The 72,089-nt window shown below is 42.5% G+C and overlaps 3 protein-coding genes across 4 annotated transcripts; 1 reads left to right on the plus strand and 2 right to left on the minus strand.

Annotated features, from left to right (window-relative positions):
* Positions 1 to 3,464: 3,464 nt before the first annotated feature.
* Positions 3,465 to 32,731, plus strand: LOC109895755 (nuclear receptor subfamily 5 group A member 2-like). Of its 2 annotated transcripts, XM_020489714.2 has the most exons (7): positions 3,465 to 3,662; positions 5,705 to 5,823; positions 5,924 to 6,065; positions 10,321 to 10,979; positions 15,219 to 15,338; positions 16,308 to 16,455; positions 28,738 to 32,731. In XM_020489714.2, exons 1-7 carry the CDS (start codon positions 3,641 to 3,643, stop codon positions 28,989 to 28,991), a joined length of 1,464 nt encoding a protein of 487 aa, XP_020345303.1. In that variant the 5' UTR covers positions 3,465 to 3,640; the 3' UTR covers positions 28,992 to 32,731. The 2 variants fall into 2 exon arrangements, with proteins under 2 accessions (XP_020345303.1, XP_020345304.1); XM_020489715.2 differs by lacking the exons at positions 5,705 to 5,823; positions 5,924 to 6,065 and having other exon boundaries at positions 3,471 to 3,662; positions 28,738 to 31,247.
* Positions 32,732 to 35,749: 3,018 nt separating this feature from the next.
* LOC109894883 (adhesion G-protein coupled receptor D2-like) lies at positions 35,750 to 45,313 on the minus strand. Its single transcript, XM_031829433.1, has 9 exons — positions 45,299 to 45,313; positions 44,664 to 44,767; positions 44,313 to 44,415; positions 43,863 to 44,016; positions 43,253 to 43,386; positions 42,956 to 43,071; positions 37,127 to 37,247; positions 36,091 to 36,144; positions 35,750 to 35,941 (listed from the first exon to the last, which is right to left on the minus strand). Exons 1-9 carry the CDS (start codon positions 45,311 to 45,313, stop codon positions 35,750 to 35,752), a joined length of 993 nt encoding a protein of 330 aa, XP_031685293.1.
* Positions 45,314 to 46,819: 1,506 nt separating this feature from the next.
* Positions 46,820 to 53,149, minus strand: LOC116374747 (adhesion G-protein coupled receptor D2-like). Its single transcript, XM_031829434.1, has 8 exons — positions 53,033 to 53,149; positions 52,687 to 52,781; positions 52,176 to 52,475; positions 51,007 to 51,118; positions 50,462 to 50,596; positions 47,262 to 47,370; positions 46,900 to 47,005; positions 46,820 to 46,825 (listed from the first exon to the last, which is right to left on the minus strand). Exons 1-8 carry the CDS (start codon positions 53,136 to 53,138, stop codon positions 46,820 to 46,822), a joined length of 969 nt encoding a protein of 322 aa, XP_031685294.1. The 5' UTR covers positions 53,139 to 53,149.
* Between the last annotated feature and the right edge of the window lie 18,940 nt (positions 53,150 to 72,089).

Consider the following 72,089-nt stretch of genomic DNA (forward strand, 5'->3'; position numbering starts at 1 on the left):
GACACTGACATGTGTATTGAGCCGGGGGTTATCGTATTGTTCATGCTTGCTTTGTGATTTGTTATTGACAAGTAGAAATGTAGTCTCTCCATATGCGTATACTCTTCTTCGAATGCAGTCTCCACTTTCTTCTGAGAAAGCAGTGTCCTTACACTTTCTTCTGAGAAAGCAGTGTCCTTACACTTTCTTCTGAGAAAGCAGTGTCCTTACACTTTCTTCTGTATCATTCAGATAGCTCCTCTTTGGGGCACGATTGATCCAATCAATAACTGGTAAACGGTTGTTACACCTGGGTGAGATGGCTACACATAAACTGACGTTCTACATGTTGCATCCAGTCAGTCTGTTCTACTGTAATTCCATCCTTGTCTGAACCATCAGCATGTATTTTCTATTGCATAATTATATAATGAATGCATTCAATTAAATGTTTATAAAATCAATTATTCACAAAATAATAGGTACTTTTTGAATGTTTTTTTTTTGCGTGACATATTTACTCTTCTTTTTTGTTTTGTTGATGTGTCACATGTAAAAGAGATTAGCATAAATGCACTTTCACCTATAAAGCAATTGTTTTCCGATAATTTTTTTATCCCAGAGATTTTGCTGTTTTAGCAGAAAATAGCTGCAGAGGGCACAATGAGCAAAATATAAATGATGAAGTCAAAACAACATCGAAGCCCCAATCCTGCTCTTTATTTATTGTCCTAATATATCTCAGAGACAGAGACAGAGTGCTTCTGATGCTGGGGTACCATTGACCTGTAGCCACAGCACACTCGCAAAACAAAAGAGTGCTGGAGACAAACATTAGATAGGCCATATTTCTGGGATTCATTGACAAGAGGCCTAGCCTGGTGTCTGCCTCTGCAGGCCCTCTTCCTCCTCCTCACCCTGTCCTGACAGTAGGCTCAATGTTTGTTTTCTGCCTCTTAGATATAATAATAGGATGTGTTGATAGCCTAATCAGGGACCTTGTTTTTGCCTAAACTGAGACCTTGGAGGGTCACTGCCCCATACAAAGATCCTTCACTGCAGTGGGCTCAGGGCACTATAGGATACATACAACAGGGAATGTAGGATAGACAACTCATTAGTCTTAGTCTCATAGAGCTAATGCCTCTGTTACAGTAACAGTTAATGCTGCTGGTGCAATAACAACCAATTAGAGGTTTATTTTTAATTCCGTCTTTGCAACGGTGAACCGTATGTGAATAGTGTAATAGTTTAAAACTCCTGCTTTGCACCACCTCATAGGATAATAATCATGTCCACAACCTGCAAACAATGGGCAGAATGGAGAATGGAGCAAATGTTTATCATGATTCTTCAACAGGAATTCCAAAAGACATACCTTGTGGGTTTTGTATTTCTCCAGCTATGCAGACCAATTGATACAACTAGAATGACTAGATAACCAAATGCCTGGTGTAGACTTGCAATGTTTCACCACAAACGTTATGAGCTTTTACACATTCAAATATGAGGTTGAATCGATCTTGGCCTTCATGTAATTATAATAGACAGGCACTTGAGCACAATATCTTAAAGGTTCAATACAGCCGTTTTATCTCAATATCAAGTCATTTCTGGGTAACAATGAAGTACTTTAATGTCATTTTCTTCAATTACAATGGTAATATATAACCCAAAATTTCTCAAGCAAGAATTTTGCTAGGACTGTCTGGGAGTGGTCTGAGTGAGGGGCCTAATTGGACGAGCCTAATGGGAGGGATATGTAACCTCATAGTGTGGAAATATATATAAAACAAAGGAAAATTGCATTTTGGACTGCACTGGGCCTTTAAGAATATAGCATCTCTATACAATATCTCCCCGAACCTATGTTCTAAATCCACATCATAAACTGGGTGGTTCGAGCCCTGAATGCTGATTGGCTGAAAGCCGTGGTATATGTGTGTAACCACTTTATAATAGCAATAAGGCACCCCCGGGTATCCAGTCACTCTGTGTTGCGCCGTGCGTAAGAACAGCCCTTAACCATGATATATTAGCCATATACCCCCCCCCCATGCCTTATTGCTTAATTATACAACGGGTGGGTCTAATCCAGAATGCTGATTGTTTAAAACTGCATTCCAGTCAGTGTGTATTCCACAAGTAACCACCAGGCTAAATCTATTACATTAAAATGCCTATTTACTCTGTTCCATCTGACTGCGCAATCCACTGGCTCATCAGTGCAGCCAAGCAATTTATAAACTTGATCTCCACTATAAAAAGCATCTAGACATTATCTCACATTTCTTTTAGACTAACATTTAGTTTTTAACAGCGGAAGATGTGTATAAACTTTGCTGTATGTCTCTCCGACATTTGGAACATTGTTTCAATACTCAAATTTGTTCATGGCTCTCACACAGGAATGGAAGAACCAGAATGACCTCTGCTGCAGAGGATACGTTAATTCGAGTTACCAGCCTCAGAAATTGCATCCAAAATAAATGCTTCACATGGTTCAAGTAACAGACACATCTCAACATCAACTGTTCAGAGGAGACTTGTGTGAAAAATATCCAGCTGTCCCATAGCAATGAACATGTTGGGAGTCAAGACTAGACAGACAGGCACACAGCCAATCGAAATCATGAATCAACTGGCATCATTTTTATGGATATATATATAAAGAAATGTAAATTGAAAAAATGTCGAACCCAACGAAGTGCAGCTAGTTTGCATTCTTTCCAGCTTCAGTTTGAAGTGATTGTGTTAGCTGTGTTGTAGGCTTGCTCCTCTGAACAATAGTGTCAGAGAGAGCCGAACAGATAGAATGAACCGAACAGATAGAATGAATGTAGCCGGCTTGGGTAGCAACCCTCAATTTGTGTTGGCACTATATCTTGTGGAAGGATTAAATAATAATTATCATTCCTGATTTTATAAATGTACAATGTTTGGTTAAACCACTAAGTTCAAGTTCTCCCTTGGAGTTTATCCTCGGGAATTGTAGATAGATGGTAGTGGTTCAGATGATTATGTGTGCCTCTATGGTCACCGAGGGGCTTGCATTACACAATGCATTGACCTACTGTCATTAGATTTCTGAACTATATTAATTACATATTTTCTACAATTGTAATGCGATTCCGTATTGTCTTTGTCATAGCCATAGTATGGCAGTTTCACAGTAAGAAAACATTCATAATTACATTACCTGATGGAACTGCCATACACAGTGCTCAATGATAGACAATACAATATGGATTGTTTGAAATATGTCCATTTTGTGGCATATATGATACTGATGAGGTTGAGGACACTGATAGCCCCGTACGATACACTGTGTCTGTATGTGTGCATCTCAGTTATTATATTGCTTGGATTGTGAGAAAGGGGCGCATCATCGTATCCGTGGTCGTCACATGACATGTCGATGACCAATAAGAACTTTAGTAACTTTTTTTGCTATTTAATAAAGAAGGAAGAGCAAAGACAAAGCTGGAAATGACTGCAGTTATTCGTGGAGATCCCCATTTTCCTAAATCATCTGTTTTTAGGCTAAGTATTTGTTTTGTATATTCGGATTTTATAGGCTATCTAAAGTGGCCAAAGCTTTGCAGCATCTTATTTAAGGTTTTATTATCGTCGACGTCTGGCCTACCTCATAGGCAATTAAATGTTGGGAGAAAAGGCACAAGGTAAGTCTAATAATCCGCTAGTTGAATCTGTACAATTGTCTTAAACTTTGGATATGCCAACATTAACTTTGTAAACCCACAGATAGGCTTATGCAATATTTTATACATATAGCAATATGCCTCTAATGTTTTGTTGTAGCAAGCCCATTTCGAATAGCCTATTTAAAGTCATTAAGAATGAGATAGACCACAATTTTAATAAAGAAATTCTGTCTGCACTTCCCATATTTGTGGCTAGGCCGTAAAGCATAATGCATCCTGACATATATGATATAAACCTTGCATAAGCCTTCAGTAGGCAATCTGGGAAAGAAGCTATTCAAAAGAATTTATCCTTGAACACTTTTATTTTTTGTTTGTTTGGCTTCTTCATGTCTCAGTAAGAAAAATAAGAAAAATATTACGCTAGCTACCTAGTTTGGCGCATTTGAAATAAAAGTGGTACAAAATGAAATGCTTCCTCTCCACATCTGAACTTGAGGTATAGAGTAGGCTAATCGATTTGCATAATTGCCAGAACGTCAAATAGAGTCAGTGTGAATCAGTGAATCTAATTTAATTCTACAAAATAACTTATACCCGAACAAAATAATTAAGCCTACTTATCGAATATAACCTAATCTTCCTATTTTGTAATGAATAATTATTTAAAAAATAGTTAATAGACTAACGCTCCTTGTTGAAATGTATTGTTGAAACAGCCTTGAAATATAATTAAGTCATATGCAAAGGGCCTGCGTTTCCTTTTATAAATCTACCTAGCATATATCTAAGGCCTGTTGATGTGAAAGTATACGTCTATCCTTTGATGCGTAGGCTATAGACCTACTAATTTCTTGTAAAAACAATATTGCTGTTCACATCAATATGGCCTAATTTAGTCACATAATTAAGATAACGAAAACTAAAACGACTGATGATTATGAGAGAGTGATATCAATAACAACAAAGGCATGATAAATAATATCAGTAATTGTAATAACGATCGATATAGCCTAACAATGCTACATAATGTTAATATAAATATGATTATTATTAATCATCATGCTAATACGATTAATAAGAAAATAATACTAATAATAGGCCTACTAACAATATTAATAGTAATGGCTAATATCACCTTCGGTCATCCTCTGTTCCTTTTTGATGGTTCACGGCATTCTCCTTCAGATTTGACATCTCTAACCGTTTATTATGTTGCAAGAAAGAGTACACCGTACCGCTTAGGTTGTTTCCGAAAAATAGGTGGTCGCATCCACTGATCAATGACCAATCTCCCAATAGAAGAGCCTTGAGTACAGGACCTGTGTCGAAGGCTATGCGTGCGAGGTTTATACAGACAGAAGACTACTGAAGCTGAAGCGCGCGTGGCGGTGTTGTGTGTTTGGATTATACAACGCGTTATTCTATCCTGGTTTGGGTCATTTCATGATTTATAGGATTAAGCACTTGGAAGAAGGGGACAATTAAGGTATCCATCTATGCGTCTTATATTTGGTGTCTTTTGGGCTCAATGAATCTGTCTAATCATGTGCCTGTTTAATTTTAGGATGTTTGTTACCCCTAATAGACGTAACATAAAAATAAAATAAAATAGGATTTGTATAAACTATTAATATAAAAATGGTATGTATGCTCGCATACAGTATGGAATCATCGGTCTTATTTTTGTGAAATAGATCAGCTGTCATTATTAAAATGCGAATATCACTAGATCAACTATTTATCACGTTCAATGTGGAAATCAATAAACTTCTGCATTCTTCGCCTATGTACATTATGATTTGTCAACCCATATTAAGATCATAATTATTAGCCAAACTTGTTTTTGTTAGGTTTTAGGACTATTGGAATTACGTTTGATTTAAAACAGACATTTTTGTCACAACTGCTATGAATCCTGCAATTTCGTCCTGCATTTTACAATATGTCATGGGCAGTAAATGCATTCGATTAAGAAACGGTACATTATTTGAATTAATTGATTAATGACATCCCTGCGTCACCGTTTTTCTTGACCCTTGATTTTATTCGCTAACTAGGCGTCCCTTTGAAAGTAATGGACTACACCTATGATGCCGATCTGGAAGAATTGTGTCCTGTTTGTGGAGATAAGGTCTCAGGATACCACTATGGACTCCTTACATGTGAAAGTTGTAAGGTATTTTCATTTGGAATTACTCATTATTTAAAATGTCCTTTCCCTCCCTTGTGTTTGTGGGTATTGTGGCCCGTCAACCTAATGTAGATATTTTCTCCAGGGCTTCTTCAAGAGGACAGTCCAGAATAATAAGAGGTACACTTGTGCAGAAAACCAGGAGTGTAAAATAGACAAAACACAGCGGAAGAGATGTCCCTTCTGCCGATTCCAGAAATGCCTCAATGTTGGCATGAGATTAGAAGGTATGGTTCTCCTCATCATTTTACCCCTTAATTTGACGTTATCAGTGAGAGCATTTCAACATTATTGTCCAGAAGAAAAATGCCCTTAATGTTGTGGCATATTTTTCCATATGCAAATCAAATTTTATGACTGTAGATCTATTTGCATTTTTTAAAATAATTTGCTATTCATCTAAAATATGTACATTTCTTCTTTATGGTCAGTAGGCCTACACTAAAAATAAAAGGTATCTGGAGCATCCTAGGGGTTCTTCAAATTGAAACTGTGGGGAACCCCTATAAGTTCTTCCAAGAACCCCATTTAATGGATCCTCAAATAACCTTTTGGGGTACATTTCTGAACTATCCCCCCTTCCCTATTATTATTATTATTAATAATATGCATAACAATAACACACTTTTTTGTTGTCAGTGTTTATTTTGATTTTAGTGGCAAAGCAGAATAAAATATCAAAATATGACGTAAACTCAGAGCAGAGCCCCAAGTTCAATGGGCATACCCTCTGGAGTGTTGATGTTAATGTGTTGATGTTCTCTGTATCTATTGCCAGACTGATTTTGCAGTGAATGGTGATCGAACAGGTTTCCTGTTATATTCATCACAGGTGTAGGGAGAGTGAAGTCTGTGAATCCCAAAAATAGTTATTACAGAGATGATTAACAGAATATGCACACGACAGTATTCACCTTGCCCTATTTGATAAAAGACCAAGTCCACATTATGGCAATAACAGCTCAAATAAGCAAAGAGAAATGACAGTCCATCATTACCTAAAGACATGAAGGTCAGTCAATACAGAAAATTTCAAGAACTTTGAAAGTTTCTAGAAGTGCAGTCGCAAAAACCATCAATGGCTATGATGAAACTGGTTCTCATGAGGACTGACACAGGACTGGAAGACCCAGTGTTACCTCTGCTGCAGAGGATAAGTTCATTAGTGTTACAAGCCTCAGAAATTTGCATCCAAAATAAAGGCTTCACAGAGTTCAAGTAACAGACACATCTCAACATGTTCAGAGGAGACTTGTGTGAATCAAGCCTTCATGGTCGAATTGCTCCAAAGAAACCACTACTAAAGGGCACCAAGGAGAAGAAGATTTTTATGAATTGTTCAGCAGTCTAAAGGCTTGGGGTAGAAGCTGTTGAGGAACCTTTTGGTCCTAGACTTGACGCTCCGGTACCAATGATTTATTTAGAATTCAAGGCACACTTAACCAGCATGGCTACCACAGCATTCTGCAGCGATACGCCATCCCATCTGGTTTGGGCTTAGTGGGACAATCATTTATTTTTCAACAGGACAATGACCCAACACACTCTAAGGGCTATTTTACCAAGAAGGAGAGTGATGGATTGCTGCATCAGATGACATGGCCTCCACAATCCCCCAACCTCAAACAATTTTAGATTGTTTGGGATGAGTCAGATCGCAGAGTGATGGAAAAGCAGCCAACAAGTGCTCAGCATATGTGGGAACTCCTTCAAGACTGTTGGAAAAGCATTCCAGGTGAAGCTGGTTGAGAGAATGCCAGGTGTTAAAAAAAATTTGACCGGTAGTGTATGCCTCCTCCTCTGTATACCTGCAGACACAGACACAAAATTGAGCAGTTCAGTCATCCGCACCCAATACAGCCAGCCTTCAAATTATTCTTATAGCATACAGTTGAAGTCAGAAGTTAACATACACTTAGGTTGAAGTCATTAGAACTCGTTTTTCAAACACTCCCCAAATGTCTTGCTAACAAACTATAGTTTTGGCAAATCGGTTAGGATATCTACTTTGTGCATGACACAAGTAATCTTTCCAACAATTGTTTACAGACAGATTATTTCACTTATAATTCACTGTATCATAATTCCAGTGGGTCAGAAATGTACATACACTAAATTGACTGTGCCTTTAAACAGCTTGGAAAATCCCAGAAAATGATGTCAATGCGTTTGAAGCTTCTGATAGGCTAATTGACATCATTTGAGTGAATTGGAGGTGTACCTGTGGATGTATTTCAAGGCCTACCTTCAAACTCAGTGCCTCTTTGCTTGAGATCATGGGAAAATCAGAAGAAATCAGCCAAGATCTCAGAAAAAAAGCCATACTACGGTTTGCAACTGCACATGAGGACAAAGATCATACTTTTTGGAGAAAAGTCCTCTGGAAACAAAAATATAACTGTTTGGCCATAATGACCATCGTTATGTTTGGAGGAAAAAGGGGGAAGCTTGCAAGCCGAAGAACACCATCCCAACTGTGAAGCACGGGGGTGGCAGCATCATATTGTGGGGGTGCTTTGCTGCAGGAGTGACTGGTGCACTTCACAAAATAGATGGCATTTTGAGGAGGAAGATTATGTGGATATATTGAAGCAACATCTCAAGACATCAGTCAGGAAGTTAAAGCTTGGTGGCAAATGGATCTTCCAAATGGACAATGACCCCAAGCATACTTCCAAAGTTGTGGCAAATGGCTTAAGGACAACAAAGTCAAGGTATTGGAGTGGCTATTACAAAGCCCTGACCTCAATCCTATAGAAAATCTGTGGGCAGAACTGAAAAAGCATGTGTAAGCAAGGAGGCCTACAAACCTGACTCAGTTACACCAGCTCTGTCAGGAGGAATGGGCCTAAATTCACCCAACTTATTGTGGGAAGCTTGTGGAAGGCTACCTGAAACATTTGACCCAAGTTAAACAATTTAAAGGCAATGCTACCAAATACTAATTGAGTGTATGTAAACTTCTGTCCCACTGGGAATGTGATGAAAGAAATAAAAGCTGGAATAAATCATTCTCTCGACTATTATTGTGACATTTCACATTCTTAAAATAAAGTGGTGATCCTAACTGACCTACGACAGGGAATTTTTACTAGGATTAAATGTCAGGAATTGTGAAAAACTGGGTTTAAATGTATTTGGCTAAGGTGTATGTAAACCTCTGACTTCAACTTTACATATTCTTACCCCTGTTGATTGATTTCCTTTGAATTATGTCCATTTTCTGTTTTACAAAGATTTGCACAAATATGAAAGATAGATGGTATCATCGTGAAATAATATCAATATAGATCATATAAGGGACATATAAGGGACAAACCTTAAATTAAGGAGATCTTTACATTTTTCAGTTAAGTGCCTGCATCTGCTGTCCTTTCACATTCAAACGTTTCAGTTTGGCAGTTAGGTTCATGCAAGAAACCCCACCAACTAAGGAGGTTCCTCCATGAACCCCACCTCCAATGGGGTTCTTGGAAGAACCTTTTGGGGGCAATTTTCAGTGTCAAGAATCCAACATTTCTTCAAAGAACTTTGAGGATATTAGAAGAACCCTTGTTGAACACCTACATTTTAGAGTATAGAATGGATTTTATAGCCTGTCTTAGCAATCAGTTGCATCTGTATTGTCAAATGTTTGTGCAAAAGTTGTTGTGGTAGCTTTGCATTAGGGACAGACAACATACAGACTAGAGTGTCCATGTGGTTTTGTGAGGGGATAGAGCATGCAAAACATGACGGTGGCCAGAGCGCCGATTTCACCAGTGATTCCCAGGCATGTGATGCGAGAAAGCACCTGTTTCCGTGGAGAAATGACACATTCTTGACTTGCTGATAAAACTCTGGGCTTCTCGCTGATGGTTTTAAGCGTTCTATTTACATCAACAAGCTTAGTGTTACGTAACGTCAAAGGCATTAGCTTATGTTGTGTATAATAAATTGTCAAAAAGATCATTCAAATGTGTAATAGAATAAAGGAGAATGGGTCACACTTTCAACAAACTATCTGTTGATGAGCAACTGCTTGCTACAGTTAGGGTTAAGGTTAGGGTAAGGCTTCGAATAAGGGTAGGGTTAAGTTTAGGGTTAGGAAAAGGGTTAAGGTTAGGGTTACAGCTAGGGTTAGTAGATAGTTAGCTGAAATGCTACTGATACTGTAGTCTATCCAAATAAAGTGTTCCCGGAGTATGATACCCTGGCGGTTGTTTTACATTGCTTTTTCAAAAAATTTGTTCAGGAAACTGCCAAACATTCCTGACTAAATTAGGATATTTTCCTGTGCACTTGTTATGGCTGCATTTTCAATGATAGACGTTTGACTGAGTTTCTCTTTATAAGGACTTACATAAAGGAGTTATTTTACATGAGTGACATTTTTCCTTGATATCTTTCTGGCTAAAGGAGCCTAGTAACAAATGGCATATAACAGATCCACTGTTGTCGATAGCGGTTCTGTTTCTCAACGTGATGTCTCTTCTTTGACAGCGGTGCGTGCAGACCGCATGCGTGGGGGCAGGAATAAGTTTGGCCCCATGTACAAGCGGGACAGAGCCATGAAGCAGCAGAAGAAGGCTTTGATCCGTTCGACAGGCTTCAAGCTGGATTCTGCTCCTCCACAGCTCTCGCCTGTACAGACTAACTATGGCTTCACCGGCACCCTGCACAGCCTCCCATCCCTCCCCAAAGGCCTTATGCCCTCCATCCCAACCTCCATCAACCCCACAGACTACGAGGCCAGCCTCTACGGACCCCCCTCCCTGGGGGTGGCCATGCAACCCCATGGGCCCCTGCCCACCCAGTACCAGTACACAGCATTCCCCAGCAGGGCCATCAAGTCTGAGTACCCTGACCCCTACACAAGCTCCCCAGAGTCTCTGGTGGGGTACCCCTTACCTGACGGATACCCCTCCGGTGGCTCCCCGCAGCTTCCCAGCCAGCCCCCCCTCGTGCTGGAGCTGCTGCGCTGCGACCCAGATGAGATGCAGGTGCAGAGTAAGATCATGGCCTTCTTGCAGCAGGAGCAGAGTGGCCGGGGCCGACAGGAAAAGCTCAGCACCTTCAGCCTCATGTGTCGCATGGCCGACCAGACTCTGTTCTCCATAGTGGAGTGGGCCAGGAGCTGCATCTTCTTCAAGGAGCTCAAGGTAAGCTCCCAGGCTCCAGTCCACAGGGAAACAATAGGCGAGAGATGCACATTGAGAAATTATCCTTATAATCATGATCGCATTATCATATCTTATCATTGTAATGATCGTACTTAATAGATAAGCAATATCAAGAATATTCAAGAAAAAATTATAGAGGTAGAGCTTTATCTTTTGGTTACCTGATGTTCTTTCTAAAACGTTGCACCCGTACACAGATATTGGCAGTAAAGACTGAAGGCCTGTGTAAAATGATCTATTTATTATGACAGATTGCTGTCATTGTTTCTGTATCTCCTTGTTCCTGGTGGAGGCACTCAAACAGCAGCAGTTAAAGAGGTGACGCCATAACCCATTCTGTTTCCCTCTGGGTAATGATTTGAGATGCATCACTGTCCAAGCCAGATAGGCCTTGTACTTTAATTCCCTTTGTCAACTGAATGGTGCATTTGTGTTGTGCCATACGGTACAGCACAAGTTATGGCCCCAGTCAAATGTTACTCCCGGCCCCAAAGGAGAAAGACATCAATACTGTTGTCGGACACTGTGGTGGCTGACCTGGATATGTTACAAAATACTTTTCTATTTACATGTTGTTGTTTTTTCACCTGCATTGGTATCAGAAGTCTGATGGCACTACGTTGTGATAAGAGCATCTGCTAAATTAAGTAAATATAATTGCAAATTAAAAAATTACATTTGCAAAGCATGCTGAATTATTCTAATGAGCTCCACCTGACAAAAGGCCATTAATAATACCCAGTGTGCTTTGCAGTTAATTTTGGTATGTGTATTTTCATGTATACATTTACATTTTGATAATTTGGTAGACACTCTTATCCAGAGTGACTTACAGTGCGTTCAACTAAGGTAGATAAACAACAACATATCTTGCTATCAGTTATAGCAAGTAAAACGTTTCGGGTATCAGTTATGAGAATATTGTTGTTGTTTTGGGCCAGTTACTTGCAAATTAAATTCTGTACTTTAAAATAGAAAATACATGTATTTTAATTAAATGCATTTGAAAATTTAAGTATTTTGTAGTCTATTTTGATACATTGATTTTAATGGTATTTTGTAATTGAATTTTGTACTTTTTGCCCATCCATAATGAATGCTGACCAGTGCTATTGCTCAATGGTCACTGTGCAAATTGTTCATGATGTCCTCAGCCAGATAATGGTTTGCGACGGGAACTTACTAATGGATTGTTTGTTCTTGTAGCACCAGATCTGAATTGAAGTGTACATTTAGAAGCAACTTTTTGTCACGTTATTGTTATTTCTCTCTCAGCCTTGTCTTCGTGACAGTGAGTCCATTGTGTGGATTATCTGATGGGCCACACTCCCTGAGTGAGAAAGGAACATGGTACAGTGCTTTCAGAAAGCATTCATATCCCTTAACTTATTTCACACATTGTTGTGTTACAGCCTGAAATCAAAATGGATTAAATATTTTTTTAAATCCTCACCCATTTACACACAAAACCCCATAATGACAAAAACATTTTTTAAGACATTTTTGCAAATTTATTGAAAATGTAATACAGAAATGTCTATTTTACATAATATTCACACCCCTGAGCCAATACTTTTGACAAGCACCTTTGCAAATGTAATACAGTTATTACCAGTTATTGAAAATGTAATACAGAAATGTCTATTTTACATAATATTCAGTCAGTCAGTCAGTTATCAGTCAGTTATTACCAGTTATTGAAAATGTAATACAGAAATGTCTATTTTACATAATATTCACACCCCTGAGCCAATACTTTTTACAAGCACCTTTGCATGGGTTTGTCTGTATCAGCTTTGGATTTTCTCCCATTTCTCCCATTCTTCCGTTCTCAAGCTCTGTTAAGTTAGATGGGGAGCGTCAGTGAACAGCAATCTTCAAGTCTTTCCACAGATTTTCATTGGGATTCAAGCCTGGGCTTTGGTTTGGCCACTCAAGGGCTTTCACATTCTTGTTCTGAAGCCAGTCCAGCGTTACTTTGGCTGTATGCTTGGGGTCATTGTCCTTTTGGAACATAAATCTTCTCCCCAGTCTAAGGTCGTTTTCACTCTGAAGCAGGTTCTCATCAAGGATTGGCCTGTATTTGGCTCCATTCATTTTCCCCTCGATCCTTACCAGTTTCCCAGTCCCTGCCGCTGAAAAGCATCTCCACAGCATGATGCTACCATCATGTTTCACGGAAGGGATGATGTTAAATGGGTGATGAGCTGTGCCTGGTTTTCTCCAGACATAGCGCTTTGCATTCATCAAACACAGAATCTATTGCCTCATGCTCTGAGTCTTTCACGTGCTTTTTTAAATTAAACTACACGCGTGCTGTCACGCGACTTTTTCTCGGGAGTTGCTTCAAGGAACTATGTAGTTCTTTCAGAGTGGTCATTGGGATCTTGGTCACCTCCCTGACCAAGGTCCATCTTGCCCGGTTGCTCAGTTTGGTCGGACGGCCAGCTCTAGGCAGTCTGGGCAGTCCCATATTTTTTCAATTTCCCAATGATGGAGATGACTGTGCTCTTGGAAACTTTTGACACTCTAGAAATGGTTTTATACCCTTCATCAGATATATGCCGCATCACAATTCTATAGTATAGTTTCTGCTCTGACACACTGTCAACTGTGGGACCTTATATATACAGGTGTGTTTCTTTTTAAATAATGTCCAAACAATTGAAATGGCCATAGGTGAACTCCAGTCAAGTTGTAGTGGCATCTCAAGGATGATCAAAGGAAATTGGATGCTCCTGAGGTCAATTTAGAGTGTCATAGCAAAGGGGTTTGAATACTTACGTAAATGATACCCCAGTAGACTCAAAAATACCCAAGACAACTCAAAGCTATAATCACCGCCAAAGGTGCTTCTACAAATGAGCAAAAATGTCTAAAAACATGTTTTCACTTTGTCATTATGGGGTATTGTGTGTAGATGGGTGAGAACAAAATCTATTTAATCCATTTTGAATTCAGGCTGTAGCACTACAATATGTGAAATGAGTCAAGGGGTATGAATACTTTCTGAAGGCACTGTATCTTTGTATAGGCTGTGTCAGAGGGATACACACATGGGCCCGTGACCCCTCACTTTAGTCTTTCAACTGGGTTATTTTAAGGCTGGTAGGCCTATATGCCTCTGAGGACCCATGTTCTGATGTAGTGATCAGTGGTCAGGAGTTACTGTAGTATCATCAGTACTATGGTGTAAGACCTGACTGGGGAGGAGAATTCTGCCCCCGGACTCACAATGGTCTGAGACATAACATCAATGATAGTAATGGGGCTTTTGTTTTGAAATAATATCAGATTAAATGGTCATCATATCTGATTTTATAAAATGTTATGTAATCTCACCTAGCTATGGGATTATGCTTATGGAAAATGTGAGAGGCTGTGTGTATGTGAGTATGTGTGTGTGAAATGTTGTATCTGTTTCCTCCTTGAGAGAAAGTACAGTAGGTTGCTGTGCCCTTCAGCTTCCTCCCCATGACCCCCCCTGATGAATCAAGACGTTTTGTGTTGGTCCTGTAGCTCCAACCGGGAGCAAGATTGGACTTCTCCTCTGGACAGATATATAGTTTCATTCAAGTGGTAGTAATTCTGTCATCCCCGTGCCAGATGAATGTGTGTCCGGGTGCGGGACAACGCTATTAGGGGGCTACAGCAACACTCTGTGTGTCATCAGCTGCAGAGCTGCAGAATTACTGACTGAGGCGTCCTTCGGCTCCCAGAGTCATATCTACTAGCAGTGAGGAGTGTCCAATCACCTCCCCCTGGCCAGCCCCTCACACACCACACGCTACCGTCAGCTTTAATGGGCTAGCTAGGGGGGTGACGGAGGACACGGAGAGGTGAGGAGGTTGGAGAGGTCATCTCTGTGGCTCGTAAATGCAGCATGATGAGTTGCGAGACACTGACACCAGACCCAGACGCTGGAAATATGGCACAAAGACCCTCATCTTCCTCCCTGGGTTTTATAGTCACCCCATTTATCTGTCCATGTAGCTATGTGTGTTTCAGGTGGAACCACACAATCCCATGTGGATTCTAGCTTTTAAGGGGGTTGATGTTAGATTGATGCCCGCTTGAGTTTGTAATATCAGTGTAGGCTGTTTTATTTGACATTGGGTTTGACATTAGATTGGTTCTCCACTACCACCAAGTTTTGCCGTCTGTGTGGAATGAGTTTAAGCTTTGAGGTGACCTGCTGTTTTCTGTCTCTTCTTTGAGGTGGGGGATCAGATGAAGCTTCTTCACAACTGCTGGTCTGAGCTGCTGGTTCTGGACCATGTCTTCAGACAAGTGCAACACGGGAAGGAGAGCAGCCTGTTGCTGGTTACTGGCCAGGAGGTAAGCAGCCTCACAGTTCCAATATAAAACTAATACAATGCTCATGTATTCATGAAAAGCAGCAATACATATACAGTCATACACACATGCACATTCATCATGTAGTCATGACAAATATACAACCTCTATGGATAGCAATAAATATTTGTGTAGCTAGATGTATTTTGCAATAACTTGAATCTATACCGTAATTACTGTCATTACACTGTTCCAATGTAATTACCACACATTATTTCAGTGACACAATATAAAGTGGGACTATATCCACAAATAGATAGATAGCCTACTACTGTATGTGGAGACCCTGTGAGTGTAAGGAGTGCCTATCCCTGACCAAATGATGACCCACATAGATGCCTGCTGTTGTTTTTCCACATTTGGTCATGTTTTGGAGATGCAGAAGAGAACAGGAAAAAACAACCATCAGCTGACAGGCTTCAGCTTGTCTCTGCAGCTTGTAACTGACGCCTGGGTTTGGGGAAGAGAGGGGAAATATTTGTTTTTATTTTTCTCTTGTTAAAATGTCATTATTTATTTCTCATGAGACAGCAATGGAAAAGGTTTATTATTTCTAGAAGCTACTATGGGAATTGGAGGATTTAACGTCCAATATGTTACATAACACATAAATCTCATTAATTTAGAAAGTGGTGAGAAACTACAGCTACGGCCATGATTGGGAGTCCCATAGGGCTGCGCACAATTGGCCCAGCGTCATCCGGGTTAGGGTTTGGCCGGGGTAGGCCGTCATTGCAAATAAGAATTTGTTCTTAACTGACTTGCTTAGTTAAATAAAGGCTAAATATTTGTAATTTTTAAATACAGCTGACTCACTGTATGGCATCTATGTATCTGTACTGAAGCTGTACTGTAATTCAGTACATTTGTACTGTATGTGGTGTGTTTCCGGCACAATTTAAAGCCTGTATACAGCAAAACATCATGTTGTCCTCCGGTGTTGTGTTGCAGATGGATCTGTCATCCATGGGGTCCCAGGCAGGGGTGACTCTTTCAGGACTGGTCCAGAGAGGACAGGTGCTGGCTGGGAGGCTACTTACCCTGCAGGTGGACAGGAGAGAGGTTGCCTGCCTTAAGTTCCTCCTTCTCTTCAATCCCAGTGAGTAGACCACATGGATACATATATATATATATATATATATATATATATATATATATATATATATATATATATATATATATATGCACAGTTCCAGTCAAAAGTTTGGACACCCCTAATCATTCCAAGGTTTATTTATTTTGACTAGTTTCTACATTGTAGAATAATAGTGAAGACATCAACAGTATGAAATAACACATATGGAATCATGTAGTAACCTAAAAAGTGTTAAACAAATAAAAATGTATTTTCTATTTGAGATTCTTAAAAGTAGCCACCCTTTGACTTGATGACAGCTTTGCACACGCATTCTCTCAACCATCTTCATGAGGTAGTCACCTGGAATGCATTTCAATTAACAAGTGTTTCTTGTTCAAAGCTCATTTGTGGAATTTATTTCCTGGTATACAGAACATAGCACTATTTGGTAAAAGACCAAGTCCATATTATGTCAAGAACAGCTCAAATAAGCAAAGAGAAATGACAGTCCATCATTACTTTAAGCCATTATGGTCAGTCAATCAAAATTTCAAGAGTTTTGAAAGTTTCTTCAAGTGCAGTCGCAAAAACCATCAAGCTCTTTGAATAAACTGGCTTTCATGAGGGCCGTCACAGGAAAGGAAGACCCAGAGTCACCTCTGCTGCAGAAGATAAGTTCATTAGAGTTACCAGACTCAGAAATTGCAGCCAAAATAAATGCTTCACAGAATTCAAGTAACAGACACATCCAAACAGGAACTGTTCAGAGGAGACTGCGTGAGTCAGGCCTTCATGATCTAATTGCTGCAAAGAAACCACTACTAAAGGACACCAATAAGAATAAGAAACTTGCTTGGGTCAAGAAACACGAGCAATAGACAATAGACCAGTGGAAATCTGTCCTTTGGTCTGATGACTCCAAATGTAAGATTTTTGGTTCCAACCGCTGTGTCTTTGTGAGACGCATAGTAGGTGAACAGATGATCTGATGTGAAACATGGAGGAGGAGGTGTGATTGTGTGGGGGTGCTTTGCTGGTGACACTGTCAGTGATTTATTTAGAATTCAAGGCACACTTAACCAGCATGGCTACTACAGCATTCTGCAGCAATACAACATCCCATCTGGTTTGAGCTTAGTGGGATGATCATTTGTTTTTCAACAGGACAATGACCCAACATACCTGGCTGTGTAAGGGCTATTTGAGATGGTTTGGGATGAGTTGGACCACAGAGTGAAGGAAAAGCAGCCAAGAAGTACTCAGCATGTGTGGGAACTCCTTCAAGACTGTTGGAAAAGCATTCCAGGTGAAGCTGGTTGAGAGAATGCCAAGATTGTGCAAAGCTGTCCTCAAAGCAAAGGATGGCTACTTGAAGAATCTGTAATATGAAATATATTTTGATTTGTTTTGATGTCTCCACTATTATTCTACAATGTAGAAAATAGTAAAAAAGAATGAAAACCCTTGAATGATTTGGTGTATCCAAACTTCTGACTGCTACTGTATATTCACGGTGTACTCTACCATATTAGATTATGATTATTAGTCTTATAATATATATATTATTAATATACCATTTAGAAGATGTTTTTATCTAATGTGACTTACAGTCATGCATGCATACCAGTGCTGTGCAGTGAGGTTGGTGGCTTGGTAAGCATGGGCTATTATCAAAGCCAGATTTACTCACAAATAAACCTTGAAGCCCAAGTTCACCGTGCAACAGATAGCTCCGACAACCAGAGTGACATAGGCTATTAACTGAGATTGACAAACAATTCTCACCAAATGTAAATACCAATGTAGACAAAATACAGAAGCGATAGCCTACGATGGCGACATGTTTGATATGATCTGACAAAATGACACTGAGCTCTGCCATAGACCGATGTAGCATCCACAGTTACAACGAATAGGTGGCACTGAAAGACCAATATATGGACACATTTCATCCGCAAACTCCATAGCCTTTCACAATGGATTTACAAATATTTTTTACACCTACATATATACACTCAGGGCCAGTTTATTAGGCACACAAAAATAGTTAGCTCCTACAGACAGTGAGTCATGTGGCGGTGGCTTGCTATATAGAACAGGCAGACAGGTATTGAGACATTCATTTACTGTCCGACTGAACGTTAAATTGGGCAACACAAGTGACCTAATTGACTTTGAATGTGGTATAATCGACCGTACCAGACACGGCAGTTCCAGTATCGGCCAGGCTTTTTCACACACGACAGTGTGGAGGGTTTCTCGAAGATGGTGCGGCAAAAAACAACAACATCCAGTCAGCGGCTGTCCTGTGGGCGAAAACAGCTCGTTGACGAGAGCAGTCGAAGGAGAATGGCAAGAACCGTGCAAGCTAATAGGTGTGCCACAAACAGGCAAATAATGGCGCAGTACAACAGTGGTGTGCAGAACGGCATCTTGGAATGCACAACCTGTCGGTCCTTGTCAAGGATGGGCTATTGCAGCAGACAATCACACCGGTTTCCACTACTATCAGCTAAAAACAAGAAGAAGTGGCTCCAGTGGATACGCGATCACCAACCCTGGACAATTGAGGAGTGGAAAAACATTGCCTGGTCCGACAAATCCCGGTTCCTGTTGCGTCATGCTGATGGCAGAGTCAGGATTTGGCGTAAGCAGCATGAGTCCATGACGAAATCCGGACTGGTGTCAACGGTACAGGCTGGGGGCGGTGGAGTGATGATGTGGCTGCAGTTGTACTTCCCCAACACTCCCAATACATCATCAGCAAAGGCCGTAGCTCGTTTGTCATGCTTACATCATCAAATCCCCAAAGTCACATAACGCAACATCACAGAGATCTGGGCTTTGTTTGTAACATCTTTGTTCTCATCTTCTTCTAACACATCAAATGGGCCTGTATAAGAAGGATGTCCTTTCGAATCACATCACTGACTGCTTCAATCAAATCATTCTGTATTCTGTTTGATGTACCCAAAAACACTGTGGAAGTCTCCAGGTGTCTAGCTAATCTTTCATCTTTTTCAGCAAAGGTATACAATCACACCACGTAGTTGCTACGCTTACATGAGCTTGTACTCTAATCATTACCGTGAAATTCGAACTCTTGTTTCCCTCGGTAGCATGTTGCTCTAATAAGGTCCTTCAAAAAGTTTTCCCGCTAATTGATTGCATTTTTGAACATTTGTGCTTATTGCCTTCTGCCATGTGCTAATTGCTGCGCTGATGTGAAAAAATTGCCTAATAGGTTATGAACAGTTTAAGCTAAGCGATCAGCCTCGTTGCTTTAAAAAAAATTATGCTAGTGGTTGTATTAATTTAGGATCTATCGCATCCCACAACTGGCCCAGAGTATGTTTGGAATATTTATTTATTGCACAGAAGGACAAGTTGGCCAACAGAATAGGTCAACTTTTGTACTATGGGGGATAGTAGATTGACATAGGCTAGTGCTCTTGCTGTTCATCAGGTCTACTCTTGTTGGCTGACTAACAGTAGGCTAAATGTGAACAGTTCTAACATCTTCAATATGCGCCTCGGAATTCGATAAGAGGGACCTGCGCAGTTACATCCCGAATGTGTCTGTCTTCATCCACTTGTAGCCTACTTCTTTGCTAAAATGCCTGTGAGAAAGGACCCGATTACGTGACGGCATTGGCTACATCTGAGAGAGCAATGTGCGTGAGAGGTGCTTCGGAGCACCGCAGCCGGGAGAAGGGGAGAAAAAAAAGTATCCTGAAACTCGCCAGTCTATTCTTGTTCTGAGAAATGAAGGCTATTCCATGCGAGAAATTGCCAAATAACTGAAGATCTCGTACAATGCTGTGTACTACTCCCTTCACAGAACAGCGCAAACTGGCTCTAACCAGAATAGAAAGAGGAGTGGGAGGCTCCAGTGCACAATTGAGCAAGGGGAAAAGTACATTAGAGTGTCTAGTATGAGAAACAGACACCTCACAAGTCCTCAACTGGCAGCTTTATTAAATAGTACCCGCAAAAGAGTTGCAAAGAAAAAGCCATATCTCAGAATGGCCAATAAAAAAAAAAGATTAAGATGGGCAAGAACACAGACACCAGACAGAGGAAGATTGGAAAAAAGTGTTATGGACAGACGAATCTAAGTTTGAGGTGTTCGGATCACAAAGAAGAACATTCGTGAGACGCAGAAAAAACAAAAGATGCTGGAGGAGTGGTTGATGCCATCTGTCAAGCATGGTGGAGGCAATGTGATGGTCTGGGGGTGCAGATTTAAACAGGGTAAAAGGAATATTGAAGAGGAAGGCTATACCCTGTGGATGGAGACTAATTGGAGCCCGTTTCCTCCTACAACGGGACAATGACCCAAAGCACAGCTCCACACTATGCAATAACTATTTAGGGAAGAAGCAGTCAGCTGGTATACTGTCAATAATGGAGTGGCCATCAACCCATTGAGCTGTTGTGGGAGCAGCTTGACCGTTTTGTACGTGAGAAGTGCCCATCAAGCCAATCCTATTTGTGGGAGGTGCTTCAGGAAGCATGGGGTGAAATATCTTCAGATTATCTCAACAAATTGACAACTAGAATGCGCAAGGTGTGCGAGGCTGTAATTGCTGTAAATGGAGGATTCTTTGACGATTGCAAAGTTTGAAGGACACAATTATTATTTCAATTAAAAATAATTATTTATAACCTTGTCAATATCTTGACTATATTTCCTATTCCTTTTCCTAAACATAATTTAATGTATGTTTTCATGGAAAACAAAGTCATTTCTAATTGATCCCAAACTTTTGAATGCCAGTGTATATCATTTATTTCACTGAGACGCGCACCGACAAAAAGGCGCATGAATCTCAGATAAAGCGTCCGTGCGAGCAAAACAGCCACCCCTTGTTTTGGCAGGTGTATAGTCTATAGACAAAAATAGTATTGCAAGCCATATTATTTCTGGCCAGACAGCGTCAGATACATGTGCTACAGATAGCAAGACAGAGGGGCATGTAAAATATGTGTGAAGATAATGTGTCTTGAGTATAATTTAAAATGTTGATACAAGAAGAAGGGGAGGGGTGTGTGGCGAAGATATGCCACGTCTCTCTCCAAAATACATGCACTCAGCTCTCCGGAATGTGCTTAGCTGTCCCCCGCCAATTCTTACGCATTGTTTCATTGTGTGAATTGTTGCATATACTGTATTACATATGTCATTACATAAGTCACCGGTAGGCCTAGTAAATGTACCGTTAAACCCTGTAATTTGGGTACATTCATTTATGATAATGAATGTATCCGTTACAGTAATTGACTGTTCTTTAGAGTCCATTAAAAGGGGTTCTTTAGAGTGCTACACTATAAAGAGAAAAGGTTCCTTGAGTATCCTTTAGGGGTTCTTCAAATTGAAACTGTGAGGGAACCCCTCTAAATTCTTCAAAGAACCCCTTTTAATGGATCCTCGAAGATCCTTTTGAGCTACTCCCCCTATTATTATTAATAATAATAATATGCATAACAATTACACAATATTTTAGTTCTCAGTGTTTATTATGACTTTAGTGGCAAAGCAGAATAAAAAAAATAAAAATATGACGTAAACTCCGAGCAGAGCCCCAAGTTCAATGGGCATACCCTCTGGAGTGTTGATGTTAATGTGTTGATGTTCTCTGTATCTATTGCCAGACTGATTTTGCAGTGAATGGTGATCGAACAGGTTTCCTGTTATATTCATCAGAGGTGTAGGGAGAGTGAAGTCTGTGAATCCAAAAAATAGTACTTATACAGATGATTAACAAAACGTGTACAGGACAGAATTCATACCTTGGTTTTTGTGGTTAATATGAATGAAAACAAAAACAGTTTTGATAATGGTTTTAAAACACATACCTTGTCCATAATGTAGAGGCCTATGGGATTTTCATTGAAGAGGTAAGGGAGGGGATGGTAAATGTGATCTGCATAACATACCAATACCAATTGAAATATGGCTCCTCCTCTGTACACCTGCAGACACAGACACAAAAGTGAGCAGTTCAGTCATCTGTACCCAATGCAGCTAGCCCAACATTCATATCGCCAAGCATCACACGGAACACATCCACAGCCAAACTCATTCCATAAACCAGTCTCAATAACAGGTTGCACTGACAACGAAACAAAACACAAGTGAGCAACCTAACAGCTAGACTTGTTTACAATGTACCACATCTCTGGTGAGCACAAGAGACTAATGTAATGTTGTTTAGAAAGTAAATGCGTGTCAGATAAGCTAACAGCAACTAAATTCTTTATGATGGCAGACATGTTTGTTTATATTTGACTTGGCGAAAACTCCCTAATCCCAGAATGCCATTCACTATAAGATGCAAAGTCACAGATGGCTGCACTCATTGCCTGAAAAAAATGAATTTAGTTGAGCCACTTTTCAGCATATTACAAATCGTCAATGTACTTGTTACGGTGTACAGTATACAAGAACCGGAGCACATTACTTGACAAGTCGTTTACTGTTTTTGACAAATCAAAAAACAAATCAAGTGTTTTCACCTCACAGATCATCACACCAAATACAAGCCTACTGCCTGGCCTAACCGTAACGAGAATGCTAAACAGGGATAAAAACATTTTAGGGGGCTTTGTGGGGGGGGGGGTTCATTTAATTTGTGGGTTTTTTTCAGGTCCGTGGGGTGTAGAAATAGGAGAAGGTATCATGGGGGGATATGATGCAGGAAATATTACTTTGATGGGGGATTTATCAATAAATGGGGGACAACCACAAGAGAAGTTTATACGCTAAATAAAAAATAAAACCCCTGGAAAGGAGGGTCTGAGCTGGCAACCCTGAGGTACCAAAGTTACAATCTGATGCAGTTCAAAACAACTGGGAACTGGGAAATCTCATACTTCTGACTTTAGTGCGTTCAAGACAACTAGGAACTCAGGCTCTGACTGGGAAAAATCCCTTTGACTGGTCATCCAACTCGGAATTCCAACCTGGGAACTCTTTCTAGAACTCCGACTTTCTGACCTGAAGGTCAATGACGTCATGATTTTACCTAGTATTCACAGTTGTCTTGAAAGCACCATAAGTCAGTTGAGTGGTCGATCCCTTGTTATAACATCTTTGGTCTGACAGACGCTTACATGACAACCAGAATGCATTGTATGATGTCAACAAACATGGCACCACACATAGCTGGCAAATAGTTTAGCAGTAGCTCATCATCATCAGTACAACATTCAAAGAAGTATTTTACACACATCATGTGTGTCCATTACAATCGATGCAAGAATCGTAATGCATGATTTGTCACCAGTACTTGAAAACATGTGAATAAAACAGTAAATACATTATGATCCATACATACATATGGTGTGCTACAGCAGAAACGACAACATGATATACAGAAAATAAGCAACTTACTTTGATAGGATCGCACACATGTCCATAGCCCCATTTGTAAGGAAAACAACTACGAAGGCAATGCGGGCGCCAGCCAGAAAATGTGCTGGGGGAAAATGTTTGTGCAAGGCCTGTTCTGATTAGAGATGCGCAATGTACTTGATCTTGGAAAACACTAGGGAAGTGATTGGGCTCTTGTTGAAGAGAGAAGTTTGTCCGCTCAGTAAAGCCTCAAACATAAATGGTGCGCAACAGTGAAATTAGTTACTTTTTATGCGAATTAACGAGGAGGCGGGTCACACCTCAATTCAAACTATTGTTAGAAAAATAAACTTGTTTGAAAATAATTTTAAATTGACAAGTTGAAACATAGCCTATATATAATTAGCAGGCAGCGTGCCTTGGTTTGAGGGCAGCATGGGTAACTGTCCTGTTGTGTAACAATCACATTTTGGAACAGTGACAGCATTCTGACATCACCTGCATGAAAAAACTCAGGCAGGGGTGACGGTTAGAGATATTTGGAACTCGTGTGATAAGGTTAAATTGAGTAGATCTTTACATTTTTCAGGTAAGTGCCTGCACCTGTTGTCCTTTCAAATTCAAAACTAAATGTTTCAGTTGGGCAACTAATGAAGCTCCTCGGTGAACCCCACCTCCTATGGGGTTCTTGGAAGAACATTTGGGGACAATTTTCAGTGTCAAGAACCCTAAGGTTCTTTGAAGAACGTTGAGGATCTTAGAAGAACCCTTCTTGAACCCCTAATTTTTAGAGTGCAACGTCATACGAGCCGGATTTCTGCCTGCTTGAACGCCAATAACTCAGATACACATGAAAACATGAAATTACCCAAGGAATCGATGGAACATCACTCATAGATGCACAAAAACAATATTACATCCAAAATGGGTGAACCTGTCCTTTAACTCATCACTTCCACCACAAATAAAGTGAGCTTCTCCTTCATTTTTTCTTCACCTCACACAGTAAATCAACGAAGTCTGTTTTTTAAACATCCATTGAGAATGATAATAGTTCCTCACAGTATTTGAAAAATCTTTCCAACACTCTCCTGGCCTCGATAATCACCAACCCTCGATGTGAAAGAGCAAAATATTGTGGTCTGATGATCCCGTATCCAGTGGAAATGTCATAAAAAACAGCTGTCTGTCCCGAGCTCACTGGTGCAGGAAAGTCTGAGGGCCCAAAATAGGCTAGTTGATACAATGTTGCAAGTTTGCTAGTGACAGCTTTGGGCTTGACCCAGTTGAATGATTTGATACATCGCACTTCACCAGCATAGCTAAAGTCAAGATAGATAGAAAGGGAGGCAGACAGGCAGAGTAGATTAATGCGATTGAAAGAACGTTAACTTTCATCAGGGTATTTTCTGCTGTTTATTTGTCGGCTTAGGCCTATGTATTTGATGATGGAAGTTATAGGCCTACTGCTGCATTGACCTATAGGCTATCTCTGAGTTACATGCAGCCCCCCCCCCCCCCCCCCCCCGCCATTGGATCAACAGTGTTTCAATGTGTCAATATAGCAGAGGCTGGTGCTCTCGCATTAGTTACATTTTTGTCATTTTAATTCAGATTTTTATGATTAATCACGTGACAATGATTTTGAGAAATGAGAACATTATTATTGAAATGAAACTGTTCCATGAAAAATAATCATAACTGGCATGCAGACCGGTAGAAATGGTAGGATAAATTGTAAACTTAAAAACCTACAGGCCGCCGATGGTCTTTACTATAACACCCATTAAAAAAAAACAATAACGTGCCCCCCTACGGAAATCTGCCTGCCCTGGCATACCCTGACGCCTTTCCTGAGGTTTTAAGGCAGTTTTAGCATTATATTTTTTTTGCACATAAAAAAACCAACAGAATAGTTTTGAAAAAACATTAAATAACAGAACATAATGACAGTTTTATATAATTTTATTTCCTATTTGTCTTTTCATAACAGCTTTTTAAATTAGATTATCACAGTGTAAGCACTGACTGCACAACATACAGCTCATGTATAGCTCATTACAGCTAGTCCAAGAATGGAATAGATTTGTGATAGACCACATAACAGGACTTTTTTTTCTCATCCTTGAAAATGATTATGGCCTTTCAAGTTCTGAATTTGATTAGGTTTGAAGTACTTCTACACACTTTTTTGTAATGTTGCTGTGGTTTGGGCAAATAACTTTTTCAAAAGCTTTGTTGGAAATAGGTTTTAGTTGACAAGATGGTTCGGATCTATTCAACCCACGCTGTCCCATTTATTTTGAAAGGCAGTAGTGACATTTTAAATGGAAATGTCACAGCCATTGATATATTTTTCCAGAAGGATCCAACTGTTGTCTGAACCAAGCCTTTATTCTCAGGTAAATTCACTTAATTAAATGCAGGGCCTTATCAAAAGGCAACATTAACAAAGAAGACAACTCTACCCATTATTCCTTAATAGCACTCAATGGAACAATAATGGATGGGCCTATCATTGGATAGTCTGACTGACATTCATGCAGTACCTTCTGCATATGTTGTGTGTGTGTAGACAGCAGTTGCCCAGATTCCCTTAAGCGACTGCTATTTAGAGCCAGCGTGCTGGGAACAAAAGGATTTAGAATAATGAGAGCACTCGTCACAGGCAGAAAATGTTACCATCTCCGTTGAATGTTTCATTCTCTCGCTCCCTCTCCCTCGTCTTTCAATCAATGAGTCAGGTTTGTCAGGGCAATTTAGTTGCCCTTAAGCGTTTTGAAAAGATTATTCAAAATATTGAATTACTATATGAATACCTCTCCTGGCAAGACTCAGCTGATGCTGAATAGGAGTCCATTTGATGGTCCAGGTATTGTCACGCACGCACACGCACACACACACACACACACACACACACACACACACACACACACACACACACACACACACACACACACACACACACACACACACACACACACACACACACACACACACACACACACACACACACACACACACACACACACACACACACACACACTGCTGGCCCACATCTCAACAAGATGCTGATGCTAAGACTTAACACTGGGATTTGAGGAGCAGTTTAAAATATATGTATCAATATTCTCCCATTTATGTGATCATCTAGAGCAGTGGTTCGCAAACCTTTTATAGTCCGGTACCCCTTCAAATGTTCAGAAATCTGGCAGTGGCTACCGATTAAATACAATTTTCACAGAACCACTTGTTGCAATTTCAATGAGGCTCTCTTGTTCAGATATCAGTAAGTCGACTGGAGGCAGGGCATGAACGGGATAATGAATCCAGTTATTTGTGTAGTCGATTTCGGGAAAGTACCTGCGTAATTGCGCACCTAGCTCACTCAGGTGGTTCGCTATATAACATTTGACATTGTCCGTAAGCTTGAGTTCATTTGCATACAAAAAAATCATACAATAATGGAAAGACCTGTGTGTTGTCCTTGTTAATGCAGACAGAAAAGAGCTCCATCTTCTTAATCATAGCCTCAATTTTGTTCCGCACATTGTATATAGTTGCGGAGAGTCCCTGTAATCCGAGATTCAGATCATTCAGGCGAGAAAAAACATCAACCAGAAAGGTCAGTCGTGTGAGAAACTCGTCGTCATGCAAGTGGTCAGACAAGTGAAAACGATGGTCAGTAAAGAAAACTTTAAGCTCGTCTCTCAATTTAAAAAAACATATACTTTGCCCCTTGATAACCAGCGTACTTCTGTATGTTGTAAAAGCGTTACATGGTCGCTGCCCATATCATTGCATAATACAGAAAATGCATGAGAGTTCAGGGGCCTTGCTTTAACAAAGTTAACCATTTTCACTGTAGTGTCCAAAACGTCTTTCAAGCTGTCAGGCATTCTCTTGGAAGCAAGAGCCTCTCAGTGGATGCTGCAGTGTACCCAAGTGGTGTCGGGAGCAATTGCTTGCATGCGCGTTACCACTCCGCTATGTCTCCCTGTCATGGCTTTTGCGCCATCAGTACAGATACCAACACATCTTGACCACCAAAGTCCATTTGATGTCACAAAGCTGTCCAGTACTTTAAAAATATCCTCTCCTGTTGTCCTGGTTTCCAGTGGTTTGCAGAAGAGGATGTCTTCCTTAATTGACCCCCCATAAACGTAATGGACATATACCAGGAGCTGTGCCAGTCCCGCCACATCTGTTGACTCATCCACCTGTAACATACAATTCACTGGCTTGTATGCGAAGCAGTCATTATTTCAAAACATCTCCTGCCATGTCACTGATGCGTCGTGAAACAGTGTTGTTTGATGAAGACCTTGTCTGTATAGTTTTTTGGGCCTTTTCCCTCAGCATTTCCCCAGCCATATCCACGGCAGCAGGAAGAATTAAGTCCTCCACAATAGTATGGGGCTTGCCTGTCCTAGCCACTCGGTAGCTCACCATATAAGACGCTTCTAGCCCCTTCTTATTAATGGTATCTGTTGCTTTTACACATTTCTTACTACTCGAAAGTTGTCTTTATTCTAGCTCAAAAAACTCACATGGCTTTTTTTTCAAATGGTCATGTTTAGTTTCTAAATGTCTGCACAAGAGTGAAGGTTTCCCGCGAGTGAGTAACGATTAATGTGATTGGATGTTAATTATTTGACTAGGCTACTTGTATTTGACATTTCACTGAACACTAGATGGTTTCATTTTAGTTTTGGCTGTGAAACGAGGCTACTCAGGCGAGAAAATAACCTCACCCAAATGTATAGCCTCATCGGAAAATCGAAATGTACTGTTTGAAAACGTGAAGAAAAAATCTAGATATTTTACATGTGAATCACATATTTTTGCCGTACTCCCGATGGTATTGCATGTACCCCAGTTTGAGAATACCTGATCTAGAGAGTAATTTAATCCCCCCTAAAGCTCTTTCCTGTGTCCCTGTCCAGATGTAAAGCTGTTGGAGAATCAAGCGTTTGTGGAGAGTGTTCAGGAGCAGGTGAATGGGGCTCTGCTGGAATACACTCTGTGCACCTACCCCCTGTACCTGGACAAGTTCAGCCAGGTGGTGATGCGTCTGCCAGAGCTGCGAGCCCTCAGCACCCAGGCAGAGGACTACCTGTGCTACAAACACCTGAGTGGGGAGGTGCCCTGCAACAACCTGCTCATCGAGATGCTGCATGCCAAGAGGGCCTGTGTATGAGCACCACGCTACCATCACTATATACCAACAGACTGTCTGTGGGACTGACGCTGTGGAAGCCAGACAGGGTTTACGATTACAACCCAGAGAGAATGATGTGTGTGTTTCTGTGTGTGCGTGTGTGTGTGCATGCGTGTTTGCGTGAGCAGCCCCTCTGTCCTAGGTGTGTGTAAACAGAATATGGACTTGTGTTTTTGGCAGTTCTTTAAATGTACATAGATAACATTTACAAAAGAAGCTTTGTTATGATACTGTACGTAAATGTAACTTTGCCCTTTTCTTGAATTCAGCAGAGTGAGGTGTTATATCAGAGCTAGTGGAGATATTTCAGATTCTTCAGATGAAAGAGGAACTATAACACACGTCATTCAGACTTGTCCTAGCCTTTCAAATATAGTGTAAACACTACATTTATTTGAGCACTTGTTCCTTTGTAAATTGTCACCAACTTTACCACAAAGAAATTGTTGTGTGAAAAATAAGTTATGTTCAATATATTTTTTTTTCTATTAGATATTGATATTCTAATATATTAACTACACGTGTTTACAAGAATCACATAAGCACATTCATATTCAGTTTAACCTTAGAGTCGATGTCTTTGCCCCCGTGGAAATCTAATTAGCATAATTCAAAAATGGACATAAATACCTGTCAGTTTAAGCTAGAGATATATTTTTGTTGTTTCATTGGATGCGTCTCCATCCACCACATCCCCCGATGTCGCAGTTCCGCATCTGCGGTGAAAGGTGACAGAGCTAGAGTGCTGTTTGACAGACCATGAGACATCCCGAAAATCAGTCTTTTCACAAAATCACCTCCATGGAAAGATGAGACTATCACAAACACAAACATGTTGGTCTGCTCTAGGACACCCACAGGCCTCACATGACATGTCTGAAGGTCCCCCGGTACCAGTTGAAACAATGTATGGAAGTACACTATCTGTTGTTCCATGTAGTAAATCTGTTATTCAATGCTTTTAAGGCCAAAAATAGCAGTAAAGGCCAAAAATAATTTTCCATCAAATAATTTGTACATATTTTTTTCTGGATACTTCAAGGGGTCTTAAACTTCAAAAATCAAATAGCGAAATGATCCTTGGTATGGCCTTCTTAAACCAATTCCATATAGCCTAGAACCCCCCGGGTGGGTTAATGACAGTCTGTTACTCCATGGAGATATTTGCTTAAAGTGATAGAAAGAGAGAGAGAAATAGTGGAGATGGAAAATGTGGCACTGATGTGTGGGACAGAATGAAAGGAAGCCATCTTTGTCTGCAGCCATTTCTTATTAACAGATGACTGGAGGAGGGCCCCAGAAAGAGAAGCCCACATGTGAGGACAGAAAAATGAACAACAAAGAAAGCAATCTCTTATTAAGTAGACATGTTAAACATGAAGGTTGACGGTGTAAATCCTCTTACCAAAGACCTATCCACCCTGGCAACAGAGCCAGGTCAAGGATATGGGGTCGTGCACTGTGGATGTTCTCCAGTCCTTTTGTAGTCACATAATGAACGAAAACATGTAATTGGCAATGTATGCAATGTTTGCTTTCCAAGGTAAACGTGAAGGAGATATAGGGAAATCCAATTGTATTGAAGTGTAAAGAGAATACAGACCAATCGTACTTGAGAAATGGCATATGAAGTGGAAAACAACAAGTATCAGAATTGCAAAGGTATGAGGAACAACATCAACAAAAACAACATTTTATACGCACGTATTTGTCATTTCAGCACATATTGAAGCAACATGTTTGAATTGGTCACACAGACATGGCAGGGTTGGCTCTATTAACTTCTTCTAGACAATCATAACACTTGCCTTAAGATAACCCTGGCCTGTCTGTCTGTGAATATATGGACCATGGTTTAGTAACTGATGTGAGAGTCATCTGTACCTCTCCACTGTAGTACATTTCAATTGGGAAACATGACAAGATTAACACAGTGAGCTGTACCAAGCTCAGATGTTTCAACAAACAGATGTCTCTGTTTGTAATTGGTTCTCTTGATGTTGCTTTTGCTTCTATTGTGTTTTACCTTATTCCGTGCGGTCCCAGTCTTAGTCGTTTTTGGTGATGAGATCTGTTTATAGTCCTCATTCTCAAACTGTCTGTGCTGGTCCACTTTGTTTCCTCTCTCAGCAATTTGAATGCTTTTCAAACACAAACAATCAAAATGTTTTTTTTTTCTTGAAATATATTTTATTGTAATAGCATCAAACCAATAAATGCAATTAAGTAAAGCTCTACTTATGTGTTGTCCATTTCTATTGAACCACCCTGCAATTTATCAATGACATTGGGGTCATATATACCTAATACATTCTTTTAAAATACTCGGGAGGCTATCCAGGATAGTGGCAGCAATTTATGAGTCATGATAATGTAATTCCTAGTAACGTGAAAGTCTGTGATTTTTGGCTGATAAGCCAGGGCTACTTCACAAATACATGTGTAAATGTACATTTCAGCCAATGACTACAAAGGGCACAAAGATTGGAGGCCATTAACAGTAATTAAACAATGCTTTTGAGAAACAAAGTATAAGGGCTTGGGAAAACCTATCGTTTTCATACAAATCTTAAAATGTATTGTCACGAAACAGATGAACTAGCATGCTAATACTGTTGCACTCGCTAAGTATAGGGGTCTTAGCTCTAGTCAACTGGTCTCTAACCTCATTTAAGATGTGTATATATGTGAGAAATCAGTGCATGAGGACAGTGTTGTATGTACATGTACCCAGGAGACAGCAACCTTAGATCCAGGGGCAGCTCCTTCATGACCTCTTTGATTGTTCAAAGAGGTGATGAAAATAAATATATACAAAAAGGAAAAAACACGATAATTCTAAACAAAGTCAAGGGTGCACATGGCTACCAAGAAAACCCTGCAGCCTCACTGCTCTGCAAGCTGGCTCACTCTTGTTTCCAATCAACACTTAACAAGGATCCACAAGACTTCCTGGCTGAGCACTTGAGCCAGGGAGTTCCTGCCCCCTGGGCATGAGGTGTGGAAGTGATTGGTAGTGTGCTTATCTGTCCTAACACTAACCCCCCCCCATATCATAACAGTATAAAATTACATCAAACGAGAAAGTACAGTATATTCCCTGTGGGATCTAAATCGTTTCATGCAACCATTTGAGCTGTAGTGAATAATGTGTCTCAGTTCAGAGCGCACCTTCCTGTAGTGGAGATAGGGAGAGGCCAGGATTTCTGCTGCTTGTTGTAAGGTAGGGGAGGCCAGGGCAGGGAGGAAAGACTTGGGGAGACAGCCAAGCTGCAACTAGCACAGTCTCAAATACACATAGTGGTTGTCTGGTGATACAGTAGGTGGACAACAGGTGATAGGCTTCATAAAGTCTCTTTATGAGCTGCCCAGTCAGTCCACAGTAAGTCAGCAGCCGATCTCTACTATCTAATACTGTTGATCTATGAGATGATCTGTCATCCTACTATCCACGTTCTCACACTGACAACACAATCTTGTTGTCTGGTCATATGATTTCTTACAGTAGTAAAACCCTTTAATCCTAGATTCAAAGGTTTATATCCAGTTTACAGTGATAACTACTGTCTAGTTATGTCTGTAAAAACAAAAAGTACACACACACACACACACACACACACACACACACACACACACACACACACACACACACACACACACACACACACACACACACACACACACACACACACACACACACACACACACACACACACACACACACAAATATTATTGTAAAAAAGCCTGAAGGTGTGATCAGCCACTCTCCAACAGAAAATTAAACTGAAATCTACATGCACACGACAAACGTTGTGTTGCCTCTGTAAAACAACCATTTCATAAACAGCAGATGATTCCTGACCCTGGGGCACTGTGGAGGAGGAGCTGTCCTCCTAAAATACGCTTCCTGCATCACACACTCTGTATGTGTGTGCGTGCTTGCGAGTACATATTTGAGTCTTTAATTCTGTATGTAGTGTGTGTGTGTGTGTGTGTGTGTGTGTGTGTGTGTGTGTGTGTGTGTGTGTGTGTGTGTGTGTGTGTGTGTGTGTGTGCGTGCGTGTGTGCGTGTGTGTGAATGTGTGTCTATTTACACTATCTACTACTATATGTGTATGAGAGTAGATGCATCTATTGTGTGTATCTGTTTGTGATATTCACTGTGCAATTCTTCTTTCTTTCCACCAGTTTATATGATACATGTGCCTTGGTGTCCAATTCCATCAGCAGCCTGTAGTAACAGAAGAGTAACAAAACATGTATTATTCTATCATCGTATTATTTATGTCTAATATAGTACATGTTCCTTTCTTTGCAAAAAGGAAACTACACAGAACATCTATAAATGACCTCACAAAACCTTCAGTATTGTCCCAACACAGAACCTCTTGGGTGGATTGAATGTGTCTGTCTGTCTGTCTGTGTGCGTGTGAAACAGTCCCTCTGTGGGAGCAGGTGTTTGAGTGGATGATCGGCTGTAGTCTGATTGTCTAACTAATGAGGAAAATGAGGTTTCCCAATGTTCTGACAAACAAAAGGAACAGAGAAAAAAAGCATTCAACCTTTCTGATGATTAGACACATGGTGAAGTGACCTGGCCCACTTCAACGAGCCAAAGAGAGCTGCCCATATGTTTACATAACTCACACCTGATGTTATTACATGTAGGGAAAGTAATAGTCCAGTCAAAAAAGACTTTCAATCTGAAGAAAAGATACTAACTGAAGGGAATTCAATTACGACAGAATTGTCAGCAATGTAGCCTGGTTCCTTACTCTATGTGTGTCAGCCACATTATCTTTAATAAACCAAGCTGAATAACCCAAGAGTCAATTGACGCACCGGTGAGTAACATCCCAATCTGCTTTTTTTGTTTGTTGCATTGGTTGCGTCTCAATGGCAGAGCCAGAGCGGTGTTTCTCACCTGGTTACCGGTACTGGTTTAAAAGAATGAATGGAAGTATGACAATTGTTTTGTGACTACCCCAAATAAAGGGTTAAATATGAGTAAAAAACAAACTACAAATATTTCTTCTTTCTTAAGTTTGTTTGTTATGATACATATTTGTTCTATTTATGTAATGTGTTATTCTATGCGTTTCTCTGGGCTATAGTATTAAAGACCAAATTCAATATTTTCTCAAATAATTTTTTCTATATATTTTTTTAATACCTAAAGGGGTCCTAAAATTCTAAATCAAATAACTAAATGATCCATAGTATGACCATCTTAAAACAATTCCATATGTCAGCTTAGAACCCCCAGTTTACATGCTGACCAGACCCCTACACCAGACACGATCAGGACACGCAAGTTGAAATATCAAAACTAACTCTGAACCAACTATATTAATTTGGGGACAGGTTGAAATGCACTAAACATTTATGGCAATTTAGCTAGCTAGCTTGCTGTTGCTCGTTAATTTGTCCTGGGATATAAACATTGGGTTGTTATTTTACCTGAAATGCACAAGGTTCACTACTCTAAGTAATCCACAGATAAAAGTGTAAACTGATTTTGTTTCTAGTAATCTCTCCTCCTTCAGGCTTCTTCTTCTTTGGACTTTATATAGTGGTTGGCAACCAACTTTAAGGTGCATTACCACTACCAACTGGACTGGAGTGTAGACCTCAGTTCATCTTTCAATCACCCACGTGGGTATATGCTCCTAAAAACCAATGATGAGATGGGAGAGGCGGGACTTGCAGCGGATCATGCGTCACAAATAGAAACAAGTTATTTTTTAACGCCTGGCTACGCAGACGCTCGTTGACGCACGCGAGCAGTGTGGGTGAAATGACTGAATAACATGTACTGTATGTGTACATTTATTTTGCAAAGCACGAGCGGAGTGGTCAGCATGTTAGATTTTTAAGAATTTTTAAGTCAGATTCACTGTCAAGGAAATTGTGAAATTACCTGAAGGCTTGAAAGCAGTCAGTTGAACCACCTGTGAAAGTAAAACATACATGTTGATGTGTTGGAGATGGAGCAGCATTCTCAAATACACAATGAACCATTTAGGAGTGATCTTAGGCCTAATAGGTGGATATGGGCTCTTTAGAATCATAATACCAAACATACCTGGTTTCCTAATGCTGGTTTCAAGGAGAAGCTCACAAAACTACTTTCTTTTCCATAACTCTCTGAAAGACAAAAGGGCAAAATCCCACCAGTTATTCTCCTGGTATTAATGGAATTCATGTCAGGTGGTGTAGAACACCTGAGTGTAATATCCAGACTGCATGACTCAACTAACCGCCTTGCACCACAACCCACCACTACCCAATCCTAACCCACCACAACCCACCACTACCCAATCCTAACCCACCACAACCCACCACTACCCAATCCTAACCCACCACAACCCACCACTACCAAATCCTAACCAACCACAACCCACCACTACCCAATCCTAACCCAACCCACCACTACCCAATCCTAACCCAACCCACCACTACCAAATCCTAACCCACCATGACCCACCACTACCCAATCCTAACCCAACCCACTACTACCCAATTCTAACCCAACCCAGCCCAATACTACCCAATCCTAACCCACCCCAACCTGCCACTACCCAATCCTAACCCAACCCAACCCACCACTACCCAATCCTAACCCAACCCACCACTACCCAATCCCAACCCAACTCACCACTACCCAATCCTAACCCAATCCAACCCACCACTACCCAAACCCATCTAACCTGACCCAACCCACCACAGCCCATGCCTCACTCCAGCCCCAGGCCCACCCACCCTATTCTGCCTCTCCTACCGTTCTTGATGACCAGTGAGGTAGAGGTGGTGCTGCCGGGGCCTGAGGTCCCACTGGTCTCTGGGCTGGAGGGACGGGGCAGACTGTGTGTCCACGACTGGGCCGGACCCCTCTGGGATGGCAGGAAGCTGATTGGCTGGGAACAGTTCTACAACCAATAAAAATGCGTGGAACTGTTTAGATGAAGCTGTCTGATTGTGGATTCAAAGCATGTGCATACTGAATTAGCATCGTGTTTTTCTCCAGTTGGAACATGAAAATGTTAGTAAGGATGTCGCTGTATGCTTTTTGGCTCACCGTGAAAGACAAGGCTTTCCTCTTCTCTTTGATCCTCTTAATGGCATTCCTCACCTTTAAGAAAAGCAGACAATACCATCAATAGCTTGTACACCCACTGACGTATTTGGCAGCGTCAAGTGGTTGGCATGCCACAGATGGACAACTACATTCTGAGAGAAAGAAGCCTCGCTGAAAGAGTTCTTTGAAAACCTACCTCACTATTGTAAACCGCATACACCAAGAATATGTACAGGCCCTGCAGAAAGGGAAGGACAGACAATAATATATTACCCATGGCTGTAGACTACCTACAATATGTGCTTTATCCTGGCTTTAGTGAGTTAGACAACTTGTTGATGAGGCTGTGTAGATAGAAGTTCCTGATTGTACGATGATGACCAACTTCTTCCTGCTTGGTGAGAACAGTGGGTTGTTTCTATGAGTATATTTTCCGCTCTGAGAAAGACTGAGGTTTATCTCCTCTGCCCTCTCTTCTGGATGAAACCTCAGTAAATCTAAATTAACTAGCATCTCTTTGAGGGGTACTCCGGGGCCAGCGGCCAGCGCATTCACATTAATTAACAACCATGCTTGAAGTTCCTGAGAGAAAGAGAAAGAGAGAAAGCCAGGAACACAGAGAGAGAGATATACAGAGAGAGAGAGATAGTGAAAGAGAGAGAGGCAGAGAGAGAGAGAGAGAGAGAGGAACAGAGGGGAAGTCCAGAGTACCTCCAGCTGATTTACAGGGCTTATCAGGGGTATGATGGGAAGGGAGGTGGAGGTAAATCTGGTGATGGGTCAGCCTGGAGAACCCCGGAGCCCTGCCATGACCTGTCCTTCAAAGGCCCACTCTGAGCCACCCTCTCCCCCACACAAACGCATACGCGCACTCACTCACTCACGCACGCCACACCCCACCACTCCACTGGACCTGCTGCAGCCCAACTCTGCTTATCTACAGCAAGCCCACCTCCCTCCTCTCTGTGTCTCTCTCACTCTCAGTTTCTCTTGAAACAATTACATACAATGATCTTTCTATGGGTGCTTTGCTCACCTGAAAGGCATTGAGGGCAATGAAGACATACGCCACCACCATGGAGAGGTGCACCAGGACTCCACACAGCCAGGTCAGGCCCAGCACCGGCAGTAGAATAAGGACTGGTCGTGTCACAGCCCTACAGAAGTCATACTGTCAGTATAGTGAAAACACCCACACTCACGCACCAACCCATATGAACACACACACACTGATGTACGCAAACCTGCACGCTTATATTAAATGAAAATCCTGCATAACTGCACACAATTAAATGGTTTGGAAAACCACAGCTATACTTGATTTGACTGGATTCAAATTAAATTCAGTATACGTTTTTCAAAATGTCAAATTAATATTATGTACACTGAGTGTATAAAACATTAGGAACAACTGCTCTTTCCATGACATAGACTGACCAGGTGAATACTATGATCCCTTATTGATGTCACTTGTTCAGTCCACTTCAATCAGTGTAGATGAAGGGGAGGAGACTGGTTAACGAAGGATTTTGAAGCCTCGCGACAGTTGAGTAATTTTTTATTTTTATTTTACCTTTATTTAACTAGGCAAGTCAGTTAAGAACAAATTCATATTTTCAATGACGGCCTAGGAACCGTGGGTTGACTGTCTGTTCAGGGGCAGAACGACAGATTTGTACCTTGTCAGCTCGGGTGTTTGAACTTGCAACCTTGCGGTTACTAGTCTAATGCTCTAACCACTAGGCTACGCTGCCGCCCCAGCGTAGGGCGGCAGCGTGGATTGTGTCTGTGTGCCATTCAGAGGGTGAAACGGCAAGTCAAAAGATTTAAGTGCCTTTGAACGGGGTCTGGTAGTAGGTGCCAATCGCACCGGTTTGAGTGTGTCAAGAACTGCAATTCTGCTGGGTTTTTCACACTCAACAGTTTCCCGTGTGTATCAAGAATGGTCCACCACCCAAAGGACATCCTGCCAACTTGGCACAGCTGTGGGAAGCATTGGAGTCAACATGGGCCAGCATCCCTGTAGAACTCTTTCAACACTTTGTAGAGTCCATGCCCCAACGAATTGAGGCTGTTCCGAGGGCAAAAGGGATAGCATCTCAATTTGAGGAGGGTGTTCCTAATGTTTTGTCCACTCACTGTATATGCTCTGATTTGGAAGTTAGGACTTTAAATGTTTTTTCCCTTCTATAAATTCCTCTCAAGGAGTGTAAGAGCCATTCTGTCCTGCTTAAAGGACAGGTAAAACATGTATTTTGGAAGTAAAGGGCATGTTAAAGTGTCCAGATAAATGTTTTGGGTATTTTATTAAAAAAAATATATTTAGCTGTTTTTGGAGCCTTTGATCATGTTTTCTCTGTGCCCCTGCAACTGCAGAACGAGCATGAGAAAGTCTATTGCTGGTGTCTGGAAAACGTCACGAAAATGATGCGTGCACTTCAATGGGGCAAAAGACTGTGTGTTGTTGGGATTTTGCATGGCCAGATAGCCAGCAACAATGACAAGAATCTTCCATGTGGAGAATCATAGGTGGCTCATTTCAGGTAGATTGTTCTTGTCACCATGTATTGTTTTGAGGTGTTTTGACTGATGTCATGTCTAATCTAATATGGCTCAAATTCACTAGCTAGCTAACCAACAACTGTAACAATGTATTTGAGAGAAGTGCTCATTGTGCAAATATTTGTATGTTTTGTCAACAAACTAATAGTTATTAAACAACCAACCCGTCTATTACATACCATTTATATCCAAAATACAGATTTGGTAAAAAAAAAGTGAACCTGTCCTTTAATATGAAAAGAAATGCAACAAAAAGCATAATACACAGAGGACCTTCGATGGCATTGGAGCACAAACATTACCATCATGTATTCATCCTCACATAGCCAGAAACGTTCACAGGGCACTGCAGCCGTGCTCTTCGTTCTTCACAATCATCCCTTTAATCTGTTATATGCTTATACGTGAAATAACTTTAATGTTGCCTTGTGAGGTTGTTTGTTCAAACTGCTGTTGCCGTCGTCTTGCTGCACAGGGGCCAGGAGATTGAGTTCACACTGAACTCTGTCCACAAGGTCAAATTGAGCAGTTCCTCTTCTTTTCTTTTTCAATTGAGTCTTCCTTCTAATGTTGTGACATCATCACATTCTTACAGGGAACAGATCGACTGCGGAGGGGGCAGAGATGACTTGCTTACTCCTTCACTCACTTTACAAGCAAATGAACAGGCGATGAATGAAACAGAATATAGAATTTCATAAATCTATTATGAAATACGCTCCTGGCGTTCATAGATCAGCAGGGTGTACAATACACATGTATTTATCTTGTCTCCGCAGGTAGCCAGGACTGAACCCTAGGCCCGGGTCCCTGTTTAGAGTCCACAGTAAGCAGACAATGAGCTCAGTGAAAAGCTCTCTCTCTCTCTCTCTCTCTCTCTCTCTCTCTCTCTCTCTCTCTCGGACCAGGTGGTAGGCTGATAAGACCCATACAACTCCCACTACTTCAAACTCAAACTACCTCATTCTCACACAGTCACCGTCTCTCTGCTCAGTTTGTCTGTGTGGATCTGTCACTTGTGGATTTGAAAACCTCCTACTCCATTGCGCTTCAAAGGCAACTTATTCTGACTCACCCCTCACTGGAGTTGTCTCATTGTATCTCACACATATAAAGCATACCGTGAAAAGCCACCAAGGGTTGGATGTTGGGGTCGAGTCAGGCTCGAAATACAATTTATGTGTCCTACGTTTTCATGACACGTGTGTTTGTGAGTGAGAGAGCAGGAGAGTCAGGGAAAGAGAGGACAAGTGAGTAGATGAAAGAGATGATAAGATAGAGTATGGGAGAGTGGATGAGTGTCAATGAGAGAGTGGATGAGAGAGAGAGAGAACAGAGAGAGAGAGGGGAAGAGATACACTACAAGTATGTGGACACTCCTTCAAATTAGGGGATTAGGCTATTTCCGCCACACCCATTGCTGAAAGGTGCATAGAATATAGCACACAGCCATGCAATCTCCATAGACAAACATTGGCAGTAGAATGCTACCTTTCCAACAAGTCAGTTAGTCAAATATCTGCCCTGCTAGACAACTGTAAGTGCTGTTATTGTGAAGTGGAAATGTCTAGGAGCAACAACGGCTCAGCCGCAAAGTGGTAGGCCACACAAGCTCACAGAACAGGACCGCCGAGTGCTAAAGTGTGTAGGGTGTAAAAATCGGCTCTTCTCGGTTGCAACACTCACTACTGAGTTCCAAACTGCCTCTGGAAGCAACGTCAGCACAAGAACTGTTCATCGGGAGCTTCATGAAATGGTTTCCATGGCTGAGCAGCCTAAGATCACCATGCGTAATGCCAAGCGTCAGCTGGAGTGGTGTAAAGCTTGCCGCCATTGGACTCTGAAGCAGTGTTCTCTGGAGTGATGAATCACTCTTCACCATCTGGCAGTCCGACAGACAAAACTGTGTTTGGTGGATGCCAGGAGAACGCTACCTGCCCCAATGCATAGTGCCAACTGTAAAGTTTGTTGGAGGAGGAATAATGGTCTGGGGCTGTTTTTATGTTTCCAGCTAGGACCTTTAGTCCTAGTGAAAGGAAATCTTAACTCTACAGCATACAGTGACATTCTAGACAATTCTGTGCTTCCAACTTTGTGGTAACAGTTTGGGGAAGGCCCTTTCCTGTTTCAGCATGACAATGCCCCCGTGCACAAAGCGAGGTCCATACAGAAATGGTTTGTCGAGATCGGTGTGGATGAACTTGACTGGCATGCACAGAGCCCTGACCTCAACCCCATCGAACACCTTTGGGATGAATTGGAACGCCAACTGCGAGCCAGGCCTAATTGCCCAACATCAGTGCCTGACCTCATTAATGCTCTTGTGGCTGAATGGAAGCAAGTGTCCACAGCAATGTCTAATGGAAAGCCTTCCCAGAAAAGTGGAGGCTGTTACAGCAGCAAAGCCAACTCCATATTAATGCCCATGATTAGGTATCCACATACTTTTGGCCATGTAGTGTAGTGTACAGTATATACATATATATAGTTGAAGTTGGAAGTTTACATACACTTAGGTTGGAGTCATTAAAACTCACTTTTTATCCACTCCACAAAGTTCTTTTTAACAAACTAAACTTTTGCAAGTCGGTTAGGACATCTACTTTGTGCATGACACAAATAACTTTTCCAACAATTGTTTACAGACAGATTATTTCACTTGTCATTCACTGTATCACAATTCCAGTGGGTCAGAAGTTTACATACACTAAGTTGACTGTGCCTTTAAACAGCTTGGAAAATTCCAGAAGATGATGTCATGGCTTTAGAAGCTTCTGATAGGCTAATTGACATAATTTGAGTCAATTGGAGGTGTACCTGTATATGTATTTCAAGGCCTACCTTCAAACTCAGTGCGTCTTTGCTTGAGATCATGGAAAAACTAAATAAATCAGCCAAGACCTCAGAAAAGAACTGTAGACCTCCACAAGTCTGGTTCATCCTTGGGAGCAATTTTCAAATGCCTGAAGGTGCCATGTTCATCTGTACAAACAATAGAACGCAAGTATAAACACCATAGGACCAAGCAGCCGTCATACCGCTCAGGAAGGAGAAGCGCTCTGTCTCCTAGAGATGAACATACTTTGGTGCGAAAAGTGCAAATCAATCCCAAAACAACAGCAAAGGACCTTGTGAAGATGCTGGAGGTAACAGGTACAAAAGTATCTATATCCACAGTAAAACTTGTCCTATATCGACCTAACTTGAAAGGCCGCTCCTCAAGGAATAAGCCACTGCTCCAAAACCGCCATAAAAAAGTCAGACTACGGTTTGCAACTGCACATGGGGACAAAGATCGTACTTTTGGAGAAATGTCCTCTGGTCTGATGAAACAAAAATAGAAATGTTTGGCCATAATGACCATCATTATGTTTGGAGGAAAAAGGGGGGGGGGCTTGCAAGCCGAAGAACACCATCCCAACCGTGAAGCACGGGGGTGGCAGCATCATGTTGTGGGGGTGCTTTGCTGCAGGAGGAACTGGTGCACTATACAAAATAGATGGCATCATGAGGGAGAAAAATTATGTGGATATATTGAAGCAACATCTCAAGACATCAGTCAGGAAGTTAAAGCTTGGTTGCAAATGGGTCTTCCAAATGGACAATGACCCCAAGCATACTTCCAAACTTGTGGCAAATGGCTTAAGGACAACAAAGTCAATGTATTGGAGTGGCCATCACAAAGCCCTGACCTCAAACCTACAGAACATTTGTGGGCAGAACTGAAAAAGCATGTGTAAGCAAGGAGGACTACAAACCTGACTCAGTTACACCAGCTCTGTCACGAGGAATGGGCCAAAATTCACCCAACTTATTGTGAGAAGCTTGTGAAGGCTACCCAAAACGTTTGACCCAAGATAAACAATTTAAAGGCAATGCTACCAAATACTAATTGAGTGTATGTAAACTTCTGACCCACTGGGATGGAAATGTGATGAAAGAAATAAAAGCTGAAATAAATAATTCTCTCTACTATTATTGTGACATTTCACATTCTTAAAATAAAGTGGTGATCCTAACTGACCTACGATATGGAATTCTTACTAGGATTAAATATCAGGAATAGTGAAAAACTGAGTTTAAATGTATTTGGCCAAGGTGTATGTGAAATTCCGACTTCAACTGTTTATATATATATATATGTATATCGAGAGAGAGAGAGAGAGAGAGAGAGAGAGAGAGAGAGAGAGAGAGAGAGAGAGAGAGAGAGAGAGAGAGAGAGAGAGAGAGAGAGAGAGAGAGAGAGAGAGAGAGAGAGAGAGAGAGAGAGAGAGAGAGAATGGGCTATAGCGTGGGGACTCACCAGGTCAGGTCAAAGGTGTGGAGTTTAGATGCTGAACTGGGAGTGTGCTTCTTTACGCGACGACGAGCGCTGGACACCGTCACCATGACAACACGGCACAGCACCACTGCATTGACCTAGGAGTACCCAAAGTCTCAGAACAACCGATGGACTTGCCATATTGTTGCCGTATGACACATGTATGACACATTAGTAAACATCACATGCAAGCACACACACACACACACACACACACACACACACAGAAACGCACACACAGGCACGCACACAGTAAATAAGTGAAGTGAAGCTACATACGGCCAAGATTAAAAGAACAGGTCCCACAAAAGCCCAAATCATATCAGTCTCGACATTGAGCCAGCAGTGACTGTCTGCTTTGTACTTGTCCAGGGATATCGTCAAGGTTACACCAACAATCACAACAGGCAGACCTGCAAAAATAACACAATATTTATTGCTTTTAATTCAACAGGTCTCTTATATTCATACAACACATGCATGTCTTTAGTGAAGAGAGTTTACATTGCTGTGGTACAGGGCCAGGGACTACAGAAGACACCAACTGTCCATTCCCCAGCCATTCTATTTAGTCTGAACAGGTGAACACCTCAGACAGCTGGCTGGTATATCTGGGCATCTTAGAAAACATCATCATGAGTGTGTTAAGCTTTTTGAATGCACACACTCTTCCAATGGGGTCAGTAGGAGCACAACCTTTGGTCTAGATGAGTGGTGTTCCAGACAGCACCGTGTTCTTACCAAACAAAACTTCTATGTACTATAGCATATAGGCCAAGGTCTTATGTGAGTGGATGAGTCCTGTGTGGAACGTATGGGAACATTGTATAGTATCATTTAATCATGAACATCTTAGCGGAGTGAGGTGTGATTCTGCATGGTGTTTTACCCCAGCCAATGCCGTAGTACATCTTCATCCGGCGGTCTTCGCTGATGTTGACAGACACCACCTTACTCCACAGCAGCAGCCCCTCCACCAGCATCCAGGAGAAGGAGGCCATGAAGAAGAGGTGCAGCAGGGCCGTCACCAGCAGACATGCCCCCTAGTGGACAGGAGGGACATGGCATTGACATGGTTCCCACCGCCATAGATATCTGTCCACCAATTACTCTTACATGGTGACACGGGCTCAAAAACAATAGAAAGTAATGCACATATAGTACTATAATGGAGAATGGAGTCCTATCATACATTCAACGACAGAAGCAGCTAAAAGCCTACAGACTCCTGGATCACTGACACAACTGACCCTGTGCCCTCTTCTAGTCCATAGTAACCATGACCATATACAGAGAGTGAGATGTTTAAAGACAGACACAGCCATGTAAAGAGTCCCACCTCGTTAGCAGAGGCCCAGTCACTGCACATCAGCAGCAGCTCAGCTATCCCCAGAGCCACGATCAGGTTCTTGTGGACAGTGGTGCGGTCAGACTTAGGAACTCTGCCCCCACACCACATCAGGCCAGACAGTGGAGAAGGACACAGAGAGATGATCAAGGTCAGACCAACATACAGACAAACCGACCGTGAGTCAGTCATTATACAGTCATAGGAAACACAGCAGCAGTTAGTCTGCTCAGCATAGTAAAGAGAAGTGATGTACGGGACAGAGTGAATCATTCAAACAGACAGATGTATTGTAGCCTCCACAAGCTAGTAGATTCTTCGCTGGAGCAGGGCACCACTCACCCCACAGCAAAGAAGAGGATGAAGGTGAAGAGTAAGCCACACAGGGACACTCCACAGCCGATGAACGTCATGACCTGGAGGGCTCTCTCACTCTCTGGACTCCTCTGACACACAGACACACATGGGTAGGTATTTATCAGAGATTAGAAACTGGGTGGTTCGAGCCCTGAATACTGATTGGCTGACAGCCGTGGTATACCACGGGTATGACGAAACATTTTTTTTTTACTGCTCTGATTACGCTGGTAACCAGCAATGGTAGAAAAAGTACTGCGCCGTGCGTAAGAACATCCCTTAGCCCTGGTAAATTGGCCATATACCACACCCCTTTGGGCCTTATTGCTTAACTGTAAAACAGGTTGTTTGGATCCTGGATGCTGATTGGCTGATATGTGGGAGTTGTGGGACAACAACTCCTGAAAAATACCATAACGTGTTAATGTCATATCTCCACTGTCCACAACACAGGCAGGAAATTCATAAACTATTTTTCCATGCTACTATTTGTTTTGCAACAGTCGGGGGTTGTATAAACCTACATGGCTGCCTCTACGACCTGTTCAACAATGTATTATTTTACAAATGCAATCTCTCCCGTGCCAGGAAAGAAGAGGAATGCACTGGCTGTCACCAACCAGTGCCAGGACCATGGACAGTTCTTCCACTCATGTGCCATCACCGGAAATGTCACTATTAACATCCCCAACTAGCTTGGTTAGCTCAGCTAGTGGCCTATTGGATATTTATTAAATCATTCTTTATTGAAGTTCTTCCCTCTCATCATCACTCTGCTAGCTAGCTACATGCCAATAATTTGTTTAGCATAGCAACATTGAATGAATAGAATGATTAGAATTAACGGCTGGGTCAAAACGTAAGAAAATAACTAACGACCAGCCCACTTGTGTAGCAACTTCACAATGCAAAAACTAATTTACTCTTTAAAATAATGTTTTTTATTTTATTAATTTTTTACCCCCTTTTCTCCCCAATTTCATGATATCCAATTGCTGGGCCAATTGTGGCCGCCTCATGGGTCTCCCAGTCGCGGCCAGCTGCGACACAGCCCGGGATCGAACCCGGGTCTGTAGTGATGCCTCTAGCACTGCCTTAGACCACGGTGCCACTCGAGAGGCCTTTATTTAAAACATTTAATTAATAACCGTTTTATAACAGCGATAATGCCCTCGAACCCGGGAATTATCGTGTGACAACTCCCTCCAAGACCTGTATTCAACTTATTGGCATGTAGAACGGTTTCCAAATCGTTTATCAAAATATGAATTCAACATTTTCATTAATAATAACATTATTTTAAAGAGTAAATGATTTTTTGCATTGTAAAGTTTCTTCCCATGTTTTGACTCAGAACAGCCCGTGTCAGGAGTTGTCACATGATAATTCTCGGGCTCCCAGGCATGACTACTGAACTATACAAACTATAAGTGTCTGTTGACTGTCTCTATTGTACTATTTCACAATGTGGAATGTGAGGAATTGTGGAGGGTAGAATGGACCTTTACCTGGACTTCATAGACTTGCAGCAGCAGGGCAAAGTTGGTGGTGTGGTTGCAGAAGCAGACAGTGGAGTCGTAGTGTTTAGAGATGACCTCACAGCCTTTAGTAGACCACCACCCACCTGCCTCTGGCCTAGAGGGGTACAACAGTTTCATAACAATGTATGGTGACCATTACACTAATAAATCTGATTTCTATAGATGTAAGCAGGTTACTGTTTTTTGTCATGAATGTTGTTCTGGAGGCAGCTCTGCAGAGTGGTCACTAGCAGCCACAGCAACAAAGTCATACAATCTGATTTGAACCTTAACCTTAACCCCACTGTTAACCCTAATCTTAAATTAAATCCAAAAAGCACATTTATACAATAAAGCCAATTTTTACTTTGCAGCTGGCCCTCTAGAGGAAATCGCTCAGTTCTGCCTCCAGGACAAGACTCATCCCAATAAACATCAACCTGCTGGACATAATGAGAATTTGCCGTCATGATACTCACATCAGATCAAAGTCCCAGAATGCACAGACTGGGTCATACACGGTCCCTGCAGAATTCTAAAGCAATCGATGGAAAAGGACAATTTCACACTTCACACGGTAAAGGACAGGCTTATGAAGGAGAACAAAGGGGATATTCAGTATCATATCTGTGGAAGAGGCAGAGGTATATAGTGCATAGAGGAATATAGTCCATGTGAGTGTGAGACACTGAGGTCTTTACTTGAGATCTGTGTTGGAGCTGGAAGCGCACAGCCATGCTGACAGGCTGTCCGTCCCCCAGGACTGTAGTAGAGATGACAGAGGAGCCCAGGATGGTGCCCAGGTACCTGACACACATAGCACAGCACAGGCCATAAGGTGGCAGTCACACATAAGACTGGATATCAACACTGGATCATGCTCGGTAGGCACTAATTGGAAAAAAAAGTCTTCATGGAAAATGAAAATGAATGTTCTTAAGGGATTGATTAAAATCTACAGTCATTCATGAACAAAACTACTCGCCCTGTTTCAAATGATTTCTCCTGACTTCGTGCCTACTGAATATGACCTTGGTCTGAAAGAAGTTCTCATCTTCCATACCTCTGGATGCCATCGGTGACGATGGGAATCATGGTGATGTTCTCCTCCGCGTTGAAAAGAGGCCGCAGGGAACTGTACCACGTGTTGACCACAGTCACCTTCTGGAAGCCTGCTCATACAACATCAACATCAACATCCATATCTCCACTAACCAAACTATGTGTCTCTCTCTTCTAAGAACGCTAGGCAGCTTAGCAATGCAGCAGTAAGTGGAAACACAGATCAACGTTATGTCTCACAATAGCCAGTTAATATAGATTGTAATGAGTAGTTGACTAAAGTCAAGGCCTCTGGAGTGCAAATGGGATGAATACATACTGTCTGTATTAGTACATATCCCACTGGGCATGAACTGGGTGAATCGAAGTTGTTTCAACGTCATTTGTCAACTTATTGTGACGTGGAATCTTCGTAGAAAATACATTACATTTAAAAAAAGTAATCATCGTAAACTGTTGTTTTGAGGGTGAAATTTCAACCACAGGATTATGTCATCATGGTAACCAAATTTCAGCATAGACAAATCTTGTATAAAATATGCTGAATATGTACCTTTCAATCAATGTCAGATCTTCAACATTATATTTGCTATCAAAAAATAAAAGAATTGTCTGGGCAGCACCTCCTACTGGAAAATGGATCTATCTACCGATCCAGGGTTTAAACCAGGCCAAGCCCTGTTTAGCATTGATATTTTGTCACTGACTATTACCAATGTGCTATCGTGAGAATGAATGTTGAGAGATATCCACTTAAAAACTAAATAGATTCATTGTTGCTATGGAAATCATTCTAAAGGGTAGGTTTAACAGAGCAACTGAAATGTAAACATACTTAATCACTCGTATATCATTAACAATGCTATTTAGGCCTATATAGAATTTTCTATTTTATTTATTTAACTAGGCAAGTCAGTTAAGAACAAATTGTTATTTACAATGATGGCCTAGGAACAATGGGTTAACTGCCTTATTCTGGGGCAGAACAACATATTTTGACCTTATTAGCTCAGGGATTCGATCTAGCAGCCTTTCGGTTACTGGCCCAACACTCTAACCACTAGGATACCTGCTGTGCCAAATTCATAAACAGCTATTGTTTCAATTCAACACAGAATTCAACTTATACACTAGGCCTAGAGTTTCAGGTTCTGTTTGATTTCAAACATGTCCATTGCTCGTGTTTATTTGGCCCAAGAAAGTCTCTTCTTATTATTGGTTCCCTTTAGTAGTGTTTTCTTTACAGCAATTTGACCATGAAGGTCTGACTCATGCAGTCTCCTCTGAACAGTTGATGTTGAGATGTGTCTGTTACTTGAACTCTGTGAAGCATTTATTTGGGCTGCAATTTCTGAGGCTGGTAACTCTAATGAACTTCTGCAGCAGAGGTAACTCTGGGTCTTCCTTTCCTGTGTCGGTCCTCATGAGAGTCAGTTTCATACTAGCGCTTTATGGTTTTTTCAACTGCACTTTCCGGATTAACTGACCTTCATGTCTTAAAGTAATGATGGACTGTCGTTTCTCTTTGCTTATTTGAGCTGTTCTTGCCATAATATGGACTTGGTCTTTTACCAAATAGGGCTATCTTCTGTATACCACCCCTACCTTGTCACAACACAAGTGATTGACTCAAATGCATTAAGAAGGAAATAAATTCCACAAATTAACTTTTAACCAGGCACACCTTTTAATTGAAATGCATTCCAGGTGACTACCTCATGAAGCTGGTTGAGAGAATGCCAAGAGTGTGCAAAGCTGTGATCAAGGCAAAGGGTGGATACTTTGAAGGATCTCAAATATAACATACATTTTGATTTGTTTAACACTTTCTAGGTTACTACATGATTCCATATGTGTTGTTTCATAGATTTGATGTATTCAATATTATTCTACAATGTAGAAAATAGTACAAATAAAGAAAAACCCTTGAATGAGTAGGTGTGTCCAAACTTTTGACTGATACTTGATCTTCTGCTTGGATAGCTCCATCTGTGCCACTGACTTGGTCTGACTTGAATTCCACTTTGTAAACAAATGAATAATTGCTAGGTTGTATTCACGTCTTCATCAAACCTTATTCAAAGTGCATTTAATGTTTGATATGATTTAGTTCTTTAACGATTTTTGGTTGAGATGGAGTCGAATATTCAACATACCCATTATTAATTTGTAGTCGAACTGGAATTCAAGCCAGTGGCACAGATGGAACTATCCAAGCAGAATATAAATATCCTTCAAAATGTTGATATTTGGTTGCGTTGACAACCAAACACAACTCAAAATCACTTTTGAAATAAAATAAATGGCCTATTAACTTCCTGACAACCAGTTTTTACATTGACAAAAAGGATCCGAACTTTAAGAGGTTAAATGTTGATATTAGGTTAGGTTGTCGAACCAAACACAATTCAATATTACTTTTGTAATACAGTAAATAGCCTATATTACAAACTAAAATAACATTCAACATTAAAATGAGTGACACCTCCATGGCCACATTTTGAAGTCACTGTAACTATAAATGTCTTCTTATGTCATCATATAAAGTGTGGAGATTCAAGATAACATGGATAGGTTGTCGCAGGTCTGTGGAGATCTTCACAATTGCTGCAATAATCTGTGCAGAATCTCGAAAGGCATTGATCACTTGCACCATGTACTTTTAACGTCATCTCAAATGCAATCTCGGTCATTTTAGTTGTGCTATTCGATAAAGCACAGTGATAACACATTAATCTGTTATATAAATAAACAAAATATCTGACATTGTATTCCCATTTGAACTTTGCTGTGATTTTACATGGTTAAAAGTGCAGTGGGTGACAAGTAACCCAATAACCTGACATTGTTTTTCCATTGCAATTTGGTTGTGCTTTTAGATGGTTGAAAGCATGGTGACAACACACTGGAAATTGAACAAACTTTACGTTTTAGTTTTGAGTGGGTGAATGTAGGTTGTAATCTCAATGATCAACATCTCAACCAAAAATGACCCAGTTATCCACATTGAAATGACATGGTGTGTCCAGTGGGATGTGCTGATAAAACACTGCTTGATAAATGTGTGGTATTTCAAATAGAATCCTTCTTCACTAGGTGTTTACTGTTGGAATGTGGAATGCATGGTTGAGACTGTAAAGCACTAGGCCATGGCTGAAGGAGTGCAGATGAGATACGGACACTCTCAGGGCTGTCTCTCACCGTTGTCATGGAGATTCTGCATGTTCTGCGTGGGGACTGAGATACAGTCTATGTTGGTGACGCTCTCTACGTCTGGACCACAGAACTTAGGCCCGCTCGATCCCTCTCCCAGACTCTGCTGCTGAACCTCCAGTTCTGAATCACATAAAGACATATTCTCAGTGGAATGAACAGAATACTATTGTAAGACAAATGGTTGTAGTAACAACAGCACATCCTACAAAAAAGTACTAATGAGTAAACATGGAAAGGACAGAAAGGCCTGGACACTAAATGTTCCTATTTGCTATCAACCATCTGGGACCTGATGAAGAGCCACTGTGGATAGGAATGTTGTCATTAAAGGTGTGGTGTATGGCCAATATACCATGGCTAAGGCCTGTATCCATAACAACAGCACTTAGCCGTGGAATACTGGCTACATACCACACCTCCTCGGGCCTTATTGCTTAATTCTATGGTCGGTCCGCTCTTTCAGCCTTTCAGCAGCTCACAGAACACATTAACATACTAGAGAATGCACTGTACTCTACTAAGTGACTCACTGATGTTGGACCTGTGGATAAGTAGATGGTCCGTTTCCGTCATCAGCTGAGTGCTCAGACTGGTCACCATGCGGTCAATGCTCTTGACCACAGCCATCGGTCCACTCACCACCTGGGGCACAGGGTGGGGATAAGGGAATGGGGTTTAATCATGGCGATACACTAGTCATTGGTAGGGCCAGGAGTTTCACCTGACCAAGTGACCTAACCAGAATATTAAGCCCATAACTAGGACCCAGAGTTTGGTCAGGTGGTCAGGAGACTCCTGGCTGTGGTTATTGGATAGAGCAGAGACTGTGGGTGAAGCATTGCTATGTGGATGTTTCAGTCCTCTAGCTGCTCTAATACATTCAGCCTGGCTGTGCTGTACTGCTGTGACCTTGGAGGGTAGAAAGGCCTGGGGGAGGGGAGGTGGGTGAAATGGGGGAGGCAAAATCTCAGCAACAATATGAATGCTTCTCAAATGCCTAACACAGGATACATAGACTTGCAATACTTGCGGTTTATATGAAGTACAATGTTAGACATGTCTGAGTAATTGTTTTGGATGTGATATGTTAACCATAATAGCACAACACATTTCACTGTGCTCCTTTAAAGAACATTCAACAAAGACAATAATGGATATTATCTTCAAAATGTTCACACACATTTAAACATGACCAGAGATCATAATAGTCTGTGAAAAAGTGCTGCTTACAATATACAAATTAGACCTGTTTATTGTCATGACAGATTTTGATGCAATCTAGAGCAGATTAAATTTAGTGTATCTGCGATGAAGTTTGATCAAGATTCAACCCTATGTGCTCTGTACAAGTACACTTATCTAGCCAAGCTTAAGCATTCATTTGATAGTTTCTCATTCACAGTATCCACTTGATCTTACTGCCCTCTAGTGGAGATATGCTCAAATAATACTGCCATACTCCGTATGATGTCATGTTTCATGTTTTGTGTGGACCTCAGGAAGAGTAGCTGCTGCTTTTGCAACAGCGAATGGGGATCCTAATAAAATAGCAAATACCAAACACTCCAGTAGTCATGTTTATATTCCCAACACCTTGGCGGCACTACCGCCACCGTATCCCAGACCATGTTTTAGCCTGCCTCTCTGGTACCTGATGTAAGAAGGGCTTTATAAATACATTTGAATAGTTGATTGGTACCTGTTTGATGGCCTGCCACTTGGGGGCGTTGTCCTGGCTGATGAGGCTATCAGCCACAGTGATAAAGGTGTGGCTGAGTTCCCCGGCGCTGATGGTGGCAAGGCTGTCGTTGCCTTCCGCGGCCGTGTCTGTGGGCACGTCTGCAGCCCGCGCTAGCAGCTGGACCATGGACAGCATGTCCCCAGGCTGCAGCCCCTCCCTGGTGTCCTCCAGGGCCTGCCTGGACATGTTGAGCAGACTGGACGCCTGACCCCAGCTCATCTGGATCCCTGGCTGCCCCCCCATCACACCCTCCACGCCCTAATACACACACACAGATAGATGCACGCGGGGACGCACACGCATCCACACATACACAGCAGAGGATGGAGAGGAAATCCAAAACAGGGTTCAAGAATATTGAACTGACAGAACAACGTTTATTGCTGTGTCAAGTTGAGTAGGTTAGAGATAAACCGTAAATGTCCTAATCCAGACAGGCAACCAATGATTTATAGTAATCAGTCTTTACCTGCGTTCCATTGGAGATCTGCATGAGGTGGTGCATGAAGGGACTAGGATGGGAGCGCTGAGACTCACTCAACTCCTTCATCTTAACATAGCTCTCTGTAAGAAACAGTCGTGTCAAAGACAGTCCCTGGTTCCTCTCTGATGTTTGGTGACGGTAGTTACTAGCATTGTACAAAGTCACAAATATTAATGTTCAGTCAGTTTCCCTAATGTGATGCAAAATGAATTTCACTAGTCTGTTCAGAAATAGACAACTTATGGGTGTACAGTAAAGAGCCATGTTCGTTACAGTATGTAAGTAATGGTCTGGTCATAGGTCGTGGCAGTCTAGGTAGTGGTTGACTCACCCCTGCTGGTCCTGCAGATGAAGGGCAGTGTGGTGGAGCAGTCTGCAGAGTCATACAGGGGGAGCTGTTGGCTAGACCAGCCCTCCAGAGTCCTGCAGCCCTGCATCTCCCTCTGCCTGTGGACCGCTGCTCACACACACACACACACACACACACACACACACACACACACACACACACACACACATGCACGCAAGCACACACACACACACACATACACACACACACACACACATACACACACACACACATTTTGTGATTTGTGACACCTCTGCTTAATCAGTAGTCCTCTAAGTTTTTGGTTTAATTCAGCATGCTGTAGCCTAACATAACTTTGTTGAAATCGATAGCAATTTACAAGTGTAATACTATTATACTTTCATATTCAACATATTCAACAACCTTTGAAAACGTAGACAATTCCTTCCAATTGATTTGAGCGTGTTTTTACTGAGAATGTATGCTGGCAAAAAGCCCCTCCATTGTGAGTCAATTCCCTTGTTACACACAGCAATGAAATCCATTATTTTTCATGGCGGTTAAACATTTGATTGGTTTTCACTATTGAGTAGAGCTCCATTCTCTTCGTAAAGCAGACCTCATACTTGCGCGAATTCCCCTCTCTCTGCCCTCCACATGGCCGTTAGCCAGTGAACCACGCTAAACAGTTTCCTCTCCCCCATGTATGTCTCTCAGACAGACATCCTGGATGTGTTAAGGCAGACAGCCACTGGGGTAACTGGCCTCTTTCGAGGTAAATCACCCAGAAGGACTCAAACAACCAACTGATGGGAGACTGGGAACAACCACCACTGCCTCAGTATTGGATGAGTAATAGAAACAGATTGGTCTGGAAGAAGGGCTGTAGGTTTGCCATAGAAAGTCCTATAGAGGACGTACCATAAGATCATTAAAAGGCTATGTAAAAGAATCAAAAGACCAACATTCTGATCAAAACCTGCAGGAGGCAACCCAAATAACGTGAGCTGAATTTTATGTGTGAACAAATCCTTCATAAATGGGAAGTACCTCGATAGGAGCAAGAGACCACAAAGGGGCAGGTGAAACAATATGGCTGACGGTAAGTTATGGCAAAGATTCAACTAAGTTGACAAACCTGGAATCAACAGATCAACCAATAGAAAAGAGCTGATCAGATTATAGCTAGATTTTATGTAGGGGTATCTCAATGCTGTGTGACTGTAGGTGGAGTCTCACCTGGGCAGAACAGCATGGCTGGCACCTCTCTGACCACTGGGTGACGGGTCATATTATCTATACTCCAGGTAAAGATAGCATCCTGGGTCAATGATGAGCAGCCATTCAGGGCATGGAACTGCCTCTGCTCCAAGGCTGTGTCCCAGACATTCAGATCTGTGATATTCCCTACAAAGGGCTCGGTGAAGTTCCCTCCAAACGAGTCCTGATCCTGCCCCAGGATAAGTATGCCATCTCCATGTATGTCCCTGGGGGTGTCAGACCCGGAGCCCATGTCCCCCCTCTCCCCGTCCACATAGATGGCCCATTGGCCGTCAGTCTTGCGCCAGGTGACACAGAGGTGGTGCCAGGCGCCATCGTTGGGGAAGGATGCCTTGTAGGGGCGGTGCTGCCCATGAACAATGAGCGCCAGCAGGATGCGTCCTGCCCCGTCCAACTGCCCGCGCAGCTGGAACTCGTTGGTGAAGACGGCCGCGGCGTAGGAGTACATGGTGGACACCTGGTACCACTGGGGGTCCCACTGCACGCGGACACACACGCTCACAGCTGGCAGGGCCGGGAATGTCATGTTGACACGGCCGTAGCCCTCCTGGGAGTCCCTGGGGAAGTTCAGGGCTTGGAACAACACATCTGAACAGGTAGAGACAGGAGGGGATCACTTTCAATGCTAACCCTAACCATAAGCCTAACCCACAACACCCAAGTACAGATCATCATGCAATATGGCATCAGGACATACAGATGTAAGATCTTAATTTGAGCCAGTTTTCTACAGCAGGAAAACAATCCTGCAGCAATTGGAAATGTGAATTATTATGTGGATTATAATTAATGGACATTTTTGTAGGGGTTGATACATTTTTCCATTAGGGCAAATCTGAAATTTCAAAGTGGAAATGACAAACTTTAGTAGCCTTTTTAAAAATCAAATACACTACAAGTTTGTGTTTCCTGCTGTGAAGGACAATTATCAGCAACAAAAGAGTGATCAAATTATGATCCTACATCTGTAGGTGTTTAAGTTGCTAAACTCACACTGTTTGGCAAGGGCCAGAGACCTGCTGATTGGCCTGTTGGGGTCTCTCACCCACATGGGTCCTTGCAGGCCTGCCTGCCTGATGAGCTCCAGGGTTCCCTCCTCGTCTACAGGCTGGCCCAGGGTGGTGAGGGAGCTGAACTGGCCCCTGCAGAAGCTCCCTGCCTGGGAGAGGGCCAGGGACACATTGACCAGCTGGAACACCCAGTCTGATGTTTGATGGACCAGGCGCATACTGCTGCCCCCTGTCAATATGACACCAGGAACACACAACCACAAATAGGCATGGATCAGTCCACATGTGGATATTATACTTTACAGGAACACTTCTGTCATCTCTTTGAGCAAATCTCTATGGAAACAACATGGAATAGCCTTGGCATACAAAAGAGTTTCAAGCATTGTGCATCAGATTGTGATTGGCAGTTCCAGAACTCACCATCTGAGCCCCTCTCTCCTCTGTCTAGCCCTGGCTGAGTTGGCTCACATTCACACAGCACCTACCATAGAGGAAACATTTACTTTGCTTTATTCTGTTGGCTATGGCATAGACATGTAATATCCTTGATGTGTACTTATCTAATAATCTCAAAATAGAAACAAACAGAATAATCAGTCAAATGAATAGCTGTGTTAAGCCTTTGAAACGTATCAGGTCTACCAACAAAAGCATGAATTTCTCAAAAAGAACACTGAAAATGGTGAACTTGTTTCTCTCTCCAGTTGATTTCCTAGTTTACATAAGAAAGGAATAGACATTACCACTATGCAACAGAGCAGAACCAGAGTCAGCAGGGTTCCAGTCATCTCTACTTCTCTATGTTCCACAGCTGGAAGAAAACACAATGCTTAACTGGCCTCTGCCTTTCAGGGAACATTTAGGTTTACTTCAATGGATCATACTGTTGTCTCTTTTCAAAGACAAATTCAGCTCTGTTCAACAATAAAATGTCTAGCAAAGCGCAAACACATACCGTGGGTTAAACAATATTTGAAAGATGATAGATACCATACTATATTTTTGGTATATTTCTAAGAGAACTATGTCAAATAAAATAGCTGTATGCTACTCCTTATCTAACACATATTAACGGTACCTCAGACCCAGACTGCAACATGTGATGAGTAACTGGGCTTACTGTAGACTCAGGCTGCTCCCGCTCCAGGTCTTACTGCTCAGTGTTACTCCAAGGCTGCTGTAACTCTCCTTAAGTCCTGATGACCTCTACTCCCATGTACTGTGTGTCCTCTGACATATGCCCAGTCCATTCATTCAGTGTCCAGCTCCAGTCTTCAGCATGTGCTGGCTAACTGGCCTCTGTGGAGAAGCCACTGCCATACATGGTGAGGAGCGTCTGTCTGTTGCTGCCAGCCAGGAGGGACAAAATCACAGCCTTTCTGTCCAACAGTCCACCTCTGCCTCCAGCCAGCCTTCTCCCCCCTCTCCCTCCACCTTCCTCAGCACCCATGAATCAGAAGCACACTTTGTCATGCAAATAGGGCCATAAAAAAAGATCTCTACTAACGCAAGCAGTGTCAAGCGTTTGGCACAGAGAGTTCATCAAGACCAGCAGGGTGGCAGACATTTCAGCACCCCTCCTATTAATGTCTTCTACTGCTGCTGAGTTCCTTTAAGTTGACTGTATACATACGGTATCAGTACATTAGTCAAGGAGATGCCATTTCACTACAGATGATAATAAATGCAACCAAAGTAAATGATCTATTTCAGGTAGTTTATTCCATATGTAGAACATACTTACACATACTTTCTTCTTAGATGTACATAGTGTACAGTATAGATTTGTACACATTTACAGCGAGTATACTGCATACCTGCACTGTATATTAAATTAACAAAATAGTATGGACTGTCTGTTCGGGAGGATCGCACACACACACACACACACACACACACACACACACACGCGCGCGCGCGCGTGCGTGAGTGGAAGACAAAGAGCTGCATTATTTATTCCCCCGCGCTCCAACTAACCCACACTCTGAAAGCCACACCACAGACCCAGATCCACAAAGCCTGTTGCTGCTGCATCAAGATGGCCAACTCTCCCCTCCCTTTATCTGCTACATGAACAGAAGCCCGGCTGTCTCCCCTCATCCAGACCATACACACTGGTTTGACCACATAACCATCTTTTGCAAGTTTGCATTTGGAACAATTTAAATGGATGCATGTCTCTCAGATGTATTGAAGGGTTGAAGATGTGCAACAGGCTACGTCTTGAACCTTCAGATTGTTTCAAATTCCTCAGTTCATTGCAGAAAATCTATTGTCTGCATTGCCTATTAATCATCTCAACAGGCTTTATGAAGAGTATAAATTAGGTTCTAAGCACGTGTCTCTGTCCACCTTCTGTGTAAACAGTATAAGCCCAGTGTTGCTGACTCAGTGCAGTAAAACACATTAGAGGTTGATGCATAAAACGTAACTACCACCTGTAATGGGTATATGGGTATAGTTGGGTATAGTGGGTATAGTTGTTTCCTCTGCTTCAGGATGGCAGCAAAGGACACACAAGCAAATACTTGAAACTCATGATGATGTTTACTGGAGTATTGACGGCTCCTGTCATTTGACTTTTCAAAAGGAGTTGTGCGTTTAACATGGGGGTTGAAGTTTATGAATCAAGGGATTTGTCTTGTGTGTTGGTGTGAAAGGGGCATGAATTCAGGAAAGGTCTCTGTATTGCATAGGACATTTTAAATCCCCATTCAAAAACATATTGATTTATGGTTTAATTAACTAACTGACAACACTCCGGGTTGCAATCCATCTTGCAATCCTTATTAAACAAACTAGTTATTGTCAGGGATTTCTGCCCTAAGTTCATACAAGAGACCACAGGAAACTTATTTGATCAGAGGTTAGTTTGTTTAATAAGGATTGCAACCCGGAGTTTACACTTACAGTAATTTTCAAGTAACACACTCAGTTCAAAAGATGGTGTTTTCCCTTTTTATCCCCTACTGAGGTTCACCCCGCCCAGGGTGATGTCCCTTAACCTTAATACCATATCAGCTCATAATTAATAGTTGCTAATACAATGATGTTCCTGCTAGGCGGAGTTCAGCGTATGGTTATTTGCAGTTAGTTTCCCAATCCTGTCTCCTATTGCTATCATGTGCTAGCAGAAGTAAAACTGGAACACAGTATCAACAGGAACTGAAAGTATAGTTTTAACAAACAGGCACTCTCAGGATCAGAGTTCAACCTCTCCATTCAATAGGGCATGCTGAGAATAGTGTCAACATCTTAAGTACACAACTTCTTTACCCATGTCATACAGTTATTAACATACTAAGAACATACTCAAATCAATCGGTCAGTTTTCAAAAATCTTTCAGTACCCAAATCATAATCAAAACCCAATGAATTATCCAACCCAAAATTAGAACGACAATGCTTCGGTGATTGGTCCTAGTACTCAATGTTAAAAACCCTCAACATAGCACATCGACACTGGCAGAATGTATGTTTATATTAATATACAGCATAATTATCCATAATTATAGTATTCACTTTTATCATGATTATAACCACAGATCAGTATCCCAATGCATCCTTAATCAAAATGATTAAATTTAGCAGTGTGTTAGACCTCTACAATCAACTTGATACCCCAAATTGAAGGCAAGCCTAGGTCAATTTTGGGCACAGTTGACCCCCCCCCCCCCCCCCCCCCCCCCCCCCCCCCCCCCCCCCCCCACCTTTCAGGCAGGCACTCAATCTTCTGGTGTCTCTTCATAGTCTTCTATAGATAGCTTCATAGTGCAAGTGGATGGCCCATGATAATGTCCCAATTTCAATGTCTCACCCTAGTCAACCAGCATACCAGCAACATGAGGGAAGTTTTGGAATGGCACTCTCTCCATGCCTACTCCACGTGTACTCATGTCGCACTCCTGAGAGAAAAGGCATGCGAGAAAAGCAGTTGATAGCTTTGATTGGATGCTGTACACCGGTTGCTGGCTCGGACTCAGGTCTCTCGGTAGAAGTGATGCGGACAGCGCCGAATTGAACGCCTTTGTTGCTCTTCTTCAGTCAGTTACAGGGGGTTTTGAGGTTCACACCGTTCTCGTGGACAAATGATTCCTTCCATGCATTAAGACAACGACTGCAGTCACCCTCATGATAACCTCAAGAGAGGACAGATCAGAAACACAGTTTAGTTCAGTTCATTTCTGATTCAGGAAATCCAGACAAGCATTGACAATATGACCATTAGTACTTTCACCAATTACTCTTAACACAAATCTCTAAACATATGTCAAAGAGAATTACAACCCAATCTGTTGGCTTATACCCCCCATCACACTGTCAACTTCACCGCAGAGTCACAGGATCAGGAAGTTAGACCTCTAACCCCTCTAACCCAGCAGACCCAATCTGGTGAGATTTGGTATCGAAACAGAACAGAACAAGCAACACGACAGTACACTCCTTCATCGATCACTCGATACACTCCTACATATCACTATTCCCCCATTTTTGACACAAGACTCACAATGTGAGGAATGTGTTAAAATAACAAAACACCACTACTGGTTAAAAATGAAACAAAACTATTTCAAATAATAAAATCGAATTAGAATCACTACCCATAATAACTGCATAAAGAAAGAAATTGTACCCATACAGTCATAGGAAAACAGACTGAAGACAGCCTACCCTTATTCAAATGCAACACCCTCTTCTTCCCGTTGTTCCGAATCACAAATATGGCCTTGACCTATAAACTTCATCATCATTTTCAGTATTATCAACCTTGAAATCAGTATTTATTATAGAATTCCTTTCACAACACTAATCAATCTTCAGCTATTCACTTCAGTCCATCTTATCCTTAATGTGATTTGGGCTTACTGCAGGGCTTTCTGAAAAGGTACTGGGATTGAGACGTAGGGTGACAGCGGGACAGCGTGACAGCCATGTTGAGGAGTGGGAGGAGTATGTGGTGTGTCGGTCCAAGGGACGAGATGTGGAATGCAGTGGAGACATGACTACCCAAACAGGTATTTCAACTACAGTGCAATGAATCACAGAGCAATGAAAGCAGTGCTGGTCAACACATGTGGAGGAGGCACCACAACATTGTCAAGGGGCTCCCAGAGAACAGCAGCAGCAAGGAGGTAAAAGTCTGGCTGAAAAAGCACCTATTTAACAGCTGCATGTTCATGGTAAAGAAAGAGGCCAGGACTTTGGGGGAGGCTCTGACCTACTACATAACTGTGTGTCCTGGTCCTGATCCTATCCACACAAACAGAAGTAGATTAGCTACGATTAGTATGTCAGATCATAACTGTCATTGTAGATATGGGGAAGAGAGTGTCAATGGCTTGCTGACATGAGAAGGTCTGAAAATGGTATTGCTGTTTTTGGGATACTGCAAACGGCAAGTACATGATGACTGCAGTGTTAAACCACTGGAGAAATATCTCTGAGTGTGCAAAAATAGTGCGGAGTGTTTGTAAACTGGTTGCGTTGGGCTCACTGTAAACGCCTGTGTGTTCAGACGCCTTGTTTGGCCACAATGGATTTTTCCTCAGAGCAGCCTTGTTTCACCCAAAGTCAACACTCCCTAACAAAAAAAAACTTAACAAATTTGCAGTTTTCAAATGTTAAGCTTAAATTTCACACATGAAACTGTATTTTCACGTGTGTTACATTTAGAGTTCACATGTTAACACCACCTCTTCTCATGTGAGAAGAAAAACACGTTTTCACTTTCACACGTGGAATTGCAAGTTCACACGTGAAAGTAATTTACATGTGAAAATCTAATTTGCAGTTTTACATGTAAGAATATGGAATTGCAAGTTTCCATGTACTGTGGTGGTGAAATAGTGTTATTCTCATCACATGTGAAAAGGTGGCGCTAACATGTTGCAGTAGCAATATTTCCACATGTGGAATTGCAAATTCTGTAATGCCATAATGTAAAAAGGTAACTTAGTCTACCTGAGTATAATAATGTTGTGCACTTGAGTGAGGACCCAAAAGCGATTTAACAAAAACAGAGTCCTTTAATGTAAAAAATGGCAAAATAGACAACCCTCAGAGAGGGCGACAAATGAAACAGAAAGTCCTTCTGATATTTACTAAAGAGTCCCCTTCTTAGCAGCAGAGGAGAATAGCTGGGTTGCGGCGAGGTAGTTAGAGGAGATGAGGAACAGCTGGAGGAGGAGAGAAAGAGAAGGTAGCCTAATACGACCAGCAGAGGGAGACAGAGTGAAGAGAAAGAACAGGAACAAGACATAATATGACAAGACATGACAGTACCCCCCCACTCACCGAGCGCCTCCTGGCGCATTCGAGGAGGAAACCTGGCGGCAACGGAGGAAATCATCGATCAGCGAACGGTCCAGCACGTCCCGAGAGGGAACCCAACTCCTTTCCTCAGGACCGTACCCCTCCCAATCTACTAGGTACTGATGACCACGGCCCCGAGGACGCATGTCCAAAATCTTACGGACCCTGTAGATAGGTGTGCCCTCGACAAGGATGGGGGGGGGGGGGGGGGGGGGGAGAGGAGCGGGGGCGCGAAGAACGGGCTTAACACAGGAGACATGGAAGACCGGGTGGACGCGACGAAGATATCGCGGGAGAAGAAGTCGCCCTGCGACAGGATTAATGATCTGAGAAATACGGAACGGACCAATGAACCGCGGGGTCAACTTGCGAGAAGCTGTCTTAAGGGGAAGGTTGAGTGGAGAGCCATACTCTCTGACCGCGACAATATCTAGGACTCTTAGTTCTACGCTTATTAGCGGCTCTCAGTCTGCGCCCTATAACGGCAAAGTGCAGACCTGACCCTCTTCCAAGTGCGCTCACAACGTTGGACAAAAGCCTGAGCGGAGGGGACGCAGGACTCGGCGAGCTGAGACGAGAACAGTGGAGGCTGGTACCCGAGGCTACTCTGAAAAGGAGATAGACCGGTCGCAGACGAAGGAAGCGAGTTGTGGGCGTATTCTGCCCAGGGGAGCTGTTCTGACCAAGACGCAGGGTTACGAAAAGAAAGACTGCGTAAGATGCGACCAATAGTCTGATTGGCCCGTTCTGCTTGACCGTTAGACTGAGGGTGAAAGCCGGAAGAGAGACTGACGGAAGCTCCAATCAATCGGCAAAACTCCCTCCAAAATTGAGACGTGAATTGCGGACCCCTGTCCGAAACGACGTCTGACGGAAGGCCATGAATTCTGAAAACATTCTCGATGATGATTTGTGCCGTTTCTTTAGCAGAAGGGAGCTTAGCGAGGGGAATAAAATGAGCCGCCTTAGAGAACCTATCGACAACCGTAAGAATAACAGTCTTCCCCGCTGACGAAGGCAGTCCGGTGATAAAATCTAAGGCGATGTGAGACCACGGTCGAGAGGGAATGGGAAGACGGCCGGCAGGAGGGGAGTTACCGGACTTAGTCTGCGCGCAGACCGAACAAGCAGCCACGAAACGACGCGTGTCACGCTCCCAAGTGGGCCACCAAAAACGCTGGCGAATGGAAGCAAGCGTACCCCGAACGCCGGGGTGGCCGGCTAACTTGGCAGAGTGAGCCCACTGAAGAACGGCCAGACGAGTAGGAACGGGAACGAAAAGAAGGTTCCTAGGACAAACGCCCGGCGACGGAGTGTGAGTGAGTGCTTGCTTTACCTGCCTCTCAATTCCCCAGACAGTCAACCCGACAACACGCCCCTCAGGGAGAATCCCCTCGGGGGCGGTGGAGACTACTGAAGAACTGAAGAGACGAGATAAAGCATCAGGCTTGGTGTTCTTAGAGCCCGGACGATAAGAAATTACAAACTCGAAACGAGCGAAAAACAGCGCCCAACGAGCCTGACGCGCATTAAGTCGTTTGGCAGAACGGATGTACTCAAGGTTCCTATGGTCAGTCCAAACGACAAAAGGAACGGTCGCCCCCTCCAACCACTGTCGCCATTCGCCTAGGGCTAAGCGGATGGTGAGCAGTTCGCGGTTTCCCACATCATAGTTACGTTCCGACGGCGACAGGCGATGAGAAAAATACGCGCAAAGGTGGACCTTGTCGTCAGAGAGGGAGCGCTGAGAAAGAATGGCTCCCACGCCCACCTCTGACGCGTCAACCTCGACAACGAACTGTCTAGAGACGTCAGGTGTAACAAGGATAGGTGCGGATGTAAAGCGATTCTTGAGAAGATCAAAAGCTCCCTGGGCGGAATCGGACCACTTAAAGCACGTCTTGACAGAAGTAAGGGCTGTGAGGGGAGCTGCCACCTGACCGAAATTACGGATGAAACGACGATAGAAATTCTCGAAGCCGAGGAAGCGCTGCAGCTCGACGCGTGACTTAGGAACGGGCCAATCAATGACAGCTTGGACCTTTGCGGGATCCATCTTAATGCCTTCAGCGGAAATAACAGAACCGAGAAATGTGACGGAGGAGGCATGAAAAGTGCACTTCTCAGCCTTCACATAAAGACAATTCTCTAAAAGGCGCTGGAGGACACGTCGAACGTGCTGAACATGAATCTGGAGTGACGGTGAAAAAAAAATCAGGATATCGTCAAGGTAGACGAAAACAAAGATGTTCAGCATGTCTCTCAGGACGTCATTAACTAATGCCTGAAAGACAGCTGGAGCGTTTGCGAGGCCGAAAGGAAGAACCCGGTATTCAAAGTGCCCTAACGGAGTGTTAAACGCCGTTTTCCACTCGTCCCCCTCCCTGACGCGCACGAGATGGTAAGCGTTACGAAGGTCCAACTTAGTGAAAAACCTGGCTCCCTGCAGGATCTCGAAGGCTGAAGACATAAGAGGAAGCGGATAACGATTCTTAACTGTTATGTCATTCAGCCCTCGATAATCTATGCAGGGGCGCAGGGACCCGTCCTTCTTCTTAACAAAAGAAAACTCCGCTCCGGCGGGAGAGGAGGAGGGGACTATGGTACCGGCGTCGAGAGCTACAGACAAATAATCTTCGAGAGCCTTACGTTCGGGAGCCGACAGAGAGTATAGTCTACCCCGGGGGGGGGGGGGGGGGGGGGTGGTTCCTGGAAGGAGATCAATACTACAATCATACGACCGGTGCGGAGGAAGAGAGGTGGCCCTGGACCGACTGAACACCGTGCGCAGATCGTGATATTCCTCCGGCACCCTCGTCAAATCACCAGGCTCCTCCTGTGAAGAAGAGAAAGAGGAAACAGGAGGGATAGCAGACATTAAACATTTCACATGACAAGAGACGTTCCAGGAGAGGATAGAATTACTAGACCAATTAATAGAAGGATTATGACAAACTAGCCAGGGATGACCCAAAACAACAGGTGTAAAAGGTGAACGAAAAATTAAAAAAGAAATGGTTTCGCTATGATTACCAGAGACAGTGAGGGTTAAAGGTAGCGTTTCACGCTGAATCCCGGGGAGAGGACTCCCATCCAGAGCGAACAAGGCCGTGGGCTCCTTTAACTGTCTGAGAGGAAGGTCTCGTCCATAAAGCAGCCCTCCGCCCCAGAGTCTATCAAGGCGCTGCAGGAAGCTGACGAACCGGTCCAGCGTAGATGGGCCGACAAGGTAGTGCAGGATCTTGAAGGAGAGACCAGAGTAGTAGCGCTCACCAGTAGCCCTCCTCTTACTGATGAGCTCTGGCTTTTACTGGACATGAAGTGACAAAATGACCAGCGGAACTGCAACAGAGACAGAGGCGGTTGGTGATTCTCCGTTCTCTCTCCTTAGTCGAGATGCGGATACCCCCCAGCTGCATAGGCTCAGCACCCGAGCCGGCGGAGGAAGATGGTAGTGATGCGGAGAGGGGGGCAACGGAGAACGCGAGCTCCTTTCCCCGAGCTCGGTGACGAAGATCAACCCGTCGCTCTATGCGAATAGCGAGTTCAATCAAGGAATCCACGCTGGAGGGAACCTCCCGGGAGAGAATCTCATCCTTTACCTCAGCGCGGAGACCCTCCAGAAAACGAGCGAGCAAAGCTGGCTCGTTCCAGTCACTGGAGGCAGCAAGAGTGCGAAACTCAATAGAGTAATCTGTTATGGATCGATTACCTTGACATAGGGAAGCCAGGACCCTGGAAGCTTCCTCCCCAAAAACAGAACGATCAAAAACCCATATCATCTCCTCCTTAAAGTCCTGATACTGGTTAGTACACTCAGCCCTCACCTCCCAGATAGCCATGCCCCACTCACGAGCCCGTCCAGTAAGGAGAGATATGACGTAGGCGATACGAGCTGTGCTCCTGGAGTAAGTGTTGGGCTGGAGAGAAAACACAATATCACACTGGGTGAGGAACGAGCGGCATTCAGTGGCCTCCCCAGAGTAACACGGCGGGTTATTGATTCTGGGCTCCGGAGATTCGGAAGCCCTGGAAGTGGCCGGTGGATCGAGGCGGAGATGGTGAACCTGTCTTGTGAGGTCGGAGACTTGGGCGGTCAGGGTCTCAACGGCATGTCGAGCAACAGACAATTCCTGCTCGTGTCTGCCTAGCATCGCTCCCTGGATCTCGACGGCTGAGTGGAAAGGATCCGAAATCGCTGGGTCCATTCTTGGTCAGATTCTTCTGTTGTGCACTTGAGTGAGGACCCAAAAGCGATTTAACAAAAACAGAGTCCTTTAATGTAAAAAATGGCAAAATAGACAACCCTCAGAGAGGGCGACAAATGAAACAGAAAGTCCTTCTGATATTTACTAAAGAGTCCCCTTCTTAGCAGCAGAGGAGAATAGCTGGGTTGCGGCGACAGACTGCTGGTCTCTCTGGGTAGGCGCGGGTCGTAGCGGACAGAGGTACCTGATCACACGTAGCATCAGAAGAACAGGCAGATTCCAACAGGATGGGACAAGGGTGAAGCAAACAAGACGATAGTTTGGTTCCGGCATGAGAAACTCAAACGAGAATCTGACAAGGAAAGAAGCAGGAACAGAGAGAGAAATAGAGACCTAATCAGAGGGAAAAAGGGAACAGGTGGGAAAAGGGTGAACGAGGTAGTTAGAGGAGATGAGGAACAGCTGGAGGAGGAGAGAAAGAGAAGGTAGCCTAATACGACCAGCAGAGGGAGACAGAGTGAAGAGAAAGAACAGGAACAAGACATAATATGACAAGACATGACAAATAATTAATGTGTTTGAAAAACATTTCTGAGCCATCCACTCAGAGTGGTACTGCTGCTGGCTCACGCCTCTGTTGGTCAGTGGCCGTTTGAAGGAAACCAGTGAAAAGAACAGAGAAGCTAGCGCTCAATGTCTCCATCTTTATCTTTTTGAACATGGTCAAATTAGGGCTGTCAGAGTTAATCAAGTTAACTCAAGTTCAATTTTTTGGTGTGTTGCATTGTCTGAAAGCGTTCAAAATTGCAATATTCTTGTAAATGCTTTTTGAATAAAAAATCTTAAATTACAGCTCAATTTGAGCAAATTCTGAATTTACGATTAATTGTGTTTAATCACAGCAAATCCTGCAATAAATATATATATATATTTTGACAGGACTAGTTGACATTAAAATGTGAAAATGCACGTGAAAGTTTAGCAGACATGAGTCTGTCATGAGTCTGTCATGGTTGCTCATGGTCACGTGATGAGGTAGCCCCGCTTGCGACTTCAAAATTAGTGTTGGCCCTCTTGGTCAAATGGTCAACACGTTAGCTTCTCCTGTGGGAGAATCCCTGCAGTTACAAAAGCACACGTATGAAAAAAGTATGTGAAACATCATAAGTGTCTGAAAACCATGTGTCTGACTCGTGAAAATGTCACAAGTAACATTTTTCACAGCATTTGTTCAAACGCGCAAGTATGTGTCCGAAAACCACAAACGTTCTTTTCACGTGATTTTGTCATGTGTTTTTTTTGTAAGGGCTGCTCTACTCAGATGGACAGAGTGAGAGAGGGATAGAGGGGGCTATGTTTCTTTGTTCTACACAGTCAAGAAGTCCATCTTTTACGAATGTGACTGAATCACATAAAACATTTACAGTCATTAACAAGACATCCATGTACTGTAAAACGAATAAAGTACAACATTTAGGCTTCTGAACTTCCTGACTATGGTCACACCTTCTTTAGCTTGGTGTCAACAAATATCCATGGTAAAGCAGTCAACAGCTTAAATTAATCAACATTTGGCCATGATGTCATACAAATACAAAAGAGCCCAGGAGTAATTGAGCCCCCCTTTCACCCTCTTTTCTCTCCCCTTTCCTCCACTGTAACTTTGTGGCCTTTGCCAAGCAGTGTATTTCCATGACAACCTGGGGGTTGTAAGAACGGCATGGAAACGTCAAACACTTGCCTCGGCGGGCTCACATCAGAGGAGACAAAGGGCCAGTGAGCTACATGTGGGGAGTGGATGAACACTTTTCCCAGAAGCACCAGACCACTGAAGGCTGCCCATACACCCTGGGATACTAACACCCCCATAGAATTTATCTTGTTCAACAACAAGATTCTACACTATATACAGTATATAAACATAGGTGGACACCCCTTCAAATTAATTGATTTGGCTATTTCAGCCACACCCGTTGCTGACAGGTGTATGAAATCGAGCACACAGCCATGCAATCTACATTCACAAACATTGCCTTACTGAAGAGCTCAGTCACTTTCAACGTGGCACTGTCATAGGATGCCACATTTCTGCCCTGCTAGAGCTGCCCCGGTCAACTGTAAGTGCTGTTATTGTGAATTGGAAACTTCTAGGAGCAACAACGGCTCAACTGAGAAGTGGTAGGCCACAAAAGCTCACATAACGGGACCACGAGTGCTGAAACGTGTGGCGTGTAAAAATCGTCTGTCCTCATTTGCAACACTCACTACTGAGTTCCAAACTGCCTTTGGAAGGCACGTCAACACAATAATTGTTTGTCGGGAGTTTCATGAAATGGGTTTCCATGGCCGAGCAGCTGCACACAAGCCTAAGATCACCATGCGCCATGACAAGTGTCGGCTGGAGTGGTGTAAAGTTTTCCACCATTGGACTCTGGAGCAGTGGAAAAGCGTTCTCTGGAGTGATGAATTACGCTTCACCATCTGGCAGTTCAATGGACAAATCTGGGTTTGGCAGATGCCAGGGGAATGCTACCTGTCCGAATGCATAGTGCCAACTGCATAGTTTGGTGGAGGAAGAATAACGCTCTGGGTTTTTTTTTTTTATGGTTCAGACTAGGCACCTTAGTTCCAGTGATGGGAAATCTGAACGCTACAGCATACAATGAATGACATGCCAGACGATTCTGTGCTTCCAACTTTGTGGCAACAGTTTGGGGAAGGCTCTTTCCTGTTTGAGCATGACAATGCCCCCGTGCACAATTCGAAGTCCATGCAGTTTGTCGAGATCGGTGTGGAAGACCTTAACTGGCCTACACAGAGCCCTGACCTCAACCCCATCAAACACCTTTGGGATGAATTGGAACGTCGACTGCGGCCCAGGCCTAATCGTCCAACATCAATGCCCAACCTCACTAATGCTCTTGTGGCAGAATGAAGCAAGTCCTCGCAGCAATGTTCAAACATCAAGTGGAAAGCCTTCCCAGAAGAGTGGAGGCTGTTATAGCAGCAAGGGGGGAACCAACTCCATATTAATGCACATGATTTTGGAATGAGACGTTTGACGAGCAGGCATCCACATACTTTTGGTCATGTAGTGTATATGATGATGCTGAATGCTAATCCTTAAGCAATCTGGAGTTGCAGCAAAGTGTCATATGACTACAGTGTAAAATGGGCAACAATGTTTTGAGAGTTGAGGGGATACCTGCACAGTTCTGCTATGCCACTCCATTACAGAGTGATCATTACTACACTGTACTTTGCTCAGTAATGTCTGACTCTGGACTGAACACATGTAACTATCCAGAGTCCTGTGAATTCTCTACAAAGCAAATTGTACTCATATCGGCTAATTCTAATGTGGCAAGACTCATAATTTACTCAAATGTTGTCAACATCGGGCCAGTGCTGTCTGTGATATCGCATGTGACTTACGTACGAACGAGCGGACGGACAGAGACAGATCCACAGTCCCTTACCCGATTTCCTCGTGGGCACAACAAAGACTATGTGAGTCCTCTGACAGACAAGGCTAACCTGTAGTCAGATTAAGAGATGATTCAAAGAGATAAAAATAATATTAGAATACACTCATAGATTCGATTTTATGGAATTATTAAAAGGGCAGGGGGTAAATCTGTAAATCTGGGGTTCAGAAAATGGCGGAATGTAGCATCGTAAACAAACATTCCTGCCTTGCCGGCCATTCGGTGCATGTTTGTCTGGCCTAATCTGGCCAGAGCAGATAATGTTTATGACCGCCCCTTGAACCATCAATCAGCACCTCTGCTGGGGAAAGGGTCACACCGTCGCCACGGAGACCGCCTTTAAAAGCAGCACCATAAATGTTGTAGGGCCGTTAGGACAATAGAAAAGACAGAAGAGGAGAGCGACCGAGCGAGAGAAAAAAGAGACCGAGATGGTCTGATGCAGTCACAGCAGAGTGCAGTCTAACATTAGCTGTTAGCTGTATGTCAGAGCACTGTGCCACTGCCAGGTCTGCGTCTGACCTTAGATACCCCATATACATCCTAAAACCACCCCCATATACATCCTAAAACCACCTCCATATACATCCTAAAACCACCCCCATATACATCCTAAAACCACCTCCATATACATCCTAAAACCACCCCCATATACATCCTAAAACCACCCCCATATACATCCTAAAACCACCCCCATATACATCCTAAAACCACCTCCATATACATCCTAAAACCACCCCCATATACATCCTAAAACCACCCCCATATACATCCTAAAACCACCCCCATATACATCCTAAAACCACCCCCATATACATCCTAAAACCACCCCCATATACATCCTAAAACCACCCCCATATACATCCTAAAACCACCCCCATATACATCCTAAAACCACCTCCATATACATCCTAAAACCACCCCCATATACATCCTAAAACCACCTCCATATACATCCTAAAACCACCTCCATATACATCCTAAAACCACCTCCATATACATCCTAAAAGCACCCCCATATACATCCTAAAACCACCTCCATATACATCCTAAAACCACCTCCATATACATCCTAAAACCACCTCCATATACATCCTAAAACCACCTCCATATACATCCTAAAACCACCCCCATATACATCCTAAAACCACCCCCATATACATCCTAAAACCACCCCCATATACATCCTAAAACCACCCCCATATACATCCTAAAACCACATCCATATACATCCTAAAACCACCTCCATATACATCCTAAAACCACCTCCATATACATCCTAAAACCACCCCCATATACATCCTAAAACCACCCCCATATACATCCTAAAACCACCCCCATATACATCCTAAAACCACCTCCATATACATCCTAAAACCACCCCTATATACATCCTAAAACCACCCCCATATACATCCTAAAACCACCCCCATATACATCCTAAAACCACCCCCATATACATCCTAAAACCACCCCCATATACATCCTAAAACCACCTCCATATACATCCTAAAACCACCCCCATATACATCCTAAAACCACCCCCATATACATCCTAAAACCACCCCCATATACATCCTAAAACCACCTCTCATTTCAGACCTCTTTCTCACTGAAAAGCACCAATGGATAAAACTGTGCTGGACATCTACTGTAAATTCGCTCTGTCAGTCATAAAGCCTCCCACGTCTGTTGATGGAGTCTACTGTATATTCTAAACTTAAATGTCCATTGTTCAAGTTTAAAACTGAACTCAAATGTCGGTCCTTCAGCAGTTCCTGAAATCAAAGAAATCATTCACATTTTGTGTTGCCAAAGAAAATGGCGAGCTTGTTCTGGTCCTCAGCAACTAATCATCGAGCACCATCTAGCATTGAAACATTATGTTTAGCCACTTCCTCCCCATGACACTTCAATACCAACCAATTATGATCAGGCTTAATTGGATTTCAAGGCGTAACAGGTGACATGCAGATACACAGTAGAGATGTGTGGTGAAGGGTCTGAAGAGAAGAATCAAAAGCCTGTAATCTGTTCCTCTGGATGGTCTCTCTCTCCTTATCCCTATCTGAAGGTGAACTATTGTCTCTTTCAGTCCACATCTATCATAGCCTTGGAGCTCTCTGCTGCTCCAAATGAAAGGCTTTCCATTTTTCCATTGGAAATTGCATTTGTGAAGAAAGTACAATTCCTGCAACGAAGAGGTGACTGTCACTGTGTGGATTCCTGGAGGATAATACGTTGAGTTGCCGTTAGAAAGGACAGATATGTGGATGTTATGTGTGAACGATCCTACTTTTGAGGCACCCCAATCCACCCACTTGAGAAGAAACATATGAAACTGTGGATTTTGGATTTTAGTCAAGTGCAGGTACACCCATCAAATTGTGGGGATCTCTACAGCGGATAATGGAATTGTTTCGGGGCGTTTTAATAAAAATGATAATGCATCTAAAAATGAGAAAATGTGTCACTATAACTGCACCCTCGTTTTGAACTATTCTTCCTATTTATCCAGTTCAGTAATCTCTATTTTCAAATTAACAACATTTTGCTAAATTATTTCTTGTCACTGCAGGCTTGGTGGATTTCAACACATTTTATATGTAAAAAGCATGGTGAGATATAAATGGCGACAAGGATATTACTAAACTCTGAGCTACAGTCCACTCACCCTCAGCGGGCTTTTTTCAAGGGAAATGGAAAATAACATGTGACATTTTCGACGTTAACCAGTGTTTCTGCGTCAACAAGACAACACTCCATCTTAACTCCT

Source organism: Oncorhynchus kisutch, linkage group LG8, assembly GCF_002021735.2.
Source record: "Oncorhynchus kisutch isolate 150728-3 linkage group LG8, Okis_V2, whole genome shotgun sequence".
NCBI lineage: Eukaryota > Metazoa > Chordata > Actinopteri > Salmoniformes > Salmonidae > Oncorhynchus > Oncorhynchus kisutch.

Excerpts from the sequence above, each read along its gene's own strand:
- LOC109895755 (XM_020489714.2), top strand. The coding sequence starts at position 3,641 with ATGTTGGGAGAAAAGGCACAAG. Across the intron at positions 5,824-5,923 it reads TTACATGTGAAAGTTGTAAG|GGCTTCTTCAAGAGGACAGT; the intron begins GTATTTTCATTT and ends TATTTTCTCCAG. Across the intron at positions 16,456-28,737 it reads CCTCCTTCTCTTCAATCCCA|ATGTAAAGCTGTTGGAGAAT; the intron begins GTGAGTAGACCA and ends GTCCCTGTCCAG.
- LOC109894883 (XM_031829433.1), bottom strand. Across the intron at positions 43,072-43,252 it reads CTGTTCTTTTAATCTTGGCC|GTCAATGCAGTGGTGCTGTG; the intron begins GTATGTAGCTTC and ends GGGTACTCCTAG. Across the intron at positions 37,248-42,955 it reads CACACCTTTGACCTGACCTG|GGCTGTGACACGACCAGTCC; the intron begins GTGAGTCCCCAC and ends TGACTTCTGTAG.
- LOC116374747 (XM_031829434.1), bottom strand. The coding sequence starts at position 53,138 with ATGCAGGGCTGCAGGACTCTGGAGGGCTGGTCTAGCCAACAGCTCCCC. Across the intron at positions 52,782-53,032 it reads CATCTGCAGGACCAGCAGGG|AGAGCTATGTTAAGATGAAG; the intron begins GTGAGTCAACCA and ends TGTTTCTTACAG. Across the intron at positions 47,006-47,261 it reads GTCACCGATGGCATCCAGAG|GTACCTGGGCACCATCCTGG; the intron begins GTATGGAAGATG and ends TATGTGTGTCAG.